The sequence below is a fragment of the Astatotilapia calliptera genome, chromosome 3, assembly GCF_964374335.1.
Source record: "Astatotilapia calliptera chromosome 3, fAstCal68.1, whole genome shotgun sequence".
NCBI lineage: Eukaryota > Metazoa > Chordata > Actinopteri > Cichliformes > Cichlidae > Astatotilapia > Astatotilapia calliptera.
In genome coordinates this window covers 2,159,817-2,230,874 of record NC_137424.1, presented here as the reverse complement: position 1 = coordinate 2,230,874, position 71,058 = coordinate 2,159,817, and the positions used below count along the sequence as shown (strand labels likewise).

General features: G+C 45.0%; 3 protein-coding genes and 3 long non-coding RNA genes across 7 annotated transcripts in view; 1 reads left to right on the top strand and 5 right to left on the bottom strand.

The window, feature by feature from the left end:
* The window catches only part of LOC113010535 (uncharacterized), a 14,769-nt gene extending 13,441 nt beyond the window's left edge, over nt 1-1,328 (bottom strand). The window contains exon 1 of the mRNA XM_080296672.1: nt 1,144-1,328. The gene's annotated coding sequence lies outside the window, so the exon portion shown is untranslated. The remainder of the gene's footprint in view (nt 1-1,143) is intronic.
* Nucleotides 1-17,045, bottom strand: part of LOC145424019 (uncharacterized) — a 103,869-nt gene extending 86,824 nt beyond the window's left edge. Inside the window, exon 1 of the long non-coding RNA XR_013904974.1 lies at nt 14,283-17,045. This is a non-coding gene — a long non-coding RNA (uncharacterized LOC145424019). The remainder of the gene's footprint in view (nt 1-14,282) is intronic.
* Nucleotides 17,046-28,888: 11,843 nt separating this feature from the next.
* LOC113010179 (uncharacterized) lies at nt 28,889-32,943 on the bottom strand. 2 transcript variants are annotated; one of them, XM_080299707.1, is made up of 14 exons: nt 32,559-32,943; nt 32,351-32,402; nt 32,174-32,251; nt 31,790-31,955; nt 31,576-31,695; nt 31,454-31,501; nt 31,287-31,370; nt 31,113-31,178; nt 30,004-30,064; nt 29,861-29,906; nt 29,728-29,772; nt 29,579-29,643; nt 29,400-29,502; nt 28,889-29,280 (listed from the first exon to the last, which is right to left on the bottom strand). In XM_080299707.1, exons 10-14 carry the CDS (start codon nt 29,885-29,887, stop codon nt 29,053-29,055), a joined length of 468 nt encoding a protein of 155 aa, XP_080155833.1. In that variant the 5' UTR covers nt 29,888-29,906; nt 30,004-30,064; nt 31,113-31,178; nt 31,287-31,370; nt 31,454-31,501; nt 31,576-31,695; nt 31,790-31,955; nt 32,174-32,251; nt 32,351-32,402; nt 32,559-32,943; the 3' UTR covers nt 28,889-29,052. The 2 variants fall into 2 exon arrangements, with proteins under 2 accessions (XP_080155833.1, XP_080155835.1); XM_080299709.1 differs by lacking the exon at nt 32,174-32,251.
* Nucleotides 32,944-33,202: 259 nt separating this feature from the next.
* LOC145426176 (uncharacterized) lies at nt 33,203-33,630 on the top strand. Its single transcript, XR_013906905.1, has 2 exons — nt 33,203-33,379; nt 33,466-33,630. It is a non-coding gene; the product is annotated as an uncharacterized LOC145426176 (long non-coding RNA).
* An 8,211-nt stretch (nt 33,631-41,841) lies between these two features.
* Nucleotides 41,842-63,265, bottom strand: LOC145422774 (NLR family CARD domain-containing protein 3-like). Its single transcript, XM_080294558.1, has 7 exons — nt 63,244-63,265; nt 60,540-62,337; nt 59,634-59,807; nt 59,194-59,367; nt 54,784-54,957; nt 43,497-43,543; nt 41,842-43,348 (listed from the first exon to the last, which is right to left on the bottom strand). Exons 1-7 carry the CDS (start codon nt 63,263-63,265, stop codon nt 42,816-42,818), a joined length of 2,922 nt encoding a protein of 973 aa, XP_080150684.1. The 3' UTR covers nt 41,842-42,815.
* A 505-nt stretch (nt 63,266-63,770) lies between these two features.
* Nucleotides 63,771-66,204, bottom strand: LOC145424027 (uncharacterized). The gene is made up of 3 exons (XR_013904984.1): nt 66,060-66,204; nt 64,242-64,371; nt 63,771-63,986 (listed from the first exon to the last, which is right to left on the bottom strand). It is a non-coding gene; the product is annotated as an uncharacterized LOC145424027 (long non-coding RNA).
* Nucleotides 66,205-71,058: the final 4,854 nt, after the last annotated feature.

Genomic DNA, 71,058 nt, shown 5'->3' with positions numbered 1-71,058 from the left:
TCACATAATAACATTACATGTTATTATGTGATGTTACTGAAATCATCATGAATAACAGGAGTGGTGATTCCTGTAACTTTGTGTATATAATGTGGCATTTCTTACTGATGTAGGCCAAAAATAAATACATAAACTGAGCACCTGATGGCTTTCAACTTTTGTTGTCCATCTTCCATTGGTTTGAATTTTGCGCTCCAGTACAAACACAAATCCCCCAACCCGAGGATCAGCACAATTAACCTAACAGACCTACACCTTAGTTCACAGATTCACTTTGTCTAAGGTTGATTTCTGGGATTTCACACAACCCAGGATTCAGATCGTGAATCCATGATGGGCTTGGATTTACATCATTATAAATGAAATGTGCTCTACTTGGAAGCAGCCGGCCCCGCCCCTTTTGACGGGTTGTGTGAGACTTTAAATCATCAAACTGTAAATTATAAATTTAAATTGTTATTGATCCTTTACCCCGAGTCCTAAAGTGTAGATTTATTTTCTTACTCTTCTTATATTTATTGTTTGTTTACTTGCACCGCTGTAACTGCAGCCTCGTCGTCTCGTTTCTCTATATCCTGGACTGTCTGTAGCGGAGATGACAATAAAGTTTACTTTGACTTCAGCAGCGCGCAGGCGCACCGAGGGCTCTCGCGCTCACTTTATAGAATTTAGAAAAAACATCGGTGCAGATTATAAGTCTGTATCATAATATCTGTTTGTTGTTTTTATTTTGTTTTGCGAGTTGGTTATTAGATGCTGCTCCAGCCAGCCAGAGACTCCCCGCCGCCCCGCCCTCTCCTCCCTGTGCCGCCAGCAGCAGGCGCACCTCGCAAACGGAGGGCGCCCTTACTCCCAGCAAATGGCTGATAGAAAACCGATCGGTGCCTACGAATTTCCCAATATGCGCTGGCATGACGTCGGGGAAGCATGGGTACGACCGATTCTTTTATTTATTTTTTTCCAATGCCCGTGATGCCCCCCCCACCACGATGCATTCTATTGGTTTGCACACTTACACACACCCAGCTGTGGTTTCCTGTTTTGCTGGACTCTGGAGAGCCCCGCCTTTAACGCTCTTCTCTCACAGAGAGCAACAGAAAACTTGGAAAAACTCCAGATTGACTGAACTCAGTTCAAAGTTACCTTGACACCTTTAGATGTGAGACGTAGTGATGGTCCGCTTGAAGCTGACGCTCCGGTGCGTGTGTCAGAAAGATCAACGCGCTGCTTCAGAAGCACCGTGTCGAGGCTTGATTCGTTTGGCCAGAGTCACGTGATCAGTGACGTCTGAAGCTTCGTTTAGAACGTACCTTTTTTTAAATCGAACTTTATTGAAACACACTGAGTATACAACATACAAACAGATGAAGTTTACAAAAGAACAGAACATGAACATACAGAACCAGGAGTAAAAAAATTATGATATGAGTAGGCGAAAAAAATCAACATATTGTAACGTGCAGTGGAGATGAAGCCAGCCGCGGAGGTGTGCAGGTGGATAGCGAATGAGCAACAGCTTCTGACTTTCCAAAAAGTACTCATTTATTTACAATATCAAAAATAAAAGTGCTACCTCTACCACACATTACTAAAGAGCACACTAGTCCGCGTACACACGGGAGCATCCATTACAGGAGGAGTGCGAAGAAGAACAAAAAGGGGGTGACACCAGTCGTGAGACAGGAGGCGCCGCCATGTGGTGATACACTGCATTACAATAGCAACTGTTACATAGTCCCCCCCTGGTGAGAAAAAGGCTGTCCTCAGCCGTACACAGCTGAAAAAGCACACACCACACCTAACAGTACCCTATACATAGAGGTTACAACTAAGATTGGTGCACACACACAGGGCAAAAGACCATTTAAAAATGAAATTGGTGAAAATAAGACGAATATGTACAGTGGAAAATCAGTTTTCTTAGTTTTTTTCACTTTTTTCTTTTGTTCTTTTTTTTCTAAGTAAATGCCAAGAATGAACCTTAACCCACGAAAGAGCCATAAAACTGGATTAAGTAGAGCAAACTGAAACATCTACATATCATGACTCAAAGTAGCAATGCAACAAGACAGCATCAAACAGGTTTAACCAAAACATTTCACTTCAGATCAAGCCTGGTTGTGTGAAAATCATTAGTCCATCTTTTGTTGCTCCAGCCAGACGTAACTCTGGGGCAACGTCTGGGCCTGAGATTGTAATGTCCACCAGCAGCTGGGTGCTGGACAGATCTGGGTGAAACACTCTCTGGAACAGCGCCCACACCAGAAGAAGAGTGAATGTCCGGTAAATCAAAGGGGAATGGCTTAGAGTCAATGTCAGTGTCTGCAGGGGGGCCAGGGTGGGCCTGAGAGTCAGAGTTCAGACCCTCTGCGGTCTCTCTCTCAGCAGGCAATGAAACAGAATGTTCTTTGGAAGTGAGAGAGTCCTAGGTATGGAACGGTTGCATGTTCACAACATGATAAACACCTGCATCCACACCGGAGTCCACCCAAGTGAGCCTGTAATTAACATCACTGAGTCTCTGAGATACACACAATGGTCCCTGAAACAGTGGTGCAAGTTTAGCAGTAAAGTTAGACTGAGCGTCTGACCTGGGGTGCGTCTTAACTCTCACAAGGTCACCAACACGAAACGTGGCATGTCGATGTCTCAAGTCATAGTAATGTTTTTGTCTGTCATGGCTATAGTCCAAAGCTGCTTTGGCGTGGTCGTGAGCTTCCTGCAGGGAGGCTCTCAGAGTCTCAGGGTAAGGCACACCCGGTTCATCAACACCTGCTGTAGAAGGCTGAGTGATAAGGTCAAGCGGGGTGTCTAACTCACGACCATAAAGCATCATGGCAGGAGTCATACCTGTACTGTCATGGGGGGCGGTGCGCAGAGCAAAGCAAATCTGAGGGAGAAACTTGTCCCATGATGTGTGCTTATCACCTACATAAGCGCGGATTGCAGTTTTCAGAGTCCGGTTGACGCGTTCAGTAGCATTTGTCTGAGGGTGATATGCCGTAGTGAGTCTGTGCACCGAGCCTAAGGCAGAAACAACATGTTCAAAAAGCTCACTCATAAAAGGAGACCCTCTGTCAGAAATGAGGTAAGTGGGTGTACCATGCCTAGCAAAAATGTCAGTGACGAATTTACCAGCTGCTACCTGAGATGTAGCTTCTTTGACAGCACTGGCTTCAACCCATTTAGTCAAATAGTCAACAAACACGATCAAATAAGCATTACCAGTGGGGGTGCGGGGAAGTGGCCCAACAAAATCCACACCCACATACTCCCAGGGTTTCTGGGGGACAATGGGAACCATAAGACCGGCTGCTTTTTTCTGACTTGGCTTGGTGAGTTGGCACACTGAGCATGAAATCACATAGCGTTTCACATCAGCTGCCATTTTGGGCCAGAAAAACTTAAAACGCAGTCTAGCCAATGTCTTAGAAACACCCAAGTGACCTGCTGTGGGGTGGTCATGGTAATAGTCCAGCAAGGTGCCTCTCATGGAAGTAGGGGCAAACAGTTTCAGCTCTTTCAAAGGGTGCAAAGCACATGTGGACTTGGGTTCTCTGTGATACAAAAGAGAGTCATACACAACATACTGTAACAAGGTGGCATTGTCCGAGCTGTTCAGAGAGTCTGCTTCAATGTCTCTGAGGAGTGGACCTGTGACATGATCGTCTAACTGCAGCGGTCTCAATTGTGAACGGTCAGCCAGAATGACGGGGGGCAGAGTACGAATGTCCAGGCTGCCCATAACAGCATGATCTGGTAAAAGATCAGTCGGCCTGTCACAGGTCAGAGGCAAAGGGTTGAGTGACAGTGCGTCGGGAACTTTGTTCTGTGCACCAGGTTTGTGCACTATTGTGAAATCAAAGTCCTGCAAACGAAGTGACCAGCGGGCGAGTCGGCCCGTTGGGTTTTGACGAGACATGAGCCACCTGAGACTGTTGTGGTCAGTGAAGATAGTAACATGAACACCTTCAACATACGGGCGGAAGTGTTCCAGAGCCCATATCACAGCGAGGCACTCCTTCTCTGAAGTGCAGTAGGGGAGTTCAGCTTTGTGAAGGGAGCGACTAGCAAAAGCCACAACGTACTCACGACCCTTGTCATCCTTTTGCATCAACACTGCCCCAAGACCAATGTCACATGCATCGGCGTGAATGGAAAAGGGACGGTTGAAGTCTGGAAATGACAGGATCGGGGCTGATGTGACATGATCCTTCAAAGTGTCCATGGCCCTTCGACAGCTGTCGTCCCAGTGGAAAGCATTGTCCTTTCTGGTGATGGCGTGAAGAGGTTCGGCATGGCGGGCATAATTCTGAATGAAGCGTCGATAATAGCCAGTCAAGCCAAGGAACTGACGGACGTGTTTCACTGAGGTTGGGGTATCAAACTCCTTAACCGCCTTTACTTTGTCCGGATCGGGCTTAACACCTGATGATGTGATGCGGTACCCGAGAAAGGTGAATTCATCGAGGCAGAATTGGCACTTTTTGAGCTTCAATGACAAGCCAGCAGCCTGGAGTCTGCCCAGCACCTCCTCAAGATCCACTAAGTGCTGTTCAAAGGTAGGTGAGGCGATAACAATGTCATCCAGGTAGACTGCGCACGTTTTGTAAATGAGGCCAGCAAGCACACAGTTCATGAGTCTCTGAAAAGTTGCAGGTGCGTTGCAGAGCCCAAAGGGCAGCACCCGAAACTGGAAGAGACCACAGTGAGAGATGAAGGCAGTTTTAGGGTTCGAGTCCTCTGCTACAGCAACCTGCCAATAGCCTCGCGCTAAGTCCAATGTCGAGACAAACTTTCCTCTTGCCAGAAAGTCCAAAGACTCATCTACACGAGGCAGGGGATAAGAGTCTTTTCGGGTAACTTGATTGAGCCCTCGAAAGTCCACACAAAACCTTGGTTCCGTGGCCGCTCTATTTACAATGACTACAGGAGCTGCCCAAGGGCTTGTGGAAAGTTCAATGATGTTGTCCTTCAACATTTGTTGCACTTGTTCTTCAATCACACGTTTCTTAGCAGGTGACGTGCGATAGGGTGGGAGATTGACAGGTGTTGCATTGCCAGTCTATGGTGTGCTCAGTGAGAGCCGTTTGACCAAGTTGACCATCAAACAAGGAGCTAAACTTGCTGAGCAGATTTAGTAAAGCATCCTTGTTGTTCTCTGAGAGACTTGCTTCAGACAGTTTGGCTGTTAAGTCTGAGCGAACCAAGTCCAAAGACATCAGTGTTCCAGGTGAATGTGAGTAATCATTTTGAAGGTCCTCTTCATTGTCTGCGAGTGGGCAGGGGATGTCCTCAATGTAGACTGTTCTAGTGGGAATGTGAATAGAAACAGAAGCTCTTGCCATAAAATCCATTCCCAGAATGAAAGGAGAGGACAAATCTGGTATTATGGCAAAACGCTGGTAAAAGTTCTTGTTCATGAATCCAATATTGAGCCAAATAACACCAACAGGGATACAGGGAGCATTATTGGCGAGGTTAAGTGCAGGACCATTCCACTCACTTGTGTTTCTAGGGTAAGAGTCATTTACTTGAATGAGATCTGTTCGTACAGCCGAGAGGGAAGCACCTGTGTCGAGGGTAGCATCCACAGATGAAGCATTGAAGTTCACTTTCGTTCTTAGTGGGGTATTCCAGTGGACTTGTGAAAAATTGTCTTCCAAGTGTCCAAGACTGTGTCCACCCTGTAGTGAATCGGGCGTGTGAGGCTCCGTTAGTAACTGGGGGAAGGTTGGCCTCTGTGAAATGTCCTCCCCCCCGCCGTAGTTTCCCGACTGCCTGTATTGTGGCTGGGATGTGGTGCTGCTTAATTCCCCCTTTTCATGGCCAGGGTCAGAGGGGCCAGGTGCTGGCAATGGCTGGACTGGGCCATGCCTAGCGGTGTTCGAGGCTCGTTGTGGCAAATGAGGTTGGGTGTTACAGTTTGGGCAGGTGCGTGTAGTGAACCCTGGCTGAGAGCATTTGAAGCAGTAAGGTTCAGGCTTATAGTTGTCTTTGCTACATAAAGCAGGCTGTGGTCTTTGTGGTCCAAGCACTGAGTGAAGCTCATGAGCGCGTAGCAGCAGGTCCATTACAGAAGTGACATTAGCGCCATACAGGGCAACTCTGTATTTTTCGAGAGCATGTTTACTAATTAGGTCAATTCTGTCTTTTTCAGGTGGGGGGCTCTTCAGTTTGTCAAACTCACTCAACATGTGGGCGACAAAGGTTGGGAGCGGCTCGTCCTGAGCCTGAACACGATCCAAAATTCCTCTCAGGATGCGTTCTTGGTTGTCGGAGGGCAGAAAAACTGTCTTAAACAGTTGACAGAATTGAGCCCATGATGTGATGTGGGAGCTCAGTGCCTTGAACCATTTCCAGTAGGGGTGCAACGATACACAAAATTCACGGTTCGGTTCGATACTTTGGTGTCACGGTTCGATATTTTTTCGATACAAAAAAAATGTTCATGCCTTTTTAATTTGTCATTTATTAAAATTATAAATATATATTTTAACACAAAAGTACAGTTTTTAAATTTAACCCTAACCCTTGTGCGTGTTGTTTTTTAGCTCGTCATATTGCAGCCACAGAAATTCTTTTGTCCATGAAACCATAAAGCTGCACTTTCTTTTTGCCTTATAGTCTGATTTGTCATAACTTCTCCGTTTTGTGGTAAGCTTTTCTTTGGCTGTCACTTCTTCACCCTGACCTGTCTTATTTGGCTCAGCAGAACTAAAATATATATCCTGCTGCTTTTACACACACACACACACACACATAACGCTCAGTGATTATCTGCGCGATCAACCTCTCACATGTTTAAGCTGCGGGAGATTTCACTTGTTATGTTTGCATAGTAAGCTAACAATTAATAAGACGATGTCAGAGGAATTGGTGCACAAATTATCATCACTCACAGATCAGTGCTGTCGCTCTCTATACACAGTTCGCGCGATTGCAAAGTGAAAGCAAAAAAACAAGCGCAAATTCAAACACGATTTCAATATGTCACATATTGACAGTGGCTCACCCAATGACATAATTACCCAGCTACATTTCTGAAAGAATGCAAAAGCATTGACATATATTTTTCCTTCCTACAATAGCCCGACAGGCAGGGCAGAGATAGCCCCGGGACGTCGGGCTAGCAATATTGCGAGCCCTGTATCTGATTGAGGAATCACTCATCTTTGGAAAAGAGAGTTTATTACAGAGAAATGTCTCTTTCCAAAATAAAAGCTATACTATCCGCTTCTTCTGGGCTATATTCTCAGCAGCATATTAAACATATCAGGTCTCCATAAGGAGAATCATGTGCTAACAGCTGTCTAAATGACTCGGCTAAAGTTTGTAGCATGCATGCTTGTTGTTTTTGTCTTTGCACTAGGATGATGTCGGTGTAAATGTGCAGTCATATTCGTTGTGTTCCCACTAGTGCTTTCAGGTTAATCTCGTTGAAATAACCTTAACGCCACAACACGGCAAATCTCCGTTAACGAGCTACCCTATACAGAGGGGCTAGACGGCCAACACGTTAACGAGCTAACTGCGCTAACACACTAGCTCCCACCCATGTAATTGAGCATTGCATGGCACATCCAACATACTGTTTTACTTTAGTCCATGACTCGCTTACCTTCAGGGTCATACGTCACATGAAAACCAAAATAATTCCAAACGCCAGATCTGAATGAGGGTGGGGAGGTCCACTTCTGTCTTGCTAGCTTGCCCTGCGCTCTTCCTTCTGACCATGCTGTCTGTGTTGAGTGCTCAGTGAATCTGCGTTCGACTACTCCGCCTAGGCTGCACTCTCGAGCCTAGGCGGAGTAGTCAAATGCAGATTCACTGAGCGCTCAACACAGACAGCATCGTCAGAAGGAAAGTTGATAAAATAAATTACAAATTTTGTATTGTTCTTTTTTTTTTCTCCCCTTTGGTTTTCTTTCTTTCTCTCCCCCTCTTTCTTTCATTCTTTCCCCCTGTCCTATCCCACAGTCATGTCTGTCCCGTTTGCAACTGAAAATAAAATAAATTCATAATTATAATAAAGGTCAATCAAATGGACCAATATGATGATCCACTTAAAATAAATCCTCTTGGCATCTTTCTTGGCCTCAAGACAACAATTCTGATGGCTATAGATCCAAACGGGACACACAAAAAAAAAAAAAAAAATTTGTAAAAATTGTATTGTTCGATACATATGCGTACCGAACCGAAAGCACTGTATCGAACGGTTCAATATCGATACGAATATCGTTGCACCCCTAATTTCCAGGGCTCTTTTGCAAGAAAGTGTGGCAGTTCATTTAGCAATTGCCCATCAGTTAGGTTCAATGAGGCTTTGTATATGCCAACTGTATTTAACCAGTCCTCAGGTTGCACTTTTCCGTCCCCAGCATACACAGGAGGCTCCAGCTTTGCGTGATGTAAAGCTGCCGCAATCACTCTGGAAGTGCTGCTGACTTCAACTGAGTGAGATGGGAGGAAAGGATTTGTAGGTTGAAATGGGTTGCTGGGCAGGAACGGATTGGTACTGTTGGTGGGTTCAGTTTTGTCCATCACATGAACATGAGGTGTCGATGTGGCCATTGGGAAAACAGGAGACTGTGGGACTGCAGGAGGGGGAGAGTTCCCCGTTGTGAGTTGGTCCCACTGCTTTAGTAAACTCTGCTGTATGTTCAGTGAGTCACGTAAACAATCACTAAGCTTATTCACCTCAGTTCTTAACTCCACCACTTGTTGGCTAAGGCTAGGAGTCACATTTTCAACTATCTGGCACATAGGTAACGAGGTAAGTTCCATGTCTGAGTCAGAGTCGTCTGGGCAGTGTGCCATTGCGATTTCAAAAAAATTAAGCCGCTCCAGGGCACAGCGCAGTTATTGATATAGCAGTAAAAGAGTCAGTTAGGTCAGACTAGAAAGACAAAACTGCAAAAATGCGTTCAAGATTAAATTTAGAAAAACCACATATAAAATTTCGCCCAACAACTGAAATTAGACTGGAGTGATCAGAACCATGTTATTACAATAGCATGTCTGCAACACTAGAGCTCAATGCAGGATTAGTTTTAAGTCGTTTCGTTATACTGAGCCGAAGACCAGCACCAACGGTTGTAGTCGGCCAAGCTATCACTTACATGTGCTACAGTCAGTCTCAGCAGAGGGAAAGGGGAATGAAAAGCCAGCAGAAATGTTCATGTCCAGGCTCTCCACAGAAGAATTAATCCTTAGAAGACGAAACCAACAACAAATAACAAATCCACGGAGTCCATTCGCGTCGCGGAGTCAGCTTCTCTCTTTTTCTTTCTCCCAAGCGGAGCAGCGGCACATCACGGTATCCAGAAATTAGTCGGGTCCAACCTGAGCTGAGGCTGCGGCCATGGCTGGAGAAAACGTCCGAGCGTCCGCAAAACTGGGGGGATTTCCGAGACAGTTCACGTGCTAGAAGAGAAGAATCCTCGGCGGGATGCAAAAATCGTCTGAAGTCCAAGGGGAAAAAGTTCGGGCGCCAGTTGTAACGTGCAGTGGAGATGAAGCCAGCCGCAGTGTGCAGGTGGATAGCGAATGAGCAACAGCTTCTGACTTTCCAAAAAGTACTCATTTATTTACAATATCAAAAATAAAAATGCTACCTCTACCACACATTACTAAAGAGCACACTAGTCCGCGTACACACGGGAGCATCCATTACAGGAGGAGTGCGAAGAAGAACAAAAAGGGGGTGACACCAGTCGTGAGACAGGAGGCGCCGCCATGTGGTGATACACTGCATTACAATAGCAACTGTTACAATATAAATATTGTTCTGAGAGGCTTTTTGTTGGTTGAGTCTGAAATTGATTGTATGTACAATTCATATCCTTATAAAAAGGCAGAAATATGGTGTTTTATTAATAAACTTACATTTGTGGATATAAAATAGCTAAAAGTATTAACAAATATTTTATAAAAAAAAACATTTATCATTCTTCCTGGGGAACTTAAAGAAAAAGAATAAAACATTTTCCATCGTAAAGAAAACTCCCTTAAAATATGGACAATAACAAAACTGCTAAATTCTTCCAGAATCTCTGTGTAGAGGAACCAAAAGAGATGTGCCACAGTTTCTGGATGATCCCCACAGAAAGTTCAATTAGTATTTATGTCTCTTTTAAATGTTACCATATAGTGACTGGCTGGGTCACATTTATGAAGAATTTTATATGAGATTTCCTTCACCTTGTTCACAATTAGATATTTATGGGATCATCCAGACTGTCTTCCAGGTGATATCTGGAACATGTCGTTTCCAGTAAGATATTCTATATATGGGAGAGACATGATATCTTCTTGGAATAAACTACGTATTCTCTTATTGCTGTTACCAAGTTCCTGTGAAAAGCAGATTTTTCCTACTGCTGACTCAGCTGGATCAGGGAGAGTGACTGAGGCAGATATTGAGCTGTCAGTGTTTTTATATAACATTAAAGTCCCTGAGGGTATGGCACCAAGCACCACTGAGAATTCCCCAACACTGTTTGACAAGTTTGACGAGCATCTTGACTTTTGGTCTTTGGATATTAACAGTCCTGGATATGTGACTTCTTGTTTAACAGAAATGTTACAGAGAGCATTTGCAGTGCAGCCTTTAATTGCTAGTAATTCACATTTTTTTAGATTTCGACATAAAGCAGATGCCTCAGAGAAATCACTAATAACACTAAGGGCTGGACGGATTTGATTTGCATTCTTCAAGAAGAGTGTGGTGTCATCAGCTAGCTGGCTGATGATGAGCTCCTTATCAGCTGTGCTGATTCCTTGTATAACAGGTCAAATCTCGGGGTGGAGTCTTAATCATTTTAATTGAGCTATTGCCATTCGTGTACAAGGTTTTGATAGCTTTACAGAAAAATGTCAAATTTTTCCAAAGAGTGGAAAATAAATTGATGTTCAATTGTATCAAAAGCCTTTTAAAAATCCAGGAAGAGAATGAAGCTATAGTCAGATACCAAATCAGAGTAATCAAGTAGATCTAAAACCAGTCTCATGTTCTTAGAAAGGTGTCTGTTTCTCATAAAGCCTGATTGTGTCTCATCGATAATTGTGTCCAAGAACTCTTTCATTCTGTTAGCAAGTACTAAAGCCATAATCTCATAGTCATCATTGAGCAGACAGATGGGTCTCCAATTATCAATAAGAAGTAAGTCTTTGTTTGGCTTTGGAATAAGTGTTATGAGACCCTGAGTAAGAGTAGGAGGGAGGATGTTATTCTCTACACTTCCTATGAAAAGCTGCAGTAAGAACGGAGCCAGGAGATTAGAAAATGATTCATAAAACTCTGCAGTTAAACCATCTGTGCCGGGAGATTTGTTGGCCTTAAGTGCAGAAATAGGATTACAAACATCCTCCACAGTCAGAGGGCTGTCACAGTGACTTCTATCTTCCACAACAATAGTTTTTAGGTTTTTAATATTATTGAGAAACAGCGTTGAGACATATATATATATATATATATATATTCTACTTTTCTAAATGATTGACTATTTCAATGGAGAACCTAAATGACACGGACCCGTGTTTATTATTACATATCTCTATTTTGAATGTGACAAGTCTATCATTCCCTGTTATTCATAGGTATTAACAGAGTTTTTGGCCTTTTTTTCCTCTATAACAGTTAATTGACTCTTTACAGTGGCCTGCTATGGTTAATAATAACATGTTCAGTCATGAGTGAAAACAAAGCTTTTCTTCACTTTAGCATTTAACATTCCCAACAATATAATGTGATACCTTAATTAAAACATGGCTAATAAAACACAATTTTCTTAATGCAAACATCAGTGACTCAACATTAGCAACCAAAGGGTTCAGTCTGCAGCTCACACTCATGTGAAGCTACAGCCTCCCCCTTTAGTCTCTGTCATCCTTCTGCTCCTGCAACAACAAAGCAAGACAAAACCTCCACCCTTCTTCTACAGGCTGGGTGAATTGTTGTGGACATTCACTAATCCTAAAGTCGGCACCGTTTTTGTCTCAGTATCAAGTCAGTTAAACTTTTAGTCGTCAGTCCATCACAGTCCAGTCACATGCATACATCCACACACATTCATACCAGATATTGCTGATAATGGAGTCTCACGCGCAGCCTATTCGAGCCTCCATCACCAGCAAGATGACGTCATCATTTTAAAGGAACAGAGCTCCTTGTTTTTGGACTGGATTGACTCGCTGCAATCCTTTTAGGCTCAGGACTTCTCATGTGATCAATGTCACATATAAGTGAATTTCTCCCAAGCCCATTATAATCATGGAGAAAAACACTTTGCCACTGTTTCCAGTAAGAATATTTTATAGCGCTTTAAAGTTCAACCTCTCAGGTCTGGATTAAAGAGCTGATTTGTTAAATCGGGAACTCACAAAATACCAAAATATCACCACCGGTGGATCACACCTCTCAGATGTTCTTATCTCAGTGCACTGTAACAAAAGCACAAACAAACGCAACCAATAAAATACTAATAAAGTAACAAATACTGGGGCCCATTGCAAACATGTCCAAGCATAAAACCATCTTTCTCTCTCTTAGAGAAAGAAAACAATCCAAACCTCACTGATAAAATCAACCTAGTGTCAAGCAAAACCCAAAAATCAACCAAAACTTCACCAGAAAGTTTTCCTCCCTCCCGGGACAATATTGTGCAGGAATACAGGCACCGTAACTCCTTCTTGCACTGACAAAAACATGTTGGATTTACATGATTCAATAGTGGACACTGGTTGCACACAAAGGTTTTGCTTTGGCAGAAACTTAAACGACTGAGTTAAATCAACACAACCTTTTCATATTCAGTAAACCTGCATGTTGTGTTCATAAAACACGATTGAAACATGTTCAGATGGAGTAAGTTGAGCTCCTGGAACATTTTAATCCTTCAATTGAAATTGAATGGGTCTACAACAACTACCATCCTCCTATCTCTAGCCTGGTTGCAGCAGGGCTGGGAAATAACCCTGAAGTGATAGGTTACCAGGCAGGGTACACCCTGGACAGCTCACCAGTCTATCAGATAGAAACACACAGCCGTTTACATTCATGGATAATTTAGCCCAGGACCTTCTTACTGTGGAGCAACAGCACTAACCAGCATGCCAACAATGGAGGAAATACAGGAAAGCTATGATTTCCTGTATTTGAGGCAGAATTCTTTTGTTCTTGCCCTTGACAGGTTAATCCACAATAAATAGCAACAGCATGCATGTGGTGTGTGTGTCGTTGTCTGCCTCTTATAACTCCAGTGATTTTCCTGTAGTTTGAAATCTTATGCGGTGTTGACACAATAATTTGTTGTAAACCAGGAAATTCCCAACTGTGGTAGAAAGCACAGCTTAGCCTTAGCAAATGTTCAAAGAAAAGTCGTCACTTCCTGATTTCTGCTTCACTGATAAATATTGTCACACTGGGGTTTTTGCAAATGATATCAGTGAGCACTGTGTGGCAGCTGGAGTCAGACAACTGAAGCTCCCACAATCAAGACCACAAACAGCTTTCAAAGGAGATTTGAAGCTTTTCTGGCAGCAAGCTTCATGATTTATGGGACTGGAACTGGAACAGAAACTACCTGATCACCAATGGTGAGCTGGCATGGAATTATTTTTATGACATTTTATCAAAGTTATAAATAAGCGTGCCCATTAACACATAGTGAGTGAGCATGTTGTCTTCCCACGCAGTGAACAGCGGATGCTAATGTTTTTGTCACTTTTTACAGAGTCAAACTCAAAGTAAGGTCAGTGCTTCCACGCTTTAAATGCTGCACGCTCACACTCTCTCCACACTCGATAGATTATCCATTGTTCATCTGCACACAGCTGCGGTTTTAGTAACGCAGTAACGCAGCGTGCTTACGGGAAAGTAACAGTAATCTAATTACCTTTTTTGCAATAGTAATCCCTCACTTTACTCGTTTCTTGGAAAAAGTAATCGGATTACTGCCCATCTCTGGTTGGAGCTGTGCACTTGTGGGTTCAACCTTGTGTACACGTTTATCTTTGCTGTGTGTACTTGTACCTCTGAGTGGAAGCTGAACTCTTGAGTTCGAGTATCGAAGCATCAGCTGTGACGTTAAAGTCCAAACAGCTCGTTCATTTGACGTGCAAATGAACGAAGGTAACGCCGTTTTCATGTGGATGTGTCACTGAGACACTTTCCACATCCACAGCTCACAAAATGGGAAAACTATAGAAGTATAACAATGAAGAAGTTACTATGTTACGGGTCCCAAGGATGAAGACCTCGATGACAAATATGTTACCTGTAAAAGCAGGTGAAGAGCAGAGTAAGGAAGACACGATGCGTCTCTGCTTTCCTCCAGAACGTGTCTGAGTCTGATTTATTTCACACAAATAAATGCTATAAAACACTAAACATGAGCTTTCAATATACTGTTCAGCTGGTTCCTCATTCACATCAATTACATTTACTTATTTCACAACATCAGTGAAATATACTCTTTTTAACTGGTTCAGTTTCTCAAGTTCACACTTCTTTCCATAACAGCTACATCCTTTTATCATATCAATAAACACATCACATTGTCTTCTGCAGTGTCTTACTGGCTAAACAGTTCTATTCAATAACAGCATTGGTAAATACATTACATTTGTTCCCTCCAGTAATTTACTGGCAAAATCACTATTTAGTGCATCATGAAACACAGCTTGTTGAATCAACCCATGAATGCCTCTGTTAGCTACACAGAGTTGCTCAGAGTGCTTGTGTTACACTAGCTAATCTACTCAGTCACTTTAACAGAACTATTAACATTCACATCTCACAGAACTGATTTGATTGGAGCATTACAACACGTTTGCACAGAGCATAGGAGCGCACTGACTCTGCTTCACGAGCGCTCCACCTAACGAGCGGGCTCGCGGTGCGGTCGCGCGGGACACTCCTCTGGTTTTCTCCCGTGTTTACATATAAATAACTTTGGCGGACCGCCTTAACTCTCCCATTCACATTAACGTGGGTAACCATGGTGACAATAAACAACATTTTCGGTGCGAGCACCGTGTACCGACCTGTAAAAGCAGGTGAAGAGCAGAGTAAGGAAGACACGATGCGTCTCTGCTTTCCTCCAGAACGTGTCTGAGGAAGCAGCGGAAGGTGGGCTCCACTTACTGCTCCCCGAAACCCCGGAGCAAGCACCAAAGTTCCGCCCTCACTGCTTTCTAACATAAAATGAATCCCTGTTACATGGATTTTCTATCCTCTTAAAGAAACTGAAAATAAATACATATAGCAATGAAAAATGTCCCGTTACATGAGTGTTTTACACAAAATAATATTCATGTGCTCATTCCCTCACAGGGGTGCCACAACTACACTGCTGTTTTGACAGAGACACAGTGTGTTTATCTAACTTGGCTGAAGCCAAAGTTCTCCAGACAAATTCAGTCTGTTTCTGCCAAGTGTGAACTCACTGGATGAGCGCCAGATACACAGAATCAAAAAGGGATAAATTACTTTTCTTATGTCATGTTCCCGTCACAAACTGGCTCAAGGAGAGGGGAAGCAGGAGTCCACAGATGAAATGTTCCTATAAATAAAGTGGAATTTATTCAAACTTTACCAAAACTTCAACACATCAAATACAAGCAGTTCAGCAGGGAGTGGATGTGTGTTGCATGTGCCAGGTGGATGCAGAGAGAGGCCAGGGCCACGTTCAAACCTGAACACGCTGCACAGTGTTTTGTTCCATTTGTTAGGGATGAATGAAATGCTTCCTTGAAAGGATGTGTGCAGTCACCAGTGGGCGTGGAAGCATGTGCGCCCTCATTTGGTGGGTGTGCAAGAAAAGTCATCCTGTCACACAGCAATGCCTACATAAATCACACCACTCTGCTTAAAATAATAATGTTTAGTGAAGCAGGTGAAGCAAAGGGCTGCTTTTAATAGGCTGGGAGACCCAGGTGTGCTGCTTTAGCTGCTGAGCCTCTTATGACAGAACAGCGGAGAGTGGTAAGAAGGGAGGAGGGGGTCTGGCTGTGTTTGTGAACGATAGATGGTGTAACTCTGGGCATTTCTCTATCAAAGAGACGCTATGCTGTAAGGACATTGAGCTGCTAGCGGTTAGCATGAGACCGTACTATCTACCACGAGAGTTTACACACGTGATTATGATAGCTGTGTATGTCCCGCCCTCTGCTAACGCTGCAGCAGCCTGTGAGGTCCTGCACACTGTAACCAGCAGACTCCAAACACAGCACCCTCAGGCCCTTTTCCTGATCTCTGGGGACTTTAAAGATGATGTAACCATTTAATTATGGTTACATAATTAATTATGTAATTAATTATGCAAAATGCAAAACGCTCAGCTGTGTCTCCAATCAAAGCTCTGTAACTTCAGAGGTGATGTTCATATGTTGACTAATGGTTTTCTTTCATTTTTGATGTACTGCAGAATATTTGTATAAAATCCAGGCCAGGAAAATCTCCTTCATGTGTTTCTGTGTTTTGTCTTCAGCTACGTTGACACAAAGGCCTCTGCTGTGACGCTCACACCTTTGATAAAGTCTGGAGAGTGTCAGCTTCCTGTTTATAGATACAAAAATATGTAATGTTGTGAACTCTGGCCGCAGCGGCGCAAGAAAAAGGAGAATTACGGGAAGCACTCACAACAGGTAAAATCAAAATAACAAAGTAAAGTAGGATAAAATAAAAACCAACAAAAGAACAACACAATATACTTCCCCGTACTGTTACTGCTAACCTCTGTTAACCTAGTAACTCTTACCTTCTAACTGACAGCTGGTCAATAAACGAGCTCCATAAACGCTCCATATTCACCTTTACATGGAATATAAAGGGAAAAGAAGAAACACAGTGCTGTGTCAGCGTTAGACATATAGATATATCCTTGCTTTTAATACATTTGAAGGTGGGTGGGAGAGGTGCTTCTCCGCGTAGTCTACGGTCTCTTTGGGATCGGTAAAGCTTTTCCTCACATCACCATGGGTCACTAACAGCTTTGCAGGGTATAGCAGTCTGTACCTGACGCCGGTCATCCCACGTAGTCTTCCTCTCATATTTGCAAATGCGGCTCTGCGTTTCCAACCGAGGGAGGGAAATCTGGGAGGATGTTTATTTTAAAAACCCTTATACATCAGGTTCTTGTTCTCTGCAGCTTTCAGCAGAATTTCCTCACCAATGTGGTAGTAGTGCAATCTCAAGATGATGGGCCGAGGAAGATGACTTTGTTTGGGACGCTGGCGATTCACTCTAAGGGCTCGATCGATGAGTGGCTTCTCCTCGAGAGATAGCGCCTCCGCCAACAGGTGTGAACCAACTCAGTCATCTTGGGTCCCTCTGTGCCTTCTGGTATTCCTGCAGTTCTTAAATTATTCCTCCTGGAGTGCCTCAAGAGCTCCACATCTCTCATCTAACTTCTTTACCTCCGCAGACAAACGCTCCACAGTGGCCTGGAGAGTGGCGATGGTGTCAGAGTGGTTCGAGGCACAGTCCTGCAGTTCAGTCAAAGTGTTATCATGCCTGGCCACGTCGCTTTTTATGTCCGAAATTGAGGGCTGGATGCTCTGGTTCAAGGATGATATCTCGCCTCCTATGGTGGTAGAAATCTCTAATATGCAAGTGTCCAGTGCTAGTTAGTTAGTTCTAGTTCTAGTGGTTAGTGGGGCTTTATTTGATGATTCTAGTGTGTGTTACATTGTTGTCATATTGTTGAGTCGCAGAGCTGTACAGTGTTACAGTTTCTGTAGAGTCTGGTATAAGGAACTCAGATCCCTCTGTGAATAATGTTCACTGAAACTGATCTGTAGTTAATGAACTAGTCAGGATTTACACTAGAGAATGTTTCTGCCATTACATGGCCTGTATTTGTAGAGCGCTTTACTCGTCCCTAAGGACCCCAAAGTGCTTTTTTGCCCAAGGACACAACGACCGAGACGGTCCAAGCCGGGGCTCGAACCGGCAACCTTCCGATTACAAGACGAGCTGCCAACTCTTGAGCCACGATCGGCCCACATATTGTTGTCTTTTGTTGCAGACACCAAGTGTTGAGATCCTGTCTCAACCTCCTACATTCTTCCAGCAGGTTACACATTATTTTTTGTATTTGGAATCAAATATATGTGTCAGTTGGGCCTAGTGCAGGGGTCAGCAACCTTTAACACCCAAAGAGCCTTTTGGACCCGGTTTCCACGCAAAGGGTCAGGGTTCGGGAAAACACTGGGAGCCGCAAATACTTTGTGACATCTAAAATGAAGATAACACTGTGTATATTGTTTTTACCTTTATGCTTTGTGTGAACAACTACAGTGTGTTGCTTATGAAATCCATGAAGTGCTACAGAGAAAATTACATTTGATTTATGTAATGAACACATTTTGAGCTCTTAAAGAAATATAACAAAGGAAAGCTGAACTCCAATGATCCATGTAGCAAACACAAACTGTTATATCGCCTTTGGGCTTTTGGAGCCTTGACCTGACTTTTAAAAAAAGCGCGTTCATGCAAACATCGTCGGGTCTGCCGTGATATGTTTACAACGGGACTTCTGCTCCTGAACCTCTGCGCACAGCGTCTGCAGGTAAGGTAACTTTATTTATACCCAAAGGCAAGGTAAATTTGCTTTACAGACAAATGGCAGCATTTGACATCCCTTTAAAAACACACATACCTAGTAAATATATAAAGCTCACTGTGACACATACTTTAATATTTCGAATCAAAAACAGTTCTTATTTAATTCAGTGACAGCAACGGGGACAAAGCTGTTTTTATAACGCTTTGTCCTGCATCTCAGAAATAGAAACCTCCGTCCTGAGGGAAGAAGCTGAAATTCACCCCTTAGAGGATGGGAACCATTTTTAAGGATTGATAAAGCCATCCTCTGTACCTGCTCAGAGTACAGGGAGGCTAAACAAGACTGTGGCTCAGCTATCAGACGACTGGACCATCTCACTATCTGATTCAGAGAGTTTTTCTCTGTGACAGAGGTCTGACCGAACCATGCCACCAAACAAAAGGATAAAACAGACTCAATGAAAGAACGATAAAACAAAGTTAAAATTTTTTGGTCAATGTGGAAATGAACAAGTTTCCTAAGGCAATAAAGGTGCTGGTGACCCTTTTTACAAACTGATTTGCAATTTTGATCAAAGTTCAGTTTTTCATTGATTATGGTCCCAAGATATTTATATGATTGTACTTGCTCTATTTTCTGACCTTTAATTAAAGTGACTCCGTGCCCATTTTGTTGTTTCCTAAAATCAACAACCATGTCTTTTGTTTTAGATATGTTCAGCTGGAGATAAGACTCCTCCCACCACTGAACAAAGTCATCAATGACTGGGCCGTGGTTAGTTTCACCCTCTTTCAGTAAGCTGACAATAACAGAGTCATCTGCATATTTAATAATGACCCTGTTTTCATGTCTGCCCTGACACATGTTTGTATAGAGAGTGAATAATAAGGGCGATAGGACGCAGCCTTGAGGAGAACCTGTGGAGGAGAACACTGGGTCAGACAGAACCCCATTTATTCTCACTCTTTGTGACCTGTCAGTTAGAAAATCTAAAATCCAGCCCAGCAGGTTTTTCCTGATTTCAAACTGTTCTAAAAGTCTTTTAATTAAAATATGGGGCTGTGTTGTATTAAAAGCCGAAGAAAAATCAATGAAAAGAAGTCTTGCAAAAGTCCCTTTACTCTCTACATGTTTAAGAATCAGATTTAGTAAAGTCAAAAGTGCGTCCTCCACTCCTCTGTTGGGCCTGTATGCAAACTGCATTGGATCCAGCTGACCTTCAGTCTCTTCATAATCACATTTCTGAGGATTTTTTCAAAGACTTTCATGACAACTGAAGTGAGGCAACAGGCCTGAAGTCGTTTAGATTTAGGGACAGGAACCACGACTGCTTCTTTGCAAAGAGAGGGCACATGTTGTGTTTGCAAGGATTTGTTAAAAATAACCTGAAATATAGGCCTGAGTTCATCAGCACAAGATTTAATTAGGCGGCCACTAATATTATCAGGACCTGGCTCTTGTTCACATTGACTGTATGAAAGGCCTTTTTAACATCGCTGAGTTCAATGATAAAGTGCTGAGTATCTCTCAGTTTCTGTTTCACTTCCCAAATATCCTCGCTGAAATCAGAAGAACTAAAACGAGCATAAAACATGTTTAAAGCATTTGAAAATCTCTGTCTGAATTAAAACATCTAAAATGACCTGACTGCTGCTCTGGGGATTTTGAAACCCTGCTATGGTTTTCATACAAGTCCAGGCAGACCCAAAAGTTTTTGCAGCAAATTTGCTTTCAAGAAGGTTTTTGTCTGTTTTGCTTTCAACATCTCGATTTTCATTTCCTTGGTAGCTGTCTGAAAATCGGTAACAGCCCCTCTTTAAAGGCCTGTCTCTTTTTCCTTAAACAGGATTTGACACTTTTAGTGAGCCATGGCTTATTGTTAGCGTAAATTTTAACGCGCTTACGGGGTATAATCATGTCTTTACAAAATACTGCACAGGAGCTAGTAACATCCACCAAAGCATCGAGATCATCTCCACAAGACTGAAGACGGGGCTGTACGAAGTCACTTTATCTCTACAGACTGTAAGCTGTCGTCTGTGAGGCGTGAGCGTGTTTGTTTGAACACAGTTCACCGTGGAGAACAGCTGCTGACATAATGTGGATCCCAAGATCCATAACTGGCCTACCTGGGGCTGAAAGTCTCCATAAATGCAGGCGTTTCGGCGGCTACACCGGCTTCCACGAGTGTGACGCTTATTTTGAGAAAATAATAGAATATAAATGTATTTTTATATTTCAATATCACAATAATCTTCCAATGTAGAACTACAAGTTAAAAAAGAAGTAACATAAATCAAATCCACTTCAGCTAAATACTTCTCATTTATTTCCATCTTACATGCTGTGACTGCAGCCATTCCCACATCTCTGTGAATGGGACTCATGGACATGGATCAGTGGTTGTTGATCAATGGTCCTGAGAATCTGCATAATTAAGATGAAGGAACGGAGCTCCCAGCCCATCGTTCCTGCAGCTGCTTTCAGTCTTTATGCAAATGTCCTGTTTGTAAGACTGAAACCTGCAGCTGAGACTGAAGACGTCACCTGATGATGACGACACGTTTCTCCCACAAAACGCTGCGTCCAGATGAACAGAAGCAACAGACTCACTTTCCTGGATGATTGAGATGCATCAAGACTTCATTGTGTGTTACTTCTCATTCAGCACAGACACATTATTCCTGTTAGGTCATGTCAGCTGTCACTCAGTACAAGCACAACTGTGAACAACACAAACTTCTCTTCAATGTGTCACAGAAACACTAAGTGTGAGAGCCTGTATGACACACAGGACAGACTGTAAGCTCTGCTGGCTGCACAGCACTTTGTAGCAGTTTTCCAACATGTCCTCCACCCGTGATGTCAGTGGTGGGACCCCAGTCACAGCACTCAGCACCACCTCCTTTAAATGGATTTTATAGCAGTTCCTCCCGTTACTCGGTGCAACGCTTCTTAAATGTGTTTTTGCAGGATAAAACACAGCAGGTGGTGTAGAGAGGACGTCAGCTGACGGAGCAGAGGGAGGCAGACTGTGGATAAATGACAGAGTGAGAGGAGAGCAACCATGACAGAAGCACAGGTGTGGCAGATAGAAGTGGCTTTATAGACACTTATTGTCAGTCCTCGTGCATGCTGTGGAAATAAGTGTCTGTGTCATGAGGTGACATGTGAGCTTATCTTTGGTCAATAAAGCTGAACGACCAGTTTTCACTTTGCTTGTTACGCTTGTTTAGTGACGTCTGGGTTTCTGTGGAGCCCGAATTTTGATGAGTTCTGGTGAAATCATCTGAGATCATCTGAGCATCGGTGAAGAGTCAGCAGAGAAAGTGTGGGACAGAAGTTTGCTTTGGACACATGGACTGAAATCAAAAAGGAACAAACAGGATTTCCAATGGACAGTATGGAGAAGTGAAAGTACACAAAGGCTGTGCTGGAACACGTGTGTTACACTTTTTGACAGCTGAGAACAAAACACAATATTTTGCATCATCTCTGCAGTGTCTCTTCTTTCCTCTGCTGTTGTGCTTTTAGCTCCAAACTGTTTCAAATGGTTTGTCAGCAAGCTGACCTCTGACCTCTGCAGTACTAACTCCTGACCCGTACAAAGAGCGGGCGTTTCTGACCTTTGACCTGCAGCTGTATGTCTCTCAGTCTCAGTTCTTCTCTCCGTCACTGATGGAGCAGGTGTAGTTGCTGCTGACAGTCAGTCGTTTGTTTTCTCAGAGTGAGGCTGAAGTCTGAACTGTTCAGAGCATCAGGTCTCATCAACGTGCGCTGCTGTAACGCCGCTTTGTCCTCTGAGATCACCAGGTATGAAACCTGAGTGCTGACAGAGCAGCATGTTCCCCCTCATTCACCTCCACCACCACAGCCAAGGCATGCTGGGAAACTGAGGACACACAGACGGAGAACTGAAGTGTCTGCTGTGTGTTCATCTCAGAGTCCTCACAGGTGACACATTAGCTCCAGAACACCAAGCCAGGTGTTTGAAGCCTGACAGGGATTCTTCCCATCCAGAGGGAGGATTTAGCTGCACAACAATGAACATTAGTGTGTAGTTTAGAAACACAGACTGTGCCTGCACTGCATCTAGTGAAGAAAAGTGTTACTGCCAGAGAACCAGGCTCCTTTAAAGCAGCTGATATTAAGGTTGAAAAATCAACAATAAGCTGATGTAATCAACGTTTCACAAAATGGTCAGCAGCTAAAATCTGGAGCCGTTCTTTGGTGGTAATTAACAGTTTGTTCTTGTTAGCTAATTATGTCATTAAAGGTAGCAGCAGAAGCCTTGTGTTGAAAGCCCATTCACTCACACATTCACACAGTATGTGTGTGTCTGTGTTACACTGTGGACATCCCTTCTGTTGGAGCGCCATCTTGTGGCAGGTTTAAGAAATGTTCTTCTTGTAAATCCAAACTGATGCACCTCCATAGCAGACTGTGGAGGCTTTCAGTGACATGAAGACTTGATTTATACTGTCATATTCTCCTGTTACACAAAGCACAGCACGCTGAACATGGATGAACTGAAACTCCCAGCATCTGACTGAGGAAAAGCACAAATCATTCTCACACTGACTCCTGCTTGATTTTAGATTTGCTTTCAAATCCTCACACTTTCATATGAAGCACTAAATGGGCTCCAGACTGTTTATCTCAGCTTCCTGTCAAACACACTGCTGCTCACACCGAGGCTCAGTTTACTCCTCCAGCCTGGCTTAACCTGCTGTCTGTTAAAAACAGTCCCACACTCCTCTGTTTAATCCTTCTGATCAGACTCTTTGATTTTGTATTGTTTTTACCTGAAGTTGTGTTTTTGACATGGTTCTGTCTGTGAAATAAAGCTCACACACACACTGCTACAGTCCTTCATACACTTAGAAACGAAGCTGCTCCTTTCCTCAGTGCTGACACATAAAGAAGAGTTGCTTTTATATCCAACACGTCTCTGTTCCAGAAAACAGCTTCAGCAGCCTCTGAGTCTGAACTTGGAGTTGGTTATAAGCCACAGGCCTGTGTGCACAGCAATGAGGAAATATAATGCAGTAAGTGAAACATGGATGTGTGGAACAGATTATCCCAAAGGTTGATTCTGTTCATCTGGACGTTCTCAGTGAAACATTTGGTCTCTCGGTCAGGTGACTCCTTTAGTCTCAGCTGACTGCAGCTTTCCAAACCTTTGTCACTGGATCACTCACTTCATCTCCAACGTGTCCCTGACACAGACAGCTGGAGCCGTTACAGCAAAATCATTGATCATCGTTTTTAGAACATTAGCTGGTGTTGGTGGGCAGGCTAGCAGTGCTAATTGTTAGCACTAGTTCTGCTGCTCTCCCTTTGTCTCTGTTATTGTTGGTCTTTAGTGAACAATAGAAAGTGTCTTCATGAGACTGTTGCCTAATGTTCAAATGTAGATAACACCACCTGCACCAACCTGTTACACAGCACAACCCTCTGGTGTAGCTTTGGCTGGAGCACATATTGGCAGCTCCAGTGACATCACCACTCCATGGTGACATCATCTCTACAGACTGTGGCTGTTACATATCCTCACCTGGTAATAATAAGACTGTCCTCAGCTGCACACAGCTCCAAGATGAACAAACTGAAGTAAATACAAATTAGAGTTACGATAGATTGAAATCTTGTAATCAGAGCTAATTCTTAGTGAAACTCTCACAACATCATATCATGATCCTGGGTTAGTGTCTCGGTCTCAGATCACAACATCAGCACAGGCTTGGCTTGGGTGAGGTATTGAGTGGTTCTTGTCCATGACAGCTGCAGGTACAGTGCCATCAGCCATGCTGCACCACATGTCTGCCCAGGAACATTAGTGTGGCTGAGTCTCATGTAAACATTGTGCTAAAGTGGTGGGAAAGTGGCTGCAAGCTGGCTGCACTGTGTCCAATACTCTCAGTATGATATCCACAAACCTCTGAGTGTCACAGAGTGGGCCTGTGCTCAGCTCACTGTGCCCCATTCAATTCTACTTGCATAGTTTTACAAGTAAAATTAAAAGTTGCTCAATGATAAGTTATTGTAGTAACAACTAAGTCCATGGTCATTATTTGTTAATAGTAGCTTAAAGCTTCTGCACCAATCATGGAGCACCAGGTTTAGAGCATGTGGATCTACAAAAGTAAGTCCCAGTAAGATGGGCTGAGCCTTACATACTAGAAGAAACATGTCATTCCCAGCAGATGAAGCGCCCTTTAAAGCAGGATCTCACTTTAAACCTAAAGAACTTGCTATGAGCATGCAGTGCATTCATGGTTATTATTCATACGATTGTGGGGAGCTAATAAAGTGCAACTATCACATTACATTTTATTATTAAATTGTTGTTAACAATCCCTTCACTTCTGCTTATCTAATTCATGGTTGCAGGATGGCTGACAGCTTCCATTAGGCAGGAGGTAATGTCCATTCTGGCCACAGTGCAACCCACAATGTGTAACTGACACTATTATATTGCATTATGTCACATTGTTACATCTTTTTAATAAATGATGACAGTCAGCTGAATTTGCTGCCCCCTTGGTGGAGGACATCAGGATCAGCAGCTGCTGCTCCATCACAAACACCACAGAAGAAGAACAACACTGGATCAGATTATCTGGACGTGTTTGACAGGGACAGTGTTCATGTTCATGGACATCAGGACAAAAACAGACGATGGAAACCTGCCAGATTTGAGCTAAACTGCTCGTTTCCATGTGTAGTCCCTGGGAGGTCACATGACCAACAAAGACACACAAGCTGTGTCCCAAAACGTCGGCTGCATCCTCCGGAGGCCGCATTTGAAGGCCGATGACGTCACAGCCAGGCGACGAAGGCTGTCCCGATTCCTCGACTCCTTCAAATGTGTCCTTCATTCCCCCGAGTTTGAAGGATGGGTCGGGTGTGTCCTTCGTGGCCCACCATATCCCAGAATTCATAGCGCGGCCCAGCCAAATTTCAGCTGCCAACAATGGCGGCCGCTACTAAGTTTTAAAATTTAACGAGGGAGCACTACTTACTTACAATGAATTCCTTACACTATATAATTTTCCCGTCAGTGTTGGGGAATTCTCAATGGTGCTTGGTGCCATACCCTCAGGGACTTTAATGTTATATAAAAACACTGACAGCTCAATATCTGCCTCAGTCACTCTCCCTGATCCAGCTGAGTCAGCAGTGGGAAAAATCTGCTTTTCACAGGAACTTGCTAACAGCAATAAGAGAATACGTAGTTTATTCCAAGAAGATATCGTCTCTCTCCCATATATAGAATATCTTACTGGAACCGACATGTTCCAGATATCACCTGGAAGACAGTCTGGATGATCCCATAAATATCTAATTGTGAACAAGGTGAAGGAAATCTCATATAAAATTCTTCATAAATGTGACCCAGCCAGTCACTATATGGTGACATTTAAAAGAGACATAAATGCTAATTGAACTTTCTGTGGGGATCATCCAGAAACTGTGGCACATCTCTTTTGGTTCCTCTACACAGAGATTCTGGAAGAATTTAGCAGTTTTGTTATTGTCCATATTTTAAGGGAGTTTTCTTTACGATGGGAAAATGTTTTATTCTGTTTCTTTAAGGTCCCCAGGAAGAATGATAAATGTTTTTTTATTAAAAATTTGTTAATACTTTTAGCTATTTTATATCCATAAATGTAAGTTTATTAATAAAATACCATATTTCTGCCTTTTTATAAGGATATGAATTGTACATACAATCAATGTCAGACTCAACCAACAAAAAGCCTCTCAGAACAATATTTATATGTTGATTTTTTTCACCTACTCATATCATCATTTTTTTACTCCTGGTTCTGTATGTTCATGTTCTGTTCTTTTGTAAACTTCATCTGTTTGTATGTTGTATACTCATTGTGTTTCAATAAAGTTCGATTTAAAAAAAGGTACGTTCTAAACGAAGCTTCAGACGTCACTGATCACGTGACTCTGGCCAAACGAATCAAGCCTCGACACGCCAAGAGCACCTGGCTGCAGCCACTGTGGAGCTCCACAGTAACCGGATACACGTAACTTCAGTTAAATCGACTTTGACAGCAAAAACTAAATAGCGTTTTTGTTACTATTGATGCTGCTGAGAAATAAAAATGGTTTTAAGTGGGGGGCTTTTAACACTCTGGGTTTGTTCAAAAAAATTCACCATCCCCTAAATTGTTCGTGGCCAAAAGTGTACAGTGGTCCCTCGCTATAACGCGGCGCACCTTCCGCGACACTTGCTGTTTCGCTGATTTTTTTTTTTTTTTTTTACAGTACATCGCGTGCGTTCTGATTGCTGTAGACCATTGTCAATCAATCTAGTCCAGTGTCTCCTGTACAGGAGCGGTCCCTAATAGGCCCACGGACCGGTCCCGGTCCGTGAGTCTTTTGGTACCGTTCCGCGACAGTTGATCCTCCGGTGTGAAATGTATGGTTGTAGTTGTGTGTCTTATTTTGAAAGAACTATTTACGCGTTACCATAGCGACCAGAGAGCATTAAGAAGCAGAGAGGAGGATGTCACTGTCATTGTTGTTGGCGCACAGCTCAAGTCACGTTTATTATTATATTTACAAAATACCACAGTTTCTTTTTTTTATTCTTTTGTTGTATTTATCCGCGACACCTTAAAGGTCGTTCCCTGAAAATATTGTCTGACATTAAAGTGGTCTGTGGTGCAAAAAGGTTCGGGACTCCTGCTGTACAGTACAGAATGCGTTTAGCTTGTCGAATTTACATAGCAGTGTAACTCTGAAGTGCTGTACTGTATGTTTGTAAGTTTTCTCCCAAACAAACACAACAATGCCGACGAAACGTTTTGCACCCTCAAATGCACCTTTAGGTTTCATTCCATAATACTGGACTTATGTTTCTACGAAGGTTTGAACTCTAAGAGTGTTTAAACAAAAGAGAAAAGTGTGAAAATGTTCGTGCCTGTCTGAGAAAAGTGTATAAAGCATGTAGTGAGGGGTTTTACAGTCTTAACATCTATAATAATTGTAAAAAATAAAGTTGGCTACTTCATGGATTTCACCTACCACGGGTTATTTTTAGAACGTAACACCAGCGATAAACGAGGGACTGCTGTATTATTAATAGTAGTGTATGGGACATCTAATTGATTAACATCAACATTGATTATTATGCACTATTATTTTTGTTCAAGGAGAGCAAAAAATATAAAACTCTCTCTCAGCTTGTTTGTTTCCAAAAATGGCCACTTTTTGTGTATGTTCACAAAATGCTATAAAATGTATATTTCTTAAAACATTTATCTACTTTTACCGATGTGACTCTTTAAAATAGCACCAGTCCTTTTCATCAAAATCAAAATTGTATATAAATTTTTTACTCTTTATAGCCAGTTAGGTTATATATTACCATTAACTTTTCAGATAAAACGGTGATAAAGTCCTAATGTTTTCATGAAACTTCCTTTTTTCCCCCATCTGAGCATCGGGGAAAAGGCTGTCTTGCAATTGTTGAGGTCACTAGTGTGTGCCCCATTTCTTCCAGGATCACTCTCTTTATAGGTTTTAGTGGACTCCTAGTACTGCGAAGTGGTTTCATGGTACAAAGGCTTGTATTCCAAGAGCTGGGAGACTGTAGAAATGAGCAGTGATGCCCTTCCTACCATCTTTCCAGAAAAATAAGTGATCTGGAAGCTGTTAGGCTTACTTACAGCAGCAGCACTTTCTGCACCTGCATAAACTCCAGGACACATTTACTAACGGTGTTTGTTGCTGTATGTGCTGCAGCTTTGAATTTTTTAATAATATATATTTTGTTAATATTTTGGCTATGGTGTCTTGTTATGAAATGTACAAGAGTAAAAGTGTTGTTAGCAGGTGCTTCAAAGCTAAGTTTGACTGGGAAACTCAAAGCTCAATAGGCTGTATCAACAGAAATTCACTGCAGCCTATGTAATATTTCATGCGTCATAATTTTTTCTACTCTATCTTGCAAATACATATTTGTGTGGCAATGTTATGCACAACACACACAACTATTAGATCCTTAAGATCAAACCTGTGTCATTCTTTTGATCCACTGCAGTGCAGTAGTCAAAAAAAAGAATAAGTGAAGTGTCCACAGATGGCCAGGATAGAGCCCAGAGTGTTAATGTTTAAAATGTCTAAAAATATTATTGATTACAATTCTTTACTGTTAATATCAACAATAAGCTTTTTATTTTGAAATTACAAGTTTAAAAAAAATGCTGTTACATTTACATTTAATGCTGTTTCACTGTAATCCTTTATTATAAGTATGGACACAGAATCAAGTGAACAACATTTTGAAATTTAATTTCATTTCATTTTAATTTAAAAGTTTAATTGGAATTTTGTACTATGCAAAAACAAAACAAAAAAACAACAACATATTAAACAAACAAACAAACACAGCCAGTGCCTTCATTTGTCCATTACATGTCAGACATAGCACTGACCCTTAGTCCCTTGCTCATCAGCACATGCTTTCAAAAAGAACTCCATGTCCTCTGCAAACTGAAACAAAGAGGAACAAGTCCCTTGCTCCAGTGTCTTCTTCCTCTGACATGTCTCTTAAGACCCTCTGCTGGTCCCCTTGATTTAAGGACAGATATTTGGGCATTGTTACGTGTCCACGGAAAAGTGCCTTATTTTGGACAACCCACTGCACAGCAGGACGCAGATCTTCAACAACTGCTGGCTCCTGTGTCAGGCAAATGGGGATAAAAACATAGTTATTTCTCTGTTGCAGAACAGTTTTTTAACACTTATTCAAATGTCACTAAACATGTAATTACACTGCTATTTAAAGTGAATACTGACCTGACCGACTTCCTGGAACTTTTTCAGTTTGAAAATGGGCACGTGTTGTCCTGCAAGCACAGCTTTGGCTTCCTCTCTCCAGTGTGCAAATAGCTTGCCAGAGCTTAACAGAAAATGTTGATATTGTTAAGGTGTGTAAACTTTGACACAACATAGAACAGAAGTCAAAATATAAATACCTCCTGGGATCAAAGTTCTCCATCAACAGCAAGCACCACCATTTACGCAAGTAGGGCATGTCTGACTGTAAAATATTAATATGAAACATATTTAACAACTTTCAAAAGATTCAAGACTCCATTGCTGTGAAAGTAAATAGAATACTTACTATAGTATAGTCAAATGAAGCATCCAGTGCCACGTACAGAGCAGACTATTTGGAAGAAAAAATAAAAATGTCATTTTTTTAGAAGCTTAAATTAGCTTCTGTATGAATCTCAAGAAGAGAAGAGAAAAATTACCATCAGCATGAAGATCCCACAGTCCATCGTCTTGGCTTGGAAAACCCTGTATTATATTGAAAATAAAGGCTCGTTAATAAAATCCCTTAAAAGAAGACTAGTGTAATTCATATTATTCACCATACACTTAAACTAGCACATACCTTCAAGTCAAAGCTCTTTTTTTTTGACCACTGCCCGGGAATGATCTTCACTGCAAGATTCCTTTTTTTTAAAAAGACAGTTACATTCACAAGTTAACAGATGTCATGATGATGGGTGTGAAATGTTTATTGCTAATAGCACCAACTGTAACTACAGGCCTTAGGAACACGACCTCAACAAAACAGCATAACAAAATGAAAAAGTACAGTCACATGCTCACAGTTGGTCAAAATAAAGCATTTACAGCTTTAAGTTAAGGTTGGCATATTTTATAAACTAATTTTTAATGGTGTTTTATGTTAAACTAGAACATTTGAAGACCCTATTTATGTCTGAAACTCATCTAAAGACAGCATCACTAACTTGATCATAATGTGAAGATGAGAAATAGAATAAAATGTTGAAGCATCATGCTGATATATCCATCCATCCATCCATTCGCTTCCGCTTCTCCTTTTCAGGGTCTATCCCAGCTGTCATAGGGCGACAGACTGGACAGGTCGCCAGTCTGTCGCAGGGCCAACACACAGGGACAGACAGCCATTCACACTCACATTCATTCACACATTCACACCTAGTGGCAATTTGGATTATCCAATTAACCTATCCCCACAAGCTGCATGTCTTTGGACGGTGGGAGGAAGCCGAAGTACCCGGAGGGAACCCATGCAAACACGGGGAGAACATGCAAACTCCACACAGAAACTTGCTGATATAGTTCATAAAAAAAGCATGTGAATGTACTGTATGTGTGAACTCTCAAGATCAGCAGAACATGATCTGGGATGCACTTAACCTGGAACACTGAACAGGTTCCTGAAAACTCCGGAACAAACCAAAAATGCTTATAAAAATGTGACCTCAAAAGTGAAACATATTGTTGGCCACCAAATCCTGCCTTGGTGTATAATGGGTCAAGAAAGAGGATTTCTCTTTTAGGTGGCTTCAGTACCTAAAAGACAGTTAGCCATGACTTCAAACCTGAAAACAATGTCATTGCAAGCGATCACAATCAAAGACTTTTGAAACTGCGTCATAATAGCTTGAATACATCTCAGACACATAGCAAAATTCTAACAGTTTGTACGTGTCAAAAAACAAGACTTACACACAACTGGAAATGACCAGGTGTCCAGAGAGGGAGAACTATGATGTGCATCCTCTGAGCATCAGTCTGAAACAGAATTGTATTTTTAAGTATCCTGTATATGAACTCTCACCAGAGTTATAAAAAAAATCATTTTGATTACTTGCTTGTTTCTTTAAAGGACGGTACACTTACAGGAAAGGAGTGCAATGGATCACAGCCATAGGGTGCAAGCCAAGTCCAGGTGACATACAGATTTTCTGTGTAAATGCTTATCCCCTAGAATGTAAAAAAAAAACAACATTTAAAACAACAACTCTTTAAATTAAAGCTTGACAATCATCATATACAACATACAGTACCTTTGACTGAACAATTTTAGTGATAAGCTCAAAACAGCCATTTCCAATCTGAAACAGAAAAAACAGAAAAAATCATGAATCATGAATTATTATTTCATATTCGTAGAAAAAAAAATACTTACAGTCGATTCCATTTGTTTGTTTAAACCCAGTGTCCAAAAATCTGCCCACGTGAGGCATCCAGACGACCTTTCAACCATCAGCTCATCTTTGGGTCTGCTGATGTCCAGAACATAGTTGAGCTAAAAAAAACACATAGGTGTCATAGACTGTGGATGACAAAATCAGATAAGCACTAAAAGTTGCACTTTGCGACATCTGAAAACTTTAACGTACAAGCTGTTGTTGGCCAGGGTGCGGTACAAAACACCATGATGAATGGCTGGCCAAAATGTTCTCAGGCTTTGTCAGAGCTTTGCACGGTCGTCCACACAGGTCAGGAAAAGTTACATCTGTTGAGACCTTCTATTGGCTTTCTTGTTGTCAACTCTTTCCTGAGGTTCTATAGGGATTTTAACAGGTTTCAGACAAAACACTACATAGAATGCATATTAAATGCATACAAATGCAAGAAAAATAAGCACTATTTATAGAAGGAAATTAATTTGAAACAGCATGTAACAAATTTGTTTATGAGCCATCAACTACAACAAGATAACAAATGCAAGATTATTATTTCACCTATATATGACAATCACTATTCAAAATAAGAAATTTTACCAGTGTCACCAGACATTGAAGGTGCTGGGTTCAACACCGTTTCTGTGATTTCTCTGGGTTTATTGCACACCTGTGGGGCTAGGTACACAAAGAAAAGAATATACACACAGAGATAGGAACAAATCTAACATGTAAACAATGGTAGCGTTCTGGTCATGAGACAATGCATGTACTTACCTACGACAGCTTGACCCAGTGCCAACAATGAGATATTGATCTGTGTGTTTCTCTGCCATGGAGCACGATGAAAAAACATTAAAATAAGAAGGAATGTTGTTGTAACGCAAAAAAAAGTGGCAACATGATCATTGTAAGAAAACTAGACGATTCCTAGAATTATGAAATCACTAACGGCAAATTTATTTAAGAAAGACTCTGTCCCAACCTTTGCGATCAACTTGCAAGACTTCCACGGTATCCATGCGTGTTTACGGCTACTGTGGAGGTCACGTGCTTCCGGCTACTGTGGAGGTCACGTGTATCCGGTTACTGTGGAGGTCACGTGTATCCGGTTACTGTGGAGCTCCACGGTGGCTGCAGCCAGACCCTTCTCCTCAGAGGTCTTGTTCTGAGTATTCACAGCAGCTGTAAGCTTCTCCAAGATCTTATCTGTGTTGCACTCAACGAGCCCATTTTGAGAAACTCACGCCTCGTCCCATCATTTCAATCCCAGCAGGCAGCTTTGTGGGGGTTTGGACAGCCGGTTCCACTTCCTTAATTCTTCGATAAGCCAGGGCCAAGCCAGCTCCGATCAGCAAGAACCTGTCATGGTCCGGGTGTGTGCCAGTGTGTCTCCCTCCGAGCCGGCGTCTCCACCCCTGGGAGGGGCCTCAGTGTTTTTGCTGATCGCTGACATCTGTGGGTAATTAGCCGGGGGACTCTTAAGGCCAGCGTTCTCAATCTCTCTTCGCCAGATTCTCTGCTAAACATCAGTCAGTGCAGGCCACCACCATAATTTCCTTACGTGTTTTTTTGTGAATCACCTTTGCTTCACTGTATGTTTGTTTTTTGTGCGCCTCCCTTTTTCAGCTACACCTACTGTTAAACCCCTGGCGAAGAGCTTCTACTTGGATGCTGGACCTTCTGGCAGTCCCTCAGGCTACCACCAAAACTACCTACCTGCCTCTCTGCCTCCACGCCAGGAGTTTTTGGATTTACACACCCGGATTACTCCCCCTCTATGTCATCTCCGACCTCCGTTGGCAAGTACGCAGTACGAAGGAGGATTTTGAGCCAAACAACATATTCATATGCCTCCTTATCTATGTTTGAACATTTGCATTCTGTTACAGTGACCCCGACCTTTTCCTGGACCTTTTGTGACTTGCTTTCCAGTCCAATCCCCGGAATAGCTGTCCTTTCTGACCCGGACCAGATCATTATTTAGTTAACGTCTACGCTCACCTTTTGTTTATGAATATTTCGTGTGCACATTAAAACATTATTCTTAAAATATATTTACGAGCTGTTCGGCGTCTTGCGTTTGAGTCCTGTCACTCGTCTGAAACGGTCCCGGCCGTAACAGTAGAATCTGGCCAGCAGTTATGGACTCAGCAGACGCGGAACGGTCAGCCATTCAGAGGCAGGGGGCGATATTAGGAAGTCATGAACAATCTATTCAGTTCCTGTTAGCCCAGCAGCAGACTCTTAGAGATGGTCAAAGTAAAATACTGGAGACCCTCCAGGCTCTACAAACTGATATTTCTACTGCTGCTGGTTCCGCCTCGGGCCCCGCGGGCCAAGACTCCGGTACACCAGCTCCTCTGCCTCAACCTGTTGCCGTTGCATCTCCACCTACATCAGCTTTCCGTGATGCTACGTCCCCGGAGCCCGAACCATTCTCAGGGGATCCAGGGAGTTGTAGCGGGTTTTTGCTTCAGGTTGACCTTGTTTTCGGTCGTTCTCCGCGCACATTTGTTGCGGATTCTAATAAGATATCTTATTTGGTGGGTAAACTGCGTAATCGTGCACTTAAATGGGCGGAGGCGTATCTATCGAAGAATCCTTTGTTAACCTGTTCTTATGAGGTGTTTTTGGGGGAATTCCAGAAAACGTTTGCGCACCCCATTTCTGAGGGTAGTTCTGCGCAGAGGCTGCTGGATCTTCGCCAGGGCCGTCAGAGGGTTGCTGATTTTTTGATTGATTTTCGTACTGCTGCCGCCGAAACCGGTTGGCCTGACGACGCTCTGCGTGGGGTGTTTTTCCGGGCATTGAACGAGGGTATGAAAGACCAGCTTGCCTCCCGTGATGAGCCAAAATCTTTTGAGGAACTGGCGTCCCTCTCCCTTCGCATTGACAACAGGTTGCGTGACAGGGAGAGGGACAGGAACTACAAATCCCAGCGCCGTTTACCGCGCTCGTTTCCGGGTACGTCACCGTCGCCGCCTCCGACTGTGGACTCGCATGAGTTTGTCGCCTCGGCTTACGTCACTGATCCCGAGCCGGAGCCTATGCAGATTGGCTGGTCACGGTTGACACCGGAGGAGAGGGAGCGGCGGCGTCGGGCTCATGCCTGTTTTTACTGTGGCTCGCTGGAACACTTGATTGCTGCATGCCCGAAGGAGGGAAAAGGTGTCGCCCACCGGTAGAATCGGGGATACGGGTGGGCGGTTCGAATTCTGGTCAGAAACCCCGTTTACAACTCCCTGTCACCTTGGAGATGCTACAGAGTACTCATTCGTGCACAGCCTTATTAGATTCTGGTTCTGAACAGAATTTAATCAGTCTCGATCTCGCTGAACGATTAGGCGTTCCGCTCGTGCGCCTTGAGCCGCCCATTCCAGTTAGAGCGATTAATAACCAGGTTTTCACTAGAATTTCTTTTCGCACTGGTCCAGTGTCACTGTGCACTTCGGGGAATCATAGGGAAAAACTCACCTTTTTTGTCCTCGATTCACCTGATACTCCGCTCACTTTGGGTTATCCCTGGCTGTGCTTACACAATCCGCACTTGGATTGGGAGGGGCAAAGGGTTGTCAGCTGGAGCCCTTTTTGCCACTCCAATTGTCTGACTTCCGCCCGTTTTCCCGGCCCGGGGGAGGCTACGGGGACTGACGAATATGTCCCCGATCTCTCAGGGGTGCCGCCTGAGTATCATGATTTGCGGGAGGTATTCAGTAAGATCAAAGCGCAGTCCCTACCGCCCCATCGCCCTTATGACTGTGCGATTGATTTGCTCCCCGGAGCGTCCCTGCCCAAGAGCCGGTTATATAGTATCTCTAGGCCTGAACGTGCTGCGATGGAGGAGTATATTAGGGATTCACTAGCGGCTGGGTTAATCCGTCCGTCTTCGTCCCCCGTGGCGGCGGGGTTTTTTTTTGTAGACAAGAAGGATGGGTCTCTTCGGCCGTGTATTGATTTCAGGGGCTTGAATGACGTCACTGTTAAAAATAAGTATCCCTTGCCACTCATTAGCTCCGCTGTTGAATCGCTACAGGGTGCCACGGTGTTCACTAAGTTAGATCTTCGCAATGCTTATCATTTGGTGCGAATCCGTCAGGGAGACGAGTGGAAGACCGCGTTTAACACCCCCCTGGGTCATTTCGAGTATCTCGTTATGCCTTTCGGTTTAACGAACGCTCCAGCGGTGTTTCAGGCCCTAATAAATGACGTCCTGCGGGATTTCCTCGACCGTTTTGTGTTCGTCTATTTAGATGACATTCTTATTTTTTCTAAGTCTTTGGCTGAGCATCATTCACATGTCCGTGCTGTCCTTCAACGCCTCTTGGAAAACAGACTGTATGCCAAGGCTGAGAAATGTGAGTTTCATTTGACATCGGTCTCTTTCCTGGGATACATCTTGGCAGGGGGGCAGGTGAAGACGGATCCGGCTAAGGTGAAGGCGGTCACTGACTGGCCTGTGCCTTCTACTCGCAAGCAACTCCAGGGGTTTTTGGGATTTGCGAATTTCTATCGTCGGTTTATAAGGAACTACAGTCTAGTGGCGGCTCCGCTTACACGCCTTACCTCTACGAAGCTTCCGTTCGGCTGGTCCGCCGAAGCTGACAGCGCATTCACGGAGCTGAAACATCTGTTTTCAACTGCGCCCATCCTCGCTCAACCCGATCCGTCTAAGGCTTTTATTGTGGAGGTGGATGCTTCTGATGTGGGGGTGGGGGCTGTGCTTTCACAACGTGCCGGCCCCTCCTCTAAGCTGCGGCCGTGCGCCTTTTTCTCTCGGCGGCTTTCACCAGCGGAACGGAACTATGATGTGGGGGACCGGGAGCTGCTTGCCGTTAAGTTGGCGTTGGAGGAGTGGCGTCATCATCTGGAAGGCGCGGCGCTACGGTTCCTGGTGTGGACGGATCATAAGAACTTGACGTACCTGCGCGGTGCGAAGAGGTTGAATGCACGTCAAGCTCGTTGGTCGCTGTTTTTCGCACGTTTTAACTTTTCCATTTCCTATCGCCCGGGTTCCAGAAACACCAAACCGGATGCCCTCTCTCGGCAGTTTGACTCTGACACGGGTCCGGCGGAGTTTTCCACCATTCTTCCGGCCGGCTGTACGGTGGGAGCTATTACCTGGGAGGTGGAGGATGCCATCGACCGGGGCCTCCGGACGGAACCGGATCCGGGCACGGGACCGCCTAACCGGCGTTTTGTTCCCGCGGCTGCTCGCTCCAAGGTACTGGAATGGGTGCACGCTTCGAGGTTTGCGTGTCACCCGGGCAGGGGCAGGACGACTTCTATGGTTAAGAGACATTTTTGGTGGGCCACTCTGGATAAAGATGTTCGGGAGTATGTGGCTGCGTGCCCTGTGTGTGCCAGGTGTAAGTCGCGTACTCACCGTCCTGCTGGGCTGTTGCAGCCGTTGTCTACGCCTCATCGCCCTTGGTCCCACATCGCCCTGGATTTTGTTACGGGACTCCCGGTTTCGGCTGGGAAGACCACTATTCTCTCGGTCGTGGATCGGTTTTCTAAGGCTGCTCATTTCGTCGCTTTGGAGAAGTTGCCCACTGCGGCTGAGACGTCTACGTTGTTGTTGGACCATGTTTTTCGGCTTCATGGCATTCCTGTGGAAATAGTTTCGGACAGGGGTCCGCAGTTCTCGTCCCAGGTTTGGGGTTCTTTTTGCACTGCTTTGGGGGCCAGGCCTTGTCTGAGCTCTGGTTACCATCCTCAGACGAACGGCCAGACGGAACGTTTAAATCAGGAGCTGGAGGCCGCGCTCCGCTGTGTGACCTGTCATAACCCTGCGACTTGGGCCTCGTATCTGCCGTGGGTGGAATATGCCCACAACTCCTTGGTTTCGTCTGCTACTGGGTTGTCACCGTTTGAGGCCTCTTTGGGTTATCAGCCGCCCCTGTTTCCGGTGGAGGAGGCTGATCTTGCTGTCCCCTCGGTCCAGCATCATCTACAGCGCTGCCGTCGGGTCTGGTCTCGTACGCGGGAGGCGCTGTTGCGAGCTGTGGCTCGCCAACGTAGCTGTGCCGACCGTCGCCGGTCTCCTGCGCCTGTTTACTCACCTGGACAGAAGGTGTGGCTCGCTGCGAATGACATCCCTCTCAGGGCATCCTCCCGCAAGTTGTCTCCTCGTTACATCGGCCCCTATTCTGTGGACAGGGTCCTCAGCCCTTCGGCTGTCAAGCTCCGTTTGCCTGCTGCCTTGAGGGTTCACCCGGTCTTTCACGTTTCTCAGGTGAAGCCGGTGGTGTCTAGTCATCTGTGCCCGCCTCCGGTGCCCCCGCCTCCCGCCCGGCTCATTGACGGGCATCCTGCGTTTTCTGTCCGGCGCATTCTGGATGTGCGGCGGCGGGGTAGGGGGCTGCAGTTTTTGGTGGACTGGGAGGGTTATGGGCCGGAGGAGCGTTCTTGGGTTCCTCGTTCTTTGATGCTTGACTCTGTGATGGTTTCTGATTTTCTTAGGTCACGTCGTGGGGCGGGTGCTGGTCGGCCGCCGGGTGGCGTCCCTTGAGGGGGGGGGTACTGTCATGGTCCGGGTGTGTGCCAGTGTGTCTCCCTCCGAGCCGGCGTCTCCACCCCTGGGAGGGGCCTCAGTGTTTTTGCTGATCGCTGACATCTGTGGGTAATTAGCCGGGGGACTCTTAAGGCCAGCGTTCTCAATCTCTCTTCGCCAGATTCTCTGCTAAACATCAGTCAGTGCAGGCCACCACCATAATTTCCTTACGTGTTTTTTTGTGAATCACCTTTGCTTCACTGTATGTTTGTTTTTTGTGCGCCTCCCTTTTTCAGCTACACCTACTGTTAAACCCCTGGCGAAGAGCTTCTACTTGGATGCTGGACCTTCTGGCAGTCCCCTCAGGCTACCACCAAAACTACCTACCTGCCTCTCTGCCTCCACGCCAGGAGTTTTTGGATTTACACACCCGGATTACTCCCCCTCTATGTCATCTCCGACCTCCGTTGGCAAGTACGCAGTACGAAGGAGGATTTTGAGCCAAACAACATATTCATATGCCTCCTTATCTATGTTTGAACATTTGCATTCTGTTACAGTGACCCCGACCTTTTCCTGGACCTTTTGTGACTTGCTTTCCAGTCCAATCCCCGGAATAGCTGTCCTTTCTGACCCGGACCAGATCATTATTTAGTTAACGTCTACGCTCACCTTTTGTTTATGAATATTTCGTGTGCACATTAAAACATTATTCTTAAAATATATTTACGAGCTGTTCGGCGTCTTGCGTTTGAGTCCTGTCACTCGTCTGAAACGGTCCCGGCCGTAACAGAACCCTGTTATCATGGTTTCGAATAGGTAGATATCTTCAGCACTCAGGCTCACCCGAGCCCAGACTTCTCGTTGAGAAAAGGGTGTCAATTGCATTCAGGGACCAGTTGATCAAATCCATAATTCCTCTTTTTGGTTTTAGAGAACAGACTGTGAGAGAGTGTTCCAGGGAAAAGGAATACAACCCCCCCCCCCCCCCCAAAAAAAAAACCACGAGACTAGACAAGGACATAAGAGGCTAAGCAGGGAAGCTAAGGGAGAGGAGGAGGAGGAAAAAAAGTGCGACCGCCTTCGCCGAGAGCAAGAGAAAAACATGCTCCCACTGGCACAGATTATAAAACAACAAAATAAACTACCACAGCTATGCAGATGACACACAAATATATATCACGATGTCACCAGGAGCCCGAGGCCCTGTACAGGCTCTTGGTAAATGCATTGAGGAAATTAATGACTGGTTGTGCCACAATTTTCTCCAGCTAAACAAAAACAAAACTGAAGTAATAGTCTTTGGTGCCAAAGAAAAACGATTACAGGTCACCAGAGAACTTCAATCTATACATCTAAAAACCACAAACCAGGCGAGAAATGTGGGTGTAGTGATGGATGCAGACCTAAACTTAGAAAAACACATTAAGACAATAACAAAGTCAGCTTACTATCACCTCAAGAATATATCAAGGATAAAAGATCTGATGTCTCAACAGGACCTGGAAAAACTAGTCCATGCATTCATCTTTAGTAGGCTTGATTACTGTAACAGCATCTTTACAGGTCTACCTAAAAAATCAGTCAGACAACTACAGCTCATTCAGAACTCTGCTGCTCGAGTCCTCACTAAGACCAAAAAAGTGGACATCAGTCCAGCTCTGAGGTCTTTACACTGGCTGCCTGTCTGTCAGAGGATAGACTTTAAAGTTCTGATGCTGGTCTATAAAGCACTGAATGGTTTAGGACCAAAATACATCAGTGACCTCCTGACCCAGTATGAACCTTCCAGATCCCTCAGGTCATCTGGATCCGGTCTTTTATCAGTTCCCAGAGTCAGAACCAGACACTGAGAAGCTGCATTCAGCTTTTATGCTCCTTATATCTGGAACAAACTCCCAGAAAGCCTCAGATCAGCTGAAACACTCAGTTTATTTAAATCCAGGTTGAAGACTCACCTGTTCTCAGCTGCATTTGAATAAAGCACCAAATCCACACTTTTAAGCTTAAATTTCAAAACTTACATTTAACTACTGATTTTATCTACTGTTCCTTTTTTTTTTTTTTTAAATCATGCCTTTTATTTGTTTTTGGTTTTAATGTCTCTGTAAAGCACTTTGAATCACCTTGCTGTTGAATTGTACTATATAAATAAACTTGTCTTGCCTGAAGTGCCAGAGGCCAATTAAACGATCCATGCATGGCAGAAAAAGTCCATGTGAATGTCTGGTATGAAAGCAGCTCTGATGCAGAATATCAGTTCATTTCAACTATTTTCAACTATTTTGTGACTTATTTAAGGCTAGAGAAGAAAATTTCTATACAGTAATGGCTAAATAAAGAGCTGGGGCTGTTGCCAGTAAACTAGGGGTAATTTCTGTGTTGCGTGCACTTAAGTTTGGCACACAGTGCTTATTAACATCACACTCGAGCATACCCTTGAAAACCGCACACATGCAACACATATTTACTACGTGTGAAACTACCTGGAGAGGTTGAAATGACTCAGGGGAACATTTTTTAACAAAAGGGAACCTGCACTTTGTCATGTGGCAGAACTTTGTGCCATCACAAACTCAATTCGAATAAGTTAAATCTGAATTGCTTAATTTGAACAAAAGCTTTTAAAACTGAATTTGAAATTTGCTGTGTAAGACCTTCTTGCCGCACAGCAAGAACGTCCCACCACCAGGCTGGGGTCTTTCTGTGTGGAGTTTGCATGTAAAGTATAACCAAACTTTTGAGCGTTTGAGCCGCTTAGGCGCCGTGTTTCCTGCCAGGTAAATGACGGTCCGCAATGTGGTGACGTCATTCGGGGCAACTGGAATCGATAAGGGAATCGTTTGCAAAAATGGCAAACAATTCCAAGGGATTGAAACAGTGGGAACCTGTTCTCAACAAGAACCGGGTTTTGATACCCATCCCTAATTATAATATGTGCAATACATGTGGGTCGGAATCCCCGTTTCAATACAAGATTTTTCAGTACATTGTTTTCAGTTACAATATTTTTTTCAGTTTCAATATTTTTTTTTTGGTTTCATTTAAGGTGGCATCGTTCTGATCCCATAGAATTCCACTTACAAGGTCCTCTCCGTAGCAAGTCCGAGGGAAAGCCTCCAAGTTGCAGGGCCCTCTGCTGTAAAAACAGCCATTGTTGATCAAAAACAAATGCCTATAAACTGTTAAGACATGATGGTCCGGGTTTTGTCCCTTTACTTCGAGCAAGTTGCTCAAAAAATTTATGTTAAGTCTTTATCTTGTCTTAACCGTCAGTCATCACTACTAAATTTCATTTGCTGTAGAGTAAATTTAATCTGTATTGTCCGGTGACGAATGTGTGAACTCTTGCAATTTCTCTTTAAAACTGCGTGACTCAATCACTTTTACGAGCGGCCCCAAGCTAGCCATGTCCGATGTTGCCTCTTTAACCATGTCATACGTTGTCTTTCCATCTTCGTAATGTACTCTCAAACAGGCTGGATACAGAGTTTGGAAACGTATCTTGGTTTCCTTCAGTGCACGCCTGCCTTCTGAATATTCCGCAAGGCTCGGAGTTAGCTCTCTCCTCATCTGCATGTGTGCTGAGACACACACACACACAAGACTGCATGGATTTGAACTGATCACACTGACACAGAACTGAACTGGAAGTGTGATTATTTGGACTGTTAAATGATGATATATGCTGATGATATTTTCTTGTTTTGAGACAAACTGGATTTCTCTATAGGAACTTTGTGTTAAAGGGCCAATGCACCAAACTGGCTTCAAAAACAATTTATTACTTATGCAAGGAAAGACAGAAAGTAGTGGACATATGTTCAATGAACTCGTAGCACTAAGTTGGCTTTATTAGCCCTGCAAGACAGACCGTTCTGAGACCCTCAGACGCTCAGATTGTCTTAAATAAGTTGATTGTGAAACTAAAGGTTTTAGATCAAATCTGATTCCTAGGAATAACCTCGGTGTGTCATTTAAAACAAAGTTGGGTTGAGCTGATTGAATCCTGAAAACGTGTTACTGAGAGAAAGAGACTGTTGGGTCTGTCTAGCACAGGCCCACCGCTGGAACGAGACAATTTAACTACACCGCAAAAGCATTGAACACCAAGTAGGCAAAGTTCGTACTCATGCATGAGGGAGACTGGACCAGAGCCAGATGTCGTTCCGCCCACTTGGCCTCCGTCGGACTCTCATCCGCTCTCCCGTAACACTGCTCTTTTATTGAGGTTACATGAATATACATAGGTTCATTAACATATGACGTCTACACACACACAAAGAGTACCTTGCCTGTGGTTTTGTAAGTATGTGTGTGTGTGTGTGTGTGTGTGTGTGTGTGTGTGGGGGGGGGGGGGGGGGGGTCAGAGCGTGACCCCATAAAGACTTCCCTAAACCAGCAGTTCATCTAAACAAAAAGCACTTAGCCTAAAACAGATATAGATACGTTTATCCTATCATAAAACAATAAAAGATGGTATGACCTCTTACATGCTCCCCGAATGTGGGTGTGAAAGCCAGAGCACTCTGGAATGCACACAATGTGTCTCTGCAGACTACTAAGGATCAAAACTCTATTAATCTACAACTAATTATAAAACTCTAAGCATATATGAGTAGATATTTCTAAGCATAAATGACAATCAACAATACAAAACCTGAAGGAGACAGAAATGTACAGACTGAACTATCTGTTCAACATTCAGAGTGTTTCTCTAACAGGAGGAAACTCTTTACACTCCACTCAGCACAGACACACTGAGGAATCAAACCAGAGTCCAAACCCAGGATAAAGAGTTTGAGTGAATGTGGTGTTGAAGGTGTGGAGGTGGATCAGAGTGTCAGAGGAGACTCTGTAGAAGGACAGAGTGCCAGCAGGACAGTCCACATACACTGCTGCTCTGTTAGAGACAGAGGAGGAGGAGGAGGAGGAGATGGGTGTTTCTCTGTTATTGTGCCAGACAGAACGAGGATGACCACGACTGCACCACAGACTCCAGGACTGATCATTCCATCCAAACACAAGGTCATCACTGCCTCCTTTCCTTCTGTTGCTTCTGTAACTCACTGATATATAAACATCTCCTGTCCATTCAACCTCCCAGTAACAGCGACCACTCAGGCCATTTCTACACAGCAGCTGATGTCGAATATCAAATCTGTCTGGATGATCAGGATATGACTGAACCTCCTCCACACGTGTCACCTTCCTGTTGTTGTCAGACAGTTGGAGCTTTGTGTTCACTGTGTTTGTGTCGATTGTGAGTTGACAGGCATCTGATGGAGAGAACAAACACAATCCAGCTGCAGTTATTGATCCATCATCTGTTCATTGATTGACACTTTGATGATGACTCCTGACATGATGAAGATGGTTGAATGTGTGCTGCTTTGTTTTCATGAATCCCATTAAAAACACACTTACACTTCCTCAGACCTGGTCTCAACCATCGGACTCCAGCAGGCTCCACCCTGAAAGGAGGAGGAGGGTCAGACCAGCAATGTCTCTTTCAGCATGCACACATGGATATTTCATGGCTCTCATACCCATACTGTTAGACACTGATAAAGGATCAGCCCAACATTTTCATAAATACACTTCAATCCACCCCTCCGCAAATCGCTACCTTATCGTGGTGGAGGGGTTTCCGTGTCCCAGGGATCCCAGTGGCTATGTGTCTGGAGGCTTTTACCCCCTTGTACGGTCTCCCATGGCAAATTGGTCCTGGGTCAGGGACCAGAAAAAGAGGGGTTCAGAGGACCCTCATGAGAATATCACAGAGGGAACAGTTTACCCTGCCTGGCGTAGGGTTAGTGGGGCCCCACCCTGGAACCAGGCCTGAGGACGAGCGTCTGGTGGCCGTGCATTAGCCCATGGGGTCCAGGCAGGCACAGCCTGAAAAGGGGACATGGGCCTATCCAACTGCTGGCCCACCACTCGAAGGAGGCACCGTAGGGGTCGGGTGAATTGTGTGCCGGGTGGCAGCGGGAGGGGAGGCCCTGGCGGACTGATCTCCGGCTACCAAGACAGGCAATCGGGACATGAAATATCACCACTCTGGTGGGTAAGAAACCCGCGTTTGTGCGTGAAGTTGAGAGGTACCGGCTTGATATAGTTGGGCTCACCTCGATGCATGGCTCGGGCTCTGGAACCAGTCTCCTGGAGAGGGGTTGGAGTCTGTTTCAGTCTGGAGTTGCCTCTGGTGAGAGGCAGCGGGCTGGGGTGGGTATTCTAATATCCCCTCGGCTTGCTGTCTGTACGTTGGGGTTCTTCCTGGTGGATGAGAGGGTTTGTCCCCTGTGCCTTCGGTTCGGGGAATGCGTCCTGACTGTCATCTGTGGTTATACGCTGAGTGGCATTTCATAGTACACAGCCTTTTAGCGTCTCTGAGTGGAGTGCTGGAAGGTGTTCCACCTGGAGACTCTGTCGACCTACTGGGAGACTTCACTGCTCATGTGGGTAATGACAGCAAGACCTGCAGGGGTGTGATTGGGAGGAACGGGCTCCCTGATCTGAACCCGAGCGGTGTTTTTCTATTGGACTTCTCTACAAACCCATAATCATCTCACACGTGTAATATTATCTACAGCTACTTTTAGTCCATCCATCCATCCATCTTCATCCGCTTTATCCGAGGCCGGGTCGCGGGGGCAGCAGCCTAAGCCTACTTTTAGTACCATTGATATTCATTTAGAGTCTTTTTCTCTAATTGATCTTTCTTAGTTAACTTCAATAAATACTTCCTCGAAACCATCAATGGTTTTAGACCCCATTCCTACAAAACTGCTCAAAGAAGTCCTGCCATTAATTAATGCTTCAATCTTAATCTGATCAACCTATCTCTAATAATCGACTATATACCAAGTAAAAACAAGTTAAACCTTTACTTAAAAAGCATCTCTAGACCCAGCAGTCTTAGCTAGTTATAGGCCAATCTCCAACCTTCCTTTCATTTCAAAAATCCTTGAAAAAGTAGTTGTCAAACAGCTAACAGATCATCTGCAGAGGAATGGTTTATTTGAAGAGTTTCAGTCAGGTTTCAGAGCTCATCACAGCACAGAAACAGCTTTAGTGAAGGTTACAAATGATCTTCTTATGGCCTCTGACAGTGGACTCATCTCTGTGCTTGTCCTGCTAGACCTCAGTGCAGCGTTTGATACTGTTGACCATAATATCCTATTAGAGTCATTGGAACATGCTGTAGGTACTACAGGTACTGCACTACAGTCATGAGAGTCCTCTTCATACACTAAGATCAACTACAGTGTTCCACAGGATTCAGTGCTAGGACTAATTCTGTTTAGTATTTAGTATTTTAGTATTTTAGTATTTATTTATTTATTGTCATTGTCAAGAACAATGAAATTGCGTTTGGGGCTTCCATACAACCCAAAAAAAAGAAGAAAATAATAGATACCCCTTAAAACCCAAGTGTACATATTTAACCCAGTGTGACTCCAATGCAATAAGACAATCCTTAGCAATAATGTTCGTAGAAATTCAGACAAAGACCTGAGAAACATGACAAAATACAACAATGCAACCCATTCAATATTATTGTACTGTGAGATATGATATCAGATATGATAGTTATCTATTTAAGAAAGAGGGGGGGGGGGGCAGGAGGGGGAAGAGAATAAAGATATGATGCACCAATGCAGACCAGTTCATTGCTATTAAGAAGTTGGATATGGTTATTGTCCGTGAGAGGGGGGCAGAGAGTTCAGGAGCCTCACAGCCTGTGGATACAGGCTGTTGGCCAGTCTGGATGTTCTGGCCTGTATAGACCTGTACCTTCTCCCTGAGGGCAGCAGATGGAAAAGGTGGCGCGCAGGGTGATGTTGGTCCCGCAGGATACTGTGCACCCTCCTCAGACAGCGAGTGGGGAAGATATTACTGATCTCTGGCAGACTTGTTCCAATAATTCTGCCAGCTTCTTTCACCACCCGCTGGAGTGCTTGCTGATCGGCCTTGGTGCAGCTGGGGAACCACACTAGAAATCCATACGTCAGAACGCTGCTGATGGCACAGTTGTAGAAGTTCAACATCAGAGATCTGGGAATGTGTGCGCTCCGCAGTCTCCTCAGGTAGTAGAGGCGCTGTTGGGCCTTCCGTACAACTGAGGTGATATGGTTGCCCCAGGACAGGTCCTCGGTCACAGTTACCCCCAAGAATTTAAAACTGCTCACCCTCTCCACCGCCTCACTGCCAATGAAGAGAGGCAGATGGTTGTTATGACCCCTCTTCCGGAAATCTACAATGATCTCCTTGGTCTTTTTGGTGTTTAAGACCAAGTTATTGTCGTGGCACCATGACTCTAGTTGTTGCACCTCTGTCCTATAGTTTGTCTCATCATTGTTGGATATAAGTCCGAGCACTGTAGTGTCATCTGCAAACTTAATGAGATTGGACGCGCAGGAGGAAATACAGTCATGGGTGAAGAGAGTGTATAGCAGAGGGCTCAGAACACACCCCTGAGAGGCACCGGTGTTGACCACAAGGGTGGAAGAGGTGTTCTTACCCACTCTGACACTCTGTCTACGGTTAGTGAGGAAGTCCACAATCCAGTTGCACAGAGAGGAGTTAAGTCCCAGTTGGTGGAGTTTGGGACGGACTTTGTATGGCCGGATGGTATTAAAAGCCGAGCTGTAGTCTACAAAGAGGAGCCGTGCATAGGTATTCCTGTGTTCCAAGTGCTTCAGTAATGTGTGCAGCACTGTGGCGATCGCATCCTCGGTTGACCGGTTCTCCCTGTATGCAAACTGGTGCGAGTCCAGGGATGGTGGAAAAGCAGCTCTGATGTGTTTAATGACCAGTCTCTCCAGGCATTTGGCGGGAATGGGGGTGAGTGCCACAGGTCTGAAATCGTTCAGACATGTGACATTTGACTGTTTTGGGATGGGAACGATGGTTGCTGCTTTGAAACAGGATGGTACCAGTGAACAGGACAACGAGGTGTTATATATAGAGGTGAAGACGTCCGCCAGGTCCGCAGCACAGTCTTTTAGCACCCGGCCCAGCACTCCGTCCGGCCCGGTCGCCTTCCTGGTGTTAATGCTCCGGAACACACGCCTCAGCTCATGAGTGCTCAGGACCGGAGCAGGGTCGGTTGAGGGGAGAGGGGACAGGACAGGGTCGGTGTTCTCCCTGTCAAAACGGGCATAAAAGAGATTTAGATCCTCAGCCAGAGTAGAACTGTCGGCTGAGGGTGATGGTGTTCTTCTTTTGTAGTCCGTGATAGCCCTGATGCCCTCCCAGACCTGCCTTGGGTTTGTGTTGTTCTCAAACCTGGCCTCGATACGCCTCCTGTGCTGCTGCTTGGCAGTCTTGATGCCTCTTCTCAGGTTGGCCCTGGCAGCACTGTATGCCTCCTGGTCCCCGGATTTGAAAGCGTTGTTCCTTGTTCGAATAAGTTGTTGAACTCCGTGTGTCATCCAGGGTGGATTATTAGGGAACACACGGAATCGTTTCCAAGTTGTTACATTGTCCACACAGAAACAGATGTAGTCCAAGACAGTGGAGGTGTAACTGTCCAATGCGACACGATTGTCAGTGTCCTGCACCTTGAATACATCCCAGTCTGTGCAGTGGAAACAGTCCTGAAGCATCGGAATAGCATCCTGCGGCCATGTTCTCACGGTTTTGGTTGTAATCCCAGTGCTCTTGATCTTTTGTGTGTATATTGGGTGTAGCAGAAGGGAGAGATGGTCTGACAGACCCAGGTGGGGATAAGCCTGGGCTCTGTACGCATTCGCCATGTTGGTGTACACCTGGTCCAACGTTCTATCTCCTCTGGTAGCACACTTCACATAACGGTGGAAATTGTGAAGTACAGATTTCAGGTCCGCGTGGTTAAAATCCCCAGCCGCAATAAAGACACTGTCCGGGTGTGCTACCAGGCTGTTATTGATGCTGCTGCTCAATTGTGCTAATGCTAGCTTAGCATTAGCATCTGGTGGAATGTAAACAGCGCAGATGTAAACGGCAGAAAATTCCCGAGGGAGATAGAATGGACGGCACTTTAACACCAACAGTTCTACCTCTGTACTGCACAGTTTTTCCGTTACCGTGACGTTCGTGCACCAAAGGTTGTTAATATAGATGCACAGCCCCCCGCCAGTCTTCTTACCCGAGTCCGCAGACCTGTCGGCTCGATAGGCGGTGCGGCCTGCTAGATCGATAGCCGCATCGGGAATGGCGCTGTCCAGCCAGGTTTCAGTGAAAATCATGCACGAACAGTTATTAAAAGTCCGTCGAGTGGCGATCTCCAGTCGTATTTCATCCAGTTTGTAACGGATTGAACGGGCGTTGGAGAGGAATATGATCGGGAGTGGTGGTTTAAACGGACTAGTCTTTAGCCGTGCCCACAGGCCTCCCCGCTTGCCTCTCTTCTGCCTCCGCTCGCAACGTCTCCTCCTGCGGCTTGCTGTTGCGGGTAGCCCCGGGGGTTGCTTAACGATCTCCGGGGGGATGAGATACTCGGATGTTAGTTGAAGATCTCCACGGCTTAGTTGTAGTAGATCATCTCTGTTGTATTGAAGTAACCCCAGACTGTGTGAAATAATACACAGTACCACCAAAAGTGCAAAAGTGTAGGAGCTCCGGGCCGCTGCGTCTGTGCGCGCCGCCATTACATTATACATGCTTCCCTTAGGCAGTATCATTAGAAGACATAGCATACATTTTCACTGCTATGCAGATGACACCCAGCTCTATCTGTCCATGAAGCCAGATAACACACACCAATGAGTTAAATTGCAGGAATGTCTTAAAGACATAAAGACCTAGATTGCCTCTAACTTTTTGCTTCTTAGTAAAGAATAAAACTAAGGTTATTGTACTTGACCCTGAAAATCTTAGAAGTATGGTATCTAACTAGATTGATACTCTGGATGGCATTACCTTGGCCTCCAGTAACACTGAGGAACCATGGAGTCATTTTGACCAAGACATGTCCTTCAATGCACATATTATACAAAAATATAGTACTGCTTTCTTCCGTATGCGCAACAATATTCCGTCTCAGAGTGGCATATGGCCAAAACACAGTTTGAACATGAAAACCATGTTCGAACATAAGAGTGTCCATAAGTGCATGTAGCAGCAAGATGCTCTAGGCTGCAGGTCCATCCATCCATCCATTTTCATCCGCTTTATCCGAGGCCGGGTCGCGGGGGCAGCAGCCTAAGCAAAGAGGCCCAGACCTCCCCCTCCCCAGCCACCTCCTCCAGCTTATCCGGGGGAATACCAAGGCGTTCCCAGGCCAGCCGAGAGATATAATCTCTCCAGCGTGTCCTGGGTCTGCCCCGGGGCCTCCTCCCGGTGGGACATGCCTCGAACACCTCACCCAGGAGGCGCCCAGGGGGCATCCTTGTCAGATGCCCGAACCACCTCAGCTGACTCCTTTCGATGTGGAGCAGCAGCGGCTCTACTCTGAGCCCCTCCCGGATGGCCGAACTTCTCACCCTATCTCTAAGGGAGAGGCCAGCCACCCTTCGGAGGAAGCTCATTTCTGCCGCTTGTATCCGCGATCTCGTTCTTTCGGTCACTACCCATAGCTCGTGGCCATAGGTGAGGGTAGGGACGTAGATCGACCGGTAAATTGAGAGCTTTGCTTTTACACTCAGCTCCCTCTTCACCACGACGGACCGGTGCAGCGTCCGCATTACTGCAGCTGCAGCCCCAATCCGTCTGTCGATCTCCGGCTCCCTTCTCCCATCACTCGCGAACAAGACCCCGAGATACTTGAACTCCTCCACTTGGGGCAGGAACTCATCCCCGACCCGGAGTGGGCACTCCACCCTTTTCCGGCTGAGAACCATGGCCTCAGATTTGGAGGTGCTGATCCTCATTCCCGCTGCTTCACACTCGGCTGCGAACCGCTCCGGTGCGAGCTGGAGGCCCTCACCCGATGAAGCCAACAGAACCACATCATCCGCAAAAATCAGAGATGAGATTCTGAGGCCACCAAAGCGAAAGCCCTCCGCCACTTGGCTGCGCCTAGAAATCCTGTCCATAAAAATTATGAACAGAACCGGAGACAAAGGGCAGCCCTGGCGGAGCCCATCACCCACCGGGAACGAGTCCGACTTATTGCCGGCAATGCGAACCAAGCTCTTGCAACGGTTGTATAGGGATCGAATGGCCCGTAGCAATGGGCCAGACACCCCATACTCCCGCAGCACCTCCCACAGGACACCCCGAGGGACACGGTCGAATGCCTTCTCCAAGTCCACAAAACACATGTAGACTGGTTGGGCAAACTCCCATGCACCCTCAAGTATCCTCGAGAGGATAAAGAGCTGGTCCAGTGTTCCACGACCAGGACGAAAACCGCATTGTTCCTCCTGTATCCGAGGTTCGACTAGCGGACGAACTCTCCTTTCCAGCACCCTGGCATAGACTTTCCCAGGGAGGCTGAGGAGTGTGATCCCCCTGTAGTTGGAACACACCCTCCGGTCCCCCTTCTTAAAGATGGGGACCACCACCCCGGTCTGCCATTCCACAGGTACTGCCCCTGATCTCCACGCAACATTGCAAAGGCGTGTCAACCAGGACAGCCCTACAACGTCCAGAGCCTTCAGGAACTCGGGGCGGACCTCATCAACACCAGGGGCTCTGCCACCAAGGAGTTGTTTAACTGCCTCAGTGACCTCGCCCCCGGAAATTGGCGGGTCATTCCCCTCATCCCCAGACTCTGCTTCCTCCTCGGAAGACGTGTCAGTGGGATTAAGGAGGTCCTCAAAGTATTCCTTCCACCGCCTGACAATTTTCTCAGTCGACGTCAACAGCGCTCCGCCAGCACTATACACAGTGCAGGTAGAGCACCGCTTTCCCCTCCTGAGACGCCTGACGGTTTGCCAGAATCTCTTCGAGGCAGTCCGAAAGTCTTTTTCCATGGCCTCTCCGAACTCCTCCCACACCCGAGTTTTTTCTTCAGCCACTGCCCGAGCCGCATTCCGCTTGGCCTGTCGATACCTGTTGGCTGCCTCCGGAGTCCCACAGGCTAACCAAGCCTGATAGGACTCCTTCTTCAGCCTGGTGGCTCCCTTCACCTCTGGTGACCACCATTTGGTTCGGGGATTACCACCACGGCAGGCACCAACCACCCTGCGGCCGCAGCTCAATGCAGCAGCTTCGGCAATGGAGACGCTGAACATGGTCCATTCGGACTCGATGTCCCCAGTCTCCCTCGGAATGCTGTCGAAGCTCTGCCGGAGGTGTGCGTTGAAGATCTCGCGGACTGGGGCCTCTGCTAGACGTTCCCAGCACACCCTCACTACGCGTTTAGGTGCACCAGGTCTGTCCAGTGTCCTCCCCCGCCACCTGATCCAACTCACCACCAGGTGGTGATCAGTTGACAGCTCAGCCCCTCTCTTTACCCGAGTGTCCAGAACATATGGTCGCAGGTCTGGTGATACGATTACAAAATCGATCATCGACCTACGGCCTAGAGCATCCTGGTGCCACGTGCACTTATGGACACTCTTGTGTTCGAACAGGGTGTTCGTTATGGCCAAACTGTGATTAGCACAGAAGTCCAATAACAAAGCACCGCTCGGGTTCAGATCAGGGAGGCCGTTCCTCCCAATCACGCCCCTCCAGGTCTCGCTGTCGTTACCCACGTGAGCATTGAAGTCTCCCAGCAGGACAACAGAGTCTCCAGGTGGAGCACCTTCCAGCACCCCCCCCAGGGACTCTAAGAAGGCTGGGTACTCTGAACTGCCACTCGGCGCATAAGCACAGATGACAGTCAGGACCCGTTCCCCGACCCTAAGGCGCAGGGAACAAACCCTCTCGTCCACCGGGAAAAACCCCAACGAACCGGCAGCAAGCCGAGGGGATATTAGAATACCCACCCCAGCACGCCGCCTCTCACCAGGGGCAACTCCAGACTGAGACAGAGTCCAGCCCCTCTCCAGGAGACTGGTTCCAGAGCCCAAGCCATGCGTAGAGGTGAGCCCGACTATATCTAGCCGGTACCTCTCAGCCTCACGCACTAACTCAGGCTCCTTCCCCACCAGAGAGGTGACATTCCATGTCCCTATTGCCAGTCTTGGCAGCCGGGGGTCAGTCCGCCAGGGCCTCCGCTCCTGGCCGCCACCCGACACACAATGCACCCGACCCCTATGGCGCCTCCTGCGGGTGGTGGGCCTGCGGGAGGATGGGCCCATGTCTCCTCTTCGGGCTGTGCCCGGCCGGGCCCCATGGACTAAGGCCCGGCCACCAGACGCTCGCCCTCGGGCACCCTCCCCGGGCCTGGCTCCAGGGCGAGGCCCCGGTAACCCTATCCCGGGCAGGGTAAACTGTTCCCTCGATGTCTTTTTCATAGGGTCTTCTGAATCGCTCTTTGTCTGGTCCCTCACCCAGGACCAATTTGCCATGGGAGACCCTACCAGGGGGCAAAAGCCCCCAGACAACATAGCCCCTGGGATCCCTGGGACACACAAACCCCTCCACCATGATAAGGTAGCGATTCAAGGAGGCTGCAGGTCATGCACTTATTACTTCCAGGCTGGACTACTGTAATTAATAATTATCAGGAAGTCCTAAAAACTCCCTGAAAAGCTGTCAATTAATCCAAAATTCTGAAAAATGAGTACTGACAGGGACTAGCTGTTGGCTTCTCTTCATCAGCTCCCTGTTAAATACAGAATTGAATTCAAAATCCTGCTCCTTACATACAAGGTCTTAAATAATCAGGCCCCATCTTATCTTAATGACCTTGTAGTACCCATATCACCCTATTAGAGCACTTCGCTCTCGCTCTGCAGGCCTACTTGTTGTTCCTAGAGTATTTAAAAGTAGAATGGGAGGGAGAGCCTTCAGTTTTCAGGCCCCTCTTCTGTGGAACCAGCTTCCAGTTTGGATTCAGGAGACAGACACTATCTCTACTTTCAAGATTAGGCTTCAAACTTTCCTTTTTGCTAAAGCATATAGTTAGAGCTGGACCAGGTGACCCTGGATCCTCCCTTAGTTATGCTGCAATAGACGTAGGCTGCCGGGGGATTCCCATGATGCATTGAGTTTTTCCTTTCCAGTCACCTTTCTCACTCACTATGTGTTAATAGACCCCTCTGCATTGAATCATATCTGTTATTAACCTCTGTCTCTCTTCCGCAGCATGTCTTTATCCAGTTTTTTCTTGTCTCACTCCAACCGTTCACTGAAGATGGCCGCCCCTCCCTGAGCCTGGTTTTGCCGGAGGTTTCTTCATGTTAAAAGGGAGTTTTTTCTTCCCACTGTCGCCAAAGTGCTTTCTCATATCATTGTTGGGTTTTTCTCTGAATGTATTATTGTAGGATCTACTGTACAATATAAAGCGCCTTGTGGTGACTGTTGTTGTGATTTGGCACTATATAAATTGAATCGATGATCAGATAGAGTGAGTCCACCCTTTTTCCTTCAAGCAAGTCCAAAAGTGCCAGGACTCTCTAATGATTGGCTAGCGGGAGACTCGTGCCAGCCCCTGTGCATGCAGATTGCACTGTGTCAACCCACATAGGCTATTGGCTGCCTTGTGATTGCCCAGTGGCGTGTTGAACACAGCCCTGTCGGTTTTCTGTATAAAGTTTGTAAAAACCCATTTTTTTTAACTGACTCCCCTCAGAGTGGCCTAGTTTGTGTTTGTCTCCTTAGTTGCGGCCTTTGAGCCAGGTCGTAACAACTGGTCTGGATATATTAAGATATTTTAAGATGTAAGTTAAGAGGATGAAAAATGTGCTTTAAAAAGGGATGTAGCGCAGTGAGTGATGTGTGTTTAGTGTGCCATAACTTCTCATTGATGTTGTGTATTTGAACTAGCACACTGCACTGAGCTCACATAGGATGTATCTGTGTCAGAGAGCAAGCTGCGTGAGCTAGTGGTAAATATCTACACCCACAGTAGCCTTAAAAGACTGATTGTTCATTTTCCTGCTAGGGGTGGAGGAGACTGTTTTTTTCTTCCTTTTTTTTCTTCCTGTTGAAGGAGAGGCCGCGCTGTCTTGCCATCTTGCTGGTGTCATTGAGAGACTGGTGGCTGTGACCTATTCTTCCGGACCTTGAGTATTTGGACTGAAGTACTCGCACTCATGTCTACTTTCAGCTCCAGTCACTTTATTTATTTTGCTGGCACTTGTTTTCTCAATTACAAAGATTATACAAAGACATTTTGGTTATTGCAAAATAAACACTCTTTGATTACGGACTGAGGAAGTTGTAGTTTTTAACCCGTGGGCTGAATAAAGACTCATTAAGCAACGTATTCACATATCTCTGAGTTAAGAGAGGTGGGAAATTGATGCAAATATTTTCTTTTCTTTTCCTCTTCTTCCTTTCTTTGTTGAAATTGCATTCCAAGGGAACTGTAAGTTGTTCAGGCTGTAAACATATTCACCAAGAGTTGGTTAAGTTTCCTTTGACGTACCAGTATCAAGCTGATGTGTGAGAGGGTATGTTAGGAAGTCCTGGAGGTGTTAAGGGCGTGTTTGCTCCAGTACATCAATTTTTTAAGGTATTGGACGCTGATGTTAAATTGCCATCAAACCCTAAGTAAATTGTCCTCTGTTGTTATTGATTATGTTTCGATTATTCCTTGATGAGTGGACATATTTGTTACACCTGCATATGCGATTGTTTATGTCTCATCTGCATGAAACAAACAGAAATGGGTGAAGAACACAGGAAATGTTTCTAGCTCTTCCTCCTCTATCAGACATTGTCTCCATACCTCAGAGTGTCCAGTCTCCAGCCTGGATCCTTCAGTCCAGACGACAGCAACTTCATTCCTGAGGGACCTGGATGATTGTAGCTCAGGTCCAGCTCTCTCAGATGGGAGGGGTTGGAGCTCAGAGCTGAGGCCAGTGAAATACAGCCTTCCTCTGTTATAAGACAGCCTGACAACCTGCAGACACACAAAAGAGCAATCCATTTGTGAACATTTTATGAAGTGGATGCAATATGCAGACGCGGGAAAAAAAAAAAGTATAAAAAAACACTAGGCATTATTGTTCAATTCAATTCAATCCAATTTTATTTATACAGCTCCAAATCACAACAACAGTCACCTCAAGGCGCTTTATATTGTACAGTAGATCTCACAATAATACATAGAGAGAAAAACAATAACAAAACAAAAGAAATTACTTCATATTGACTTAGTATTTTGAATTTTTCTGTCTTCGAGAAGACAGATGGTTTGAAAGAGGAGTGAAAGAAGCTATCTAGGTTTACTGTGAAGGACCATCTTTGAACAGAGGTGGTGGCTTATGACAATAACATCAGGGTGGGGGTGGGTTCACAATGACTTAACTTGAAACCTTGGCTGATTATGACTCACACCAGTTTTCACACCTTGGCTCATGTGATTAGATAGACATGAACACCACCTCTCTAGGGACATCTTAGGATGGGTATGGAGGGCCATCTCCCCTCACGGCTCTCCCTGCGGGTGACTGCTTGTTGGGGACTGGCGCCTGTGGCTCGGTCGGGCCCTTTCTGGGGGGCGGAGTGCCCTCGGCCTCTAGCCTTTCGGCCTGGGCCTCTCCTCTGCTCTTTTTTATATATATATATATATATATATATATATATATATATATATATATATATATATATCGCAAGTTCGATTCCTGCCTGGGGCGTCTGTATCCAGTAAGGGTCCTAAGGCTAGACCACCTATGCTAAGTAAGCCTACCGCAGACATGAGCGAGACAGATAAATATGAAGGCATGCCGGCTCGGACGTCGCCCGCGTCCGAGCTGGCATGATGGTCTGCGTCAGGTGTTGAGGAACCAGGGCACCCTGACGAGAAGTGGGCTACTGGAACAAGAAGGCATCGGTGGGCAAGAGACGAAAACAGGGCGTTGTTGGAATGCTACTACGCAAGTAACCCCAGCGGAAGGGGCTACATGAATAGGATGACGGACCTATGGATTCTTCGATACCCAACATCCACAATGACGGTGAAACAACTAGTAGCTCAGTGTTCCAACATTCGAAAAAAGGGACTGCTCTCACAGCTAGAGATTGACGAGGTAGAACACAAATGCTACGGCAAGGAGGAGTCAGGACGCCAGGTCAGGGGGGAGATATCATCACCCCCACCCGAGATTGGGTACATAGCCCCAAGTGCGATAGGAGAAGGATCGTTGAGTGCGAGAGGAACTGACCTGAAAAATAGGATCATGGCCAAGCTTGAAACCTGGATCCCCCGTAGCCGGTTACCAAGATTACGTGAAGTACCCTCAGAAGGTCTGCTAGATGATGTTAATGCAGCACTACGGACAATACCTACAACCACGATTACCGACACTAACAAGCTGATCTACAATACGGCAGCAGTGATCAGTGAGATGCTTGGCTACAAGTTGAACAGCCACAAGGGGCAGTACCCTCCATGGAGAAGGAGGCTAGAGGGCAAGATCAAAGTAGCACGGAGGGAGGTTAGCCAACTAACGGAGTTGCAGAAAGGTGCGACAAAGAAGGTGCATAAGAAATACAGCAAGCTGTCCATACCTGAGGCCTTGGAAACTGCCAAGCAAAGACTCACAGCCTTGGCCAGTCGCTTGAGGAGGTACACCAGAGAGATAGAAGGCAGGATAATAAACCAGCTGTTCTCCACAGAACCAGCAAAGGTGCACTCTCAGTGGCAAGGGAACAATAATAATAAGAGAACAGCACCACCAAGGCTGGAGACGGAGCAATACTGGAAGAGCATATGGGAGAGGGACGCAACCCATAACAGCAATGCTCAGTGGCTAGTGGATCTGAGGGCAGACCACAGCGACCTCCCTGAACAGGGTCCAGTAACCATCACAGTGGCAGATGTCGAAGAAAGGGTCTCCAGTATGAAGAGTTGGACAGCACCAGGGCCCGACATGGTTCACGCCTACTGGCTAAAGAAGCTGACTGCACTCCACGAGCGTCTGGCAGCACAAATGAACCAGCTGCTAGTTAACGAGAGACACCCGGAATGGCTAACCGAAGGTCGGACGGTCCTGATCCCCAAGGAGGGATCAAGAAGGGACCGGTCCCCTCCAACTACCGACCAATAACCTGCCTCAGAGTACTACATGGAAGCTCCTGTCAGGCATCATATCTGCTAAGATGAACAGGCACATGGGTCAATACATGAGCAGGACACAGAAAGGAATTGGCAAAAATACCAGAGGCGCAAAACACCAGCTACTGGTAGACAGAACAGTCAGCCGAGACTGCAAGACCAGACTGACCTCCACTGCCTGGATTGATTACAAGAAGGCCTATGACTCAAAGCCTTCATCAGGAACTCAATGGGGATGTGGCGTACAACACTAGAGGCCAACTCCAAGCCCATAGCACAAGTCACCATCAAGTGCGGGATCTACCAAGGAGATGCTCTGTCCCCACTGCTGTTCTGCATAGGCCTGAACCCCCTCAGTGAGATCATTAACAAGACTGGCTACGGATACCGACTACGGAACGGAGCAGTTGTCAGCCACCTCCTGTACATGGATGACATCAAGCTGTATGCCAAGAGTGAACGAGACATCGATTCACTGATCCACACTACCAGGCTATACAGCAATGACATTGGAATGTCGTTCGGACTGGAGAAGTGTAGTCGGATGGTAACAAAGAGAGGGAAGGTAGTCAGAACTGAGGGGATTGAACTACCAGAAGGCAACATTGCAGACATAGAGGACAGTTACAAGTACCTGGGGATCCCGCAGGCAAATGGGAACCATGAAGAGGCCGCTAGAAAGGCTGCAACCACCAAGTACCTGCAGAGGGTCAGGCAAGTCCTGAGGAGTCAGCTGAATGGTAAGAACAAGATCCGGGCCATCAACACGTACGCCCTGCCCGTGATCAGGTACCCTGCTGGGGTAATAGGCTGGCCAAAGGAGGAGATAGAAGCCACTGACATAAAGACAAGAAAGCTCCTTACCATGCATGGAGGGTTTCACCCCAAGTCCAGCACCCTGAGGCTGTACGCTAAGCGGAAGGAAGGGGGCCGGGGACTGGTGAGTGTCAGCACCACAGTCCAGGATGAGACAAGGAACATCCAAGAATACATTGGGAAGATGGCCCCAACTGACCGAGTGCTCAGTGAATACCTCAGGCAGCAGAAACCCAAGAAAGAGGAGGGAGACGAGGAACCATCATGGAAGGACAGGCCCCTGCACGGTATGTACCACCGGCAGATAGAGGAGGTGGCTGATATCCAGAAATCCTACCAGTGGCTGGACAAAGCTGGACTGAAAGACAGCACAGAGGCACTAATCATGGCAGCACAAGAACAAGCTCTGAGTACAAGATCCATAGAGGCTGGGGTCTATCACACCAGGCAAGACCCCAGGTGCAGGCTGTGTAAAGATGCCCCAGAGACAATCCAGCACATAACAGCAGGGTGCAAGATGCTAGCAGGCAAGGCATACATGGAACGCCATAACCAAGTGGCCGGCATAGTGTACAGGAACATCTGTGCCGAGTATAACCTAGAAGTCCCGAGGTCAAAATGGGAGATGCCCCCAAGGGTGGTGGAGAATGACCGAGCTAAGATCCTGTGGGACTTCCAGATACAGACGGACAAAATGGTGGTGGCTAACCAACCGGACATAGTGGTGGTAGACAAACAGAAGAAGACGGCCGTAGTGATCGATGTAGCGGTTCCGAATGACAGCAATATCAGGAAGAAGGAACACGAGAAGCTGGAGAAATACCAAGGGCTCAGAGAAGAGCTCGAGAGGATGTGGAGGGTGAAGGTAACGGTGGTCCCCGTGGTAATCGGAGCACTAGGTGCGGTGACTCCCAAGCTAGGCGAGTGGCTCCAGCAGATCCCGGGAATAACATCGGAGATCTCTGTCCAGAAGAGCGCAGTCCTGGGAACAGCTAAGATACTGCGCAGGACCCTCAAGCTCCCAGGCCTCTGGTAGAGGACCCGAGCTTGAAGGATAAACCGCCCGCAGGGGCGCGCTGGGTGTTTTTTATATATATATATATATATTTTTTATTTTTTTTTATTTTTTTTTTTTGTGATAAAATGTGAAGAAAAAAAACACAAGCCCAAAGAATTAACCAAAAGGTGCATAAACGGTAACTTAAGAATTATAAAATAAAATAATATAAAGATGACCATCAATTAAAAGGTCTATACTCGGACCTGAGAGCTTCCAGTTTACAGTGTGGTCTCTTTACTCCGAGAGACAGAAGTTTCACTCCTGAATCCTGCAGATCAGAATTATTCAGGTCCAACTCTCTCAGAATAGAGGACTGGGAGCTGAGGATTGAGGCCAGAGCTTCATAGCTTCTCTCTGTTAGGTTACAGAGACTAAGTCTAAAAAAGAAAACATTAACAACAGTATTTGTTTCACTGTTCAAGTGTAATCGGAGTGTATTGAGGCTCTACTACATGAAGCAATAATTCTGTTTTTAAGGAATTATTTTCTGATGTTACAAGGTTAGAAATGTTGGTCTTTACTTAAACTCCATGTTTATGGCAAATACTAAGATAATACAACAAACAATTTCATTTTTATTACGCAATATATTTAATTGCTTCATTTTATCAATTAATGAAAACAGTGTATCACTAAATCTGACCTAAATGTTTCCAATGCACAGTGTGGACTCTCCAGTCCTGTAGACAGAAGCTTTACTCCTGAATCTTGCAGGCTGATTATACTCAGGTCCAGCTCTCGCAGACTAGACGACCAGGAACAGAAAACTGCCGACAGAGCTTCACAACCTCCTTCTGATAGGTTAGGGGCACTCAGTCTGAGGAGAAGAATAAAATAAATTTAAATTTATTTATTTTTTGTTCTAGGTTCAACATTTATACAAACAATTTAAACTGTAAGTGTGGAAGAAATATAACACACATCTGCTCAGTAAAAACACAATAATACAGCTAGAACTTACTGAACTGCAAACTAGTGAATACCTCATAGATTTAGTGTTAGAAGTTCAGTACATGTTGTCACAGGTACACAGTACTGTTAGTCACTTTCATAATTTTAAGAACTTTGAGCTAAATCTAGCAGGAAGAATCAAACTTTTCCTTATTGATCAAAGGGACATCACAGGACATGGTGCAGAGCATCAGTTCATATTACATCTGAGAAAAGCAGTTTCAGATGTTTCCCTGTAAGTCCACCCTCCCTAAATTTGGTCTCTTTTGATAAGATAAGATAAGATAAGATAAGATAAGATAAGATAAAACTTTATTAATCCCTCGGGTGGATTCCTCTGGGGAATTAGTTTCAGTCATTATGCAAATGTACTGTTTGTAAGATTGGAGAAACCTGCAGTCAGCTGAGACTGAAGAAGTCACTGGAATGAGTGATGAAACATTTCTCCTACTGAAAATGCTATGTCCAGATGAAAATAATCAACCTTTTGGGAATTTCTAGGCATTGTTAATTTTACGATTAATACAATTTCTAGGCATGTAAATGTAATGTAAAATCAGCATTTTACAGATAAAGAGATGAGAATATTTTTATTCACAAAGCTTTGTTGGAGGCTTTGACCACTGGCAGCAGCCTCAGAAGAGCCTCCTCTGAAGCAGAGTATTTCTTCAGGTCAAACACATCCAGATCTTTCTCTGATGACAGTAAGATGAAGACCAGAGCTGACCACTGAGCAGGAGACAGTTTATCTGTGGAGAGACTTCCCGATCTCAGGGACTGTTGGATCTCCTCCACTAGAGAACGATCATTCAGTTCATTCAGACAGTGAAACAGATTGATGCTTTTCTCTGCAGACAGATTCTCACTGAGCGTCTCCTTGATGTAGTGGACTGTTTTCTTATTGGTCTGTGAGCTACTTCCTGTCTGTGTCAGCAGACCTCGTAAGAGAGTCTGATTGGTCTGCAGGGAAAGACCCAGGAGGAAGCGGAGAAACAAGTCCAGGTGTCCATTTGGACTCTGTAGGGCCTTGTCCACAGCACTCCGGTAGAAGTGTTTCTTTGCAGAATCTCCTGTTTCAGACTTCTGGGAGGTTGTTTGTTGTTGTTCCAGCAGATTGAGTCCAGAGTTGATGAAGGTCAGATGGACATGAAGAGCAGCCAGAAACTCCTGAACACTCAGATGGATGAAGCAGAACACCTTGTCCTGGTACAGTCCTCTCTCCTCTTTAAAGATCTGTGTGAACACTCCTGAGTACACTGAGGCTGCTCTGATATCGATGCCACACTCTGTCAGGTCTGATTCATAGAAGATCAGGTTTCCTTTCTGCAGCTGATCAAAAGCCAGTTTTCCCAGTGACTCCATCATCTTCCTGCTCTCTGGACTCCAGTGTGGATCTGTCTCAGCTCCTCCATCATACTTGACCTTCTTCACTTTGGCCTGAACCACCAGGAAGTGGATGTACATCTCAGTCAGGGTCTTGGGCAGCTGTCCTCCCTCTCTGGTTTCCAGCACATCCTCCAGAACTGTAGCAGTGATCCAGCAGAAGACTGGGATGTGACACATGATGTGGAGGCTTCGTGATGTCTTGATGTGGGAGATGATCCTGCTGGCCTGCTCCTCATCTCTGAATCTCTTCCTGAAATACTCCTCCTTCTGTGGGTCAGTGAACCCCCTGACCTCTGTCACCATGCCAACACAGTCAGGAGGGATCTGATTGGCTGCTACAGGTCGTGTTGTTATCCAGAGACGAGCAGAGGGAAGCAGTTTCCCCCTGATGAGGTTTATCAGCAGCACATCCACTGTGGTGGACTTTCTAGGGTCAGTTAGGATTGTAGTTTTGTGGAAGTCCAGAGGAAGTCGACACTCATCCAGACCATCAAAGATGAACACAACCTGGAAGTCTTCAAAGCTGCAGATTCCTGCTTCTTTGGTTTCAGTAAAGAAGCGATGAACAAGTCCCACCAAGCTGAACTTTTCCTCTTTCAGCACATTCAGCTCTCTGAAAGTGAATGGAAATATGAACTGGATGTCCTGGTTGGCTTTGTCTTCAGCCCAGTCCAGGCTGTATTTCTGTGTTAGGACTGTTTTCCCAATGCCAGCCACTCCCTTTGTCAGCACTGTTCTGATTGGTTCATCTCTTCCAGGTGAGGCTTTAAAGATGTCTTCTTGTCTGATGGTTGTTTCTGGTCTGTCTGGTTTCCTGGATGCTGTTTCAATCTGTCTGACCTCATGTTCATCATTGACCTCTGCAGTCCCTCCCTCTGTGATGTAGAGCTCTGTGTAGATCTGATTCAGGAGGGTTGGGTTTCCTGCTTTAGCGATGCCCTCAAACACACACTGGAACTTCTTCTTCAGAGCAGATTTAAGGTTACGATGACAAACTGCAGCTTGAAGTTCTGAATGAGAAGAAAAATAAACACTCAATTCCAAAAAGAACTAATCTTTAAAACATGTTGCTCCATCTTCCATCTCTGGAAAATGTTCATTTATCCAGCAGCTTAAATCTTTAGATAAATCCTCTTACTGCTCTGCAGACGGTCAGCCAGCTCCTCCTGCTTCATTCTCCTCAGGAAGTCCACTGTGATCTTCACAAACGCCTCTCTGCTGCTGCTCCTCTGACTCTCTAAGCATTCTGGGTAATCTGGACTCAGAACCTTCTGGATCTTCTTCAGCTCGTTCTTCACAAAAGTGATGATGTTGTCCTCCAGCAGCTGGAACAGAATATTTATGAATGAGCCAATCAGACTGAAATCATGGAGCCAAACATCAGATCCATGTTGGACACACAGACAATCCACTGGTCTACAAAGAGCAGCATGGAGATGACTGTGAACAGAACAGATGTAACAGTAGTTGTTGTACATGTACAGACCATAAATATGGAGTCCAGCTGTGTTTGATGCTGCTGGGCAGACTGACCACTGGGAACCTCTGAGCTCTGCTGCTCCACTCTGTGGAGGAACCATGAAGGATTAGATCAACACAGGATAAAGATCCAGGAGTTTCTGCTCAAATAACTTCATCTGAATCAAGTCTGTCAAGCTTTAAACTCTCAGATTGTGAACATATCATTAATTTTCAGTCTATTTTCATGGACGTCCTTTCAGTGGTGATGTCAGGGATGATTTTGAAGAAGCTCATCAAACTGAACCATCAGCAGATCACTGCTCCAAAACCAGAACATGATCCGAGTCTCCCTCCACCACCAGAACACCAGCTTTACTAACGTGGTAGATCAGTGTAGTACAGATCAATAACTGATGAGTCATTTGATCAAAATCACTGAGTGCTTCACGTCTGACCCTCTGATGCTTCTGTAGACATTTTGCATATTTAATGAATGTCTGACAGTTTTACATTCATTCTATGAACACAGTGGAAATGTTGTGTTATAGTCTCCATGTTGTTTCCAGCATCATAAATTCTTAAGTTCAGAAAATTAGATTCTTTCTTCACAGCTGAAAAACAACAACATTTATTCTCTATTGAAATCTGCATCGTCCACTCCAAAGGTCACAATCTGAAGGTAACATCTGGTTTTGTTCCCTGTGGTTAACTCTGAGCATCAGTATGGTGGGATTTATCCACTACATCCACACCACTGTGGTTCAGTGTTGTCCTGATGGAGTAACAGCAGCCAGTATGATCCAGGCTTTAGCTGCTGGGTCTCTGTGTGACCTCTCAGACTGTTTAACAGATCAGACACAAAGAGAATCAGAGCAGCTCTGTTCTTTAAAGACAAACATGAACCCACTCAGGTCACACTTTCCCCACAGATATGAGCATCACTGTCCTCAAACAGCAAATGACCAAGTCGAACATTTGGATCTTTTCTCTTTCATTGTTTTCTTTTTAATGAATCTTTGTAACAATCTGAGGATGTTTCAGGTCATATTTATCCAGGAAACACAAACATGTAAAGGAGTCATCACAGCTCTCTGACCTCGTTGCTCCAGGTTCACCACTGAAGTCTGGATTTCGACGTTTGGACCGGTCGCTCCTCACAGACGGACAGCTGGACCCTGCAGACTGTGACCTCTGACCTCTGCAGACACAAACATGATTGAAGCAGCTGTGATCACACAGACTGCAGATAATGCAGCTGTTTCCTGTCAGTAACATCCTCTTAGATTAGAGTTCAGCTTTTTACAGGAAAACTGGACAAAACTGATTTTTGTTACAAACTCATTTTCATTTCCTCTCAGCTCACAAACACAGTCAGACAATCAACCAGAGTCAACACTGATTATAATGTCAGTGCAGAATTATTTCTGTTACTCAGTGAGTTCAGCTCTCTGACCTCGTTGCTCCAGGTTCACCACTGAAGTTTGGATTTTGACCTTTGGACCGGTCACTCCTCACAGACGGACAGCTGGACCCTGCAGACTCTGCTCTGTCCTCCTCTTCCTCCATCATCATCTTCAGTCAGTCTGAGAGGTAAACCACAAACACTCAGTGAGTTCACATTAACAGGAGGAACTGAGTTACAGTCGCTGACCTCTGACCTGTCATGTGACCATGAAACCAGGTCAATATGTCTGTAGGTTCAGTCATCCAGGTCATGTGATCTAAGGAGCTTGGAGAGAAAAGAGACGTCTTTAAGTTTCTGGAAGACGTTTCATCAGAGAAGCTTCTTCAGCTCTAAAACCAAACGGTGGAGAGTCCCAGATATTTAAACCTGAGAGGGAAAGAAAGCATGTCGCTGACCCACCACTGATGTTATTTCAAGGAGGAAACTGAGAGCCTTTGCACCAGGAGCACTAACATCAGCTCCAGCAATGATCCACTGATGTGTTTTTATTCCATGTATGAATGTTGTTATTGACAGAGATGACGTTTGTGTGTCAGTGATGCAGTGACTGTTGTTGTTACCTGTACAGGCTGGTTAGACTCTATGAAACAGATCATACAGATCTCTGCATGTTAGAAGAGACTATTAAAGGTCATGAATGAGACAAAGGCAGGGAGGCGTCCTTTACAGCTAAACAGCAGAGTGAGAGAACAGCCAGCACCTCTACATTTATCACATTATACAGCACATGTATGATACTGACAGGGATGAGAAGAATTTAGTGATTCTGATCCCATCATTGATATTACTTATTGATTCTCAGTAGCTCTGCTCTGACAGTCACCACCATCACTGAGCAGCATATCAAAGACATTTGTGCACATTAACTGCATGTTGTGGCTCAAATGTTTGTGCATGTTGGAGGCATTTCCTCTTTGTTGTGATCAGTGTTGGTCATTACTCAAAACAGTCATTATTACACATATTACACAGAACACTTTAATTAAAAGTAATGGAGTACGTTACTTCATTACTCCTCATAACATTACTTTGATGTTACTGTGTAAAATGAACAAATGAGCATGTAACAACATAAAGCTGAGGTACAGCCCCACACACCAACACAGATCCTGATGAGGTCACGTGATGTTTCTCTGAGTGTTTATGAACACAAATCAAAGATGAAACAGCACAAAGACACTTCAAAGTGATTCTACTGTAGAAACATGAACAGGTAGAAACCTGCAGCCTGACTGCTCATCACTTTGTTACCTGTTCAAGTTCAGCAGCAGCAGCTCACTTTATCACGGTGCTGGTCTGGGGTCAGTGTTTACTCAGCTTTAACCTCACTCTGGGTTCGTGGCTAGCTTACCGTTAGCTTAGCATTAGCTTAGTGTTAGCATGCTGTGTGCTAGCTTAGCGTCAGAGCTCTGCAGGTGTCTCGTGTGTAAATATTAATCACAGTGACAGTAAAGGAGGTAAAGGGCTGTGACGTCATCACGTACGCTGCGTCCTCTGTGGGCTCTGAGTGAACTCAAAGTACAAACTACAAGTACACAAACACGAACGTAGCTCAGAGTGGCGGACACACTCGGCCTCGTTGGTCCAGCTGTGAGTCCGTTACCGTGAACTATGGAGCGGCAGATTTGTGCTGAACTAAGCTGCACACAGCTGATGTTAGCCAGGAAACATTACACACTGACTTTAATGGAGAGACCGGAAATACAAACACACACAGTTTGTTGTGTGAAGAAATCAAACACGAGCTGAACAAACAGTAAAGTTCCTAAAGACAAACTGTTAAAGGAGGAAACAAAGCAAACTTACAGTTTCTTCACACCAACAACAAGCTCCACTCCACACCTGGACACTAAACACGGACACACAGGTGAGCTGCTTCCTGGAAGGAGGCGGGGCTCCACCTGAAACTCAGCACAGGTGGGAGGGGCTCAGCTCTGTGTGTGCTGATGTGTTAACTTGCCGTCTGACTGCTCAGACTGAGTCAGAGTAAAGTTCACATGCTGACGTGTGGAGACATGAAACCTTGTTGTAGCTGCAGGTGTGAACACACTGATCCCAGATCAGCTCTGCTGTATTTGTAACATGAACATTTCTGCTGCAAAGCTTCAAATGTTCAGCATGTTTCTCTGTTTCCAGTCTATAGATCCAGTCACACTTTCTACCTTCACCTGTGCAGTAAAGACTGAGAGCAGAGCTGAAACCAAGCGTCCAATCAGTGAGCAGCATCAACACCTGAGCTTCATTCAGACTCTGTTATTGAAGATGTTGTTGGTACAAAGTTCATCTGCTGCTCACATGAATCCATGAAAGATTTATTTCACTGATGTTTCTTCAAAGCTCATTTCAACCTGTTGAAGTCATGAATGAAAGTGCAGACTGAGAGTGGATCACATGATGTTTGAGGTGTGTCATGTGACATGTTCAGTATTGTCACACATGTCTAGATTGTCCCTGATATCATAACTGCTCAAACACTGATGATTATATTTGAAGAATTATTCCTGATGGCAGCAAAGTTTGAATGGAGCTCTCTGTCTGTGCTGATTTGTCGCCCTCTGGAGGTCAAAGCACAAACTGCATGATGTCACTGTAACCACCACAGAGACAGGAAGTGTTTTTATGACTGAAACACTGAAATGATGCTAACGGCTGTCGTTAGGCTCACTGACAGCAGTGCTGATGTGTTCATGTCAAACACTGGCTCAGGTCAGACTCCTTCATCCTTCTCCAGCGTGAGGCCGCCCTCAGACCCACAGGAGCTCTGACCTTTGACCTCCTGACCCTAACCATTTTAGTCTTGTTGCATCTGCAAATCCATCCAAACTGTAGCCGAGCAAAAGAAGCTGGAAGTTGTTCTATGAATGATGTTGTTGAAGGAGCTTGGAAAGAAAAGCGTCTGGACTTCTTTAAGTTGCTTGAAGAGGGACATGGACGTCTTAACGCCCACTTACATCCTGGGACATTTGATCACAGGAAATCACATGATGGGGTGGGGCTAGATCTCACAATGGGTTCACCCAAAACCTTGGCTGATTGAGACCCACACCCGTTCTCACACCGTGGCTCGTGTGATTAGGTAGAGGATCAACAGGGGCTCCGTGTCCCTGAATTTAAACTGAATCTAAACACACCGTGCACAATGCCAAGTTAGATAATGGTTAAAAGAACAAGATAAGAATAAATAAAAAGATAAAATAAGGATAAGAAATAACTTAAAAAAATAAAATAAAAAGATAAATAACTGCAAATAAGTACAAATAAGTAACTGAAGACACGTGTGGTCTGCAGATGTCGATGTACATGGATGTACATGGAGTTTAATGTGCAAAATGAACTTAGTGTGCAAAGTGACCTGATGTGCAAACTGCAGTTTGAGGTCGGTCAGCTGTTCAGGAGTCTGATAGCAGTGGGGAAGATGGAGTTGTTGAGTCTGGATGTTCTACATTTCACACTTCTGAACCTTCGTCTCGAGGGCAGAGGTGTGTCTCTCCTCTGGACTCTGTGATGGTAGCTGCTCTGCAGAGAGGGCAGCGGGGTCCTGATGATCTTCTCCACAGTTGTTATCACTCTCTGCAGGCGTTTGCGGTTTGCAGTAGTGCTGCCGTACCATGCAGTGATGCAGCTGGTCAGGCTGCTCTCCACAGTGCAGCTGTAGAACCTGCTGAGGATCTTGGCCAACATACCAAATTTCCTCAGCCTCCTCAGGAAATACAGCAGCTGCTGAGCCTTCTTGACCAGCTGTGTGAGTTTGAGTCCCTCACTGACTCAAACTCCTTCAGTGACACTTGCAGCCTTGCAGATTAGTTTGCTGATCCTGATGCATCTCTGGAGCTGATGCTGTCCCCCAGCAGACAACAACAACATAGATGCTCTCACTAGTCCACTTTACCCTCTAATCACATCTCTGACATCTGCAGGTTGCTCCATAGAGACTCTTGTGCAATGCCAGGTGTTTGTGTTTGTCTGTAGGTACACATTAGATATGACCATAGACGCACACACACAAGTGAACACAGCAGCACAGATGGTTTCCACCTGCTTCCCTCTTTCTTCACACAACTGTGAGGATGATGAAGAGGTTTCAGGACGAGGTGGTCAGCAAGCACAGGATAAAGCAGGGCCATGAAACTCTCTGGTGCAGCAGATGTTTAATCAGACTCAGCTTTAGGCTTCTTTTCCCACCTGGCAGCAAAGTAACAGCTTCACTAATGTGAACAGTCACAATGTTAAACGTTTCTATATCTTCATATATTTTTATCTGTTGATGCTGCAGAATAAAGTCTGTTAACAGAGTGCAGGATGTGTAGAGCAGGTCCAGCTCTCCCTTTACTGTGTCCACTTTCATCAGCCCCTGTGAAGTGACACAGAGTGCATGTGTGTCTGTCAGCTGTTGTTTGTTGTGAAGGATGGAACAAATGAACACACACTTTTAGAGAAATCTGAAAAAGCAACACGTGCTTGGGCTCCTTCTGTGCTCGTCTTCATTAATGCTGATCTTTCTTTCCTGTTTGTTCTTTGGCACAAGCTTCAGTCTTTTCTCCCAGGGCTCCTTCACACTTAGAAACACACCTACATTCATTTATACACAAACATCATGAAACAAAGGCTTTGTAAAAGAGGACACGAGATCCTCTCTGAACAGCACATTCATATCAAACACAGGACTGAACAGGATATACTGAGTCTGTGCTGTTTTCATTGTTACTTGCTGAGTATTTTTCCAGTGTTTGAAATGTGACTCAAGTCTGATTCTTCTACTGTGTGTGAACTCTAAGCAGCTGCATTAAACAGCTGCTTTTCAAACCAGGCTCAATCCTATGACTCTGTGAATGTAAACTTTTGTCACCTGCATGAATAACAATCCTTGATCTAGTCAGGACTGCAGTGCTCCTGTGATCCCAGCTTATAGATGGAGGCTAGCATGAGAGGCTCAGCAGCTAAAGCAGCACACCTGGGTCTCCCAGCCTATTAAAAGCAGCCCTTTGCTTCACCTGCTTCACTAAACATTATTATTATTATTTAAGCAGAGTGGTGTGATTCATGTAGGCATTGCTGTGTGACAGGAGGACTTTTCTTGAAACAGCTCGTGTGACGTCAGCTGACGTAAAAACAGTGATGTTAGCTTGATTCTCTTGGCTAAAACTATTTTAAAAAGAGGGTCAATCATGCAAATCTGCCAATAGAAGCCAAAGTTACAGCCCCTCAGAGTTCAAAGATAAAAGGCCTGTTTCCAACACTCGGTTGTGCAAAGGGAAACAGGGCCCACAGTGCCTGAGTGTGTGGGTAATTCTTCAAATAATATTCAAAAGCAAACATTTTTAAGCATGTAAATAAAATTCAATCATTTCTGCTCTTCAATACCTAAGAAATGAAAACTGGCAGATGGTCCCAAAATGTGAAACGCCTGGCTATCTGTGCATTTAGTGCTGCAAGTTTTCACTGTTTACCTTCAGAAGCATAAATCTCTGCACAGATAATGTTCATATGTGGATTCCTGGTTTTCTGCAGTTAATTGTGACCCAAAGCGTATTTTTAAAGTGGTTCCAGGCAATAAAGCCTAAAAATAAATACATCTACTTCCTTTTTCTGTGTTCCAGCCTCAGTGACTCTGACACAGTGCTGTAATATTTACACCTCTGATGAAAACAGAGTTTGTAGTTGCAGAGAAATACTCGACTCATTTTGGGCATTTACGAGCAGGAACCTCAGAAAGCCCCTCGCTGCTTCACTGGTTAAGAAGCAAAGCAAACATTAGTTCACAGTGATGTTAATTAAGGCCCAAAGTTTAGGAACGAACGTCAGCACTTCACTAATGAATGTAATGCTGATTCATGTGCTTGTTTTGTAATGTGCATGTTGTGCGTTGCTATTTCCCATATTCTTTGGCACTGATAGATGAAGAGTCTCAGGCAGGACCGAGGCTGCCAGCTGCTGACAGTGAGCAGGGAGAGAGCAGCAGAAGCTGGGCAAGAGCAGGGCACCTTCAGCCCCCTTCATCAGTCAGAAATCATTTGGCTGTCTGTGTGAAATGTCTGGTTTTTAAAATCTTTTTGTAGACATATTTATTAAATGTTTAACAATTATATAGAAGAAAGACAATGTAAAGAACAAAACATGACAAAACAAAAATGAGTTGAAGTTATGAACTGTTTCTGAGAGACAAATAACACCAGGATCCTTTTTGTGTAGCTGACAGCTGGTAACTGTGCAGGGGCGGGTCTAGCAAAGTGTTGCCAGGGGGGCAGGTAGGGCATTAACAGGGAGAGGGGGGCACAAAGACATACTTTTCTTTCTTGTTCTCATTTAAAATGTCTCACTTTTAATAAATAATTATCTGAATCTTACAACAAACGTTTTCATCTGATGTAAAATGTATAGAAATCCATTATTGTACATAGTCATTTTTTAGGGTCCCATCATAATTTCTTCAGAAGTAAGTACTGCATATGATGCCAGTGTTTCCCACATTTTCTAGATTCTGCACCAGTACTGTGTGTAAAATGCATCAAAAAGTCAGTTTGATTCTTTCTCAGCTGTCTTTCTGTCTCCTTTCACTTTTTAAAGGTTGCCATGTTAGAAAACATATTTTGCCCTGCCGTGCTGTTTATTGATGTGGCAAATGAAAGGTTTATGAAAACATATCTAAATCTGTCATCAGTAATCAGCAATGATCATGTCTCACCTCTAGTCTCTGTCTTAATGTCAGGTTTCCACCGTGTGTTGTAGATGTTCAGGAGGTTAACTCGACCAACAGTCTACTTCCTGTTTAGAATACCAGGACAGGGAGGATGGTGCAGGTTTAAGT

Excerpts from the sequence above, each read along its gene's own strand:
- LOC113010179 (XM_080299707.1), bottom strand. The coding sequence starts at position 29,887 with ATGGACTGTGGGATCTTCATGCTGATG. Across the intron at positions 29,503-29,578 it reads GAGAACTTTGATCCCAGGAG|CTCTGGCAAGCTATTTGCAC; the intron begins GTATTTATATTT and ends TTTTCTGTTAAG. Across the intron at positions 29,281-29,399 it reads AGTTCCAGGAAGTCGGTCAG|GAGCCAGCAGTTGTTGAAGA; the intron begins GTCAGTATTCAC and ends TGCCTGACACAG.
- LOC145422774 (XM_080294558.1), bottom strand. The coding sequence starts at position 63,265 with ATGTCTACAGAAGCATCAGAGG. Across the intron at positions 59,808-60,539 it reads AAAGCCTCCAACAAAGCTTT|ACTGAGTGCCCCTAACCTAT; the intron begins GTGAATAAAAAT and ends TCTTCTCCTCAG. Across the intron at positions 43,349-43,496 it reads GAGACCAGGTCTGAGGAAGT|ATGCCTGTCAACTCACAATC; the intron begins GTAAGTGTGTTT and ends TCTCTCCATCAG.